The sequence below is a fragment of the Mesocricetus auratus genome, unplaced genomic scaffold (genome assembly GCF_017639785.1).
Source record: "Mesocricetus auratus isolate SY011 unplaced genomic scaffold, BCM_Maur_2.0 Super-Scaffold_100018, whole genome shotgun sequence".
Taxonomy (NCBI): domain Eukaryota; kingdom Metazoa; phylum Chordata; class Mammalia; order Rodentia; family Cricetidae; genus Mesocricetus; species Mesocricetus auratus.
In genome coordinates this window covers 21598556-21659838 of record NW_024429199.1, presented here as the reverse complement: position 1 = coordinate 21659838, position 61283 = coordinate 21598556, and the positions used below count along the sequence as shown (strand labels likewise).

General features: G+C 42.0%; 2 long non-coding RNA genes across 6 annotated transcripts; one reads left to right on the top strand and one right to left on the bottom strand.

The window, feature by feature from the left end:
* Positions 1 to 551: 551 nt before the first annotated feature.
* Positions 552 to 48247, top strand: LOC110339706. Of its 4 annotated transcripts, none has more exons than XR_002381719.2 (6): positions 552 to 652; positions 12094 to 12261; positions 12489 to 12625; positions 35404 to 35471; positions 37888 to 37968; positions 41266 to 42231. It is a non-coding gene; the product is annotated as an uncharacterized LOC110339706 (long non-coding RNA). The 4 variants fall into 4 exon arrangements; XR_005869512.1 differs by lacking the exons at positions 552 to 652; positions 41266 to 42231 and adding exons at positions 9567 to 10290; positions 47964 to 48247; XR_005869511.1 differs by lacking the exon at positions 552 to 652 and adding an exon at positions 9567 to 10290.
* On the bottom strand, positions 10382 to 14161 carry LOC110339708. 2 transcript variants are annotated; one of them, XR_002381720.2, is made up of 3 exons: positions 14055 to 14161; positions 13583 to 13715; positions 10382 to 10486 (listed from the first exon to the last, which is right to left on the bottom strand). It is a non-coding gene; the product is annotated as an uncharacterized LOC110339708 (long non-coding RNA). The 2 variants fall into 2 exon arrangements; XR_002381721.2 differs by lacking the exon at positions 10382 to 10486 and adding an exon at positions 12689 to 12800.
* Positions 48248 to 61283: the final 13036 nt, after the last annotated feature.

The window sequence follows — 61283 nt, the reverse complement described above, 5'->3', positions numbered from 1 at the left end:
GTGTATGTTCATAATAGTGTATGCTAGCATTTGTTACAGAATGGTTGAGCTGGGAGGGACACTATGCTGAATGAAAGTCAAGAATGGAAAGACAAATGTACATGCTGTTACTTATGGAACCCAAGGAAATAAAGGCATAAAATCAGAGAATACGTGGTTTCAGAAGCTCTGGGATGGGAAATAGGGAAATGTTGGTTAAAAAAAGGGGGGCACAAACTCTCAGTTATAACTAATTGGGTAGCCAACAATAATGTATTATACACTTGAAATTTGCTAAGAGCAGATCTTCTTCCTTTCTTTCTCTTTCTATCATCTATCTGTCTATCTTTCCATCTGTATCTATTTTTATCTTACACACACACACACACTCACACACACAGACACACACACACACACACACACACACACACACGTGGGCGCGCGCACTAAATGAGGTAATAGGTTCACTAGCTAGATTGTGGTAACCTTGACAATATCTGTGTATACCACATCATCACACTATATTCCTGAAAAACATGCTTTTTTTTATTTGTCTTTCGCCCCTCAATAAAGCTGGATGAGAAAGACAAGAGCTTCATTAGGATCATTTAAATCTCATTGCACTGTATTCATCTGGGGAAACGTTTCATGGAAATTAAAGGCAGAAAATGAGGTAAGTGATGTCCTCCCTTTACAACCTGTAGATGAAGTATATGGAAGAAAGCTGCCAGAGCACTGGAAATGCTCGGGCCGCTAATGACATGCATGCGTTGGCTGGCCAAGATCCAAAGAGGACACCATCTTTCCCAAGTAGATGACTATATACATAGTCAGCCTTTAGCAGAAAGAGAAAGGATGAGGCTGGGCACTGTCAGCCAGGAAAATGAGGGTGATGCCAGAACCTTCTAGTGTGACAGCAGGAAGGACCATGCATAGTGTCTCCAAACTAATTACTCTAAAATCATGACTTACTTTCCAGCCATGAAATTTGGTGTTGGCAAGGGAAATATATATTTTCTCAGTTGGCACCAAACTTAAAGGCTTTGGAGTCATGGCTCACACTGTAGACATGGAAGAGATGGAGCCCTCTCATCTACTGAGCCTCATTTGATTCTGTGTGTGAAGTACTTTCACATATATTGTCTCATTCTTTTTACTTTTGTTTCTTTTGTTATTGTTTTTGAGATAGGTTTTCTCTTTGTAACCCTGGCTGACCTGGAACTCACTTTGTAGACCCATTTGGCCACAAACTCAGTGATCCACCTGCCTCTGCCTCCAGAGTGCTAGGACTGAAGGTGTGCTTCACCATGCCCCGCTCTATAAATACATGTTTGTTTGTTTTTGGTTTTTGAGACAGGGTCTCTTTGTGTAGCCTTGACTGTCTTGGAACTAGCTCTGTAGACCAGGCTGGCCTTGAACTCACAGAGATCCACCTGCCTCTGCTGGGACTAATGGTGTGCCCCACCACCACTTCCCCCCCCACCCCCACTCTGCCACCTTAAATGCTTTTGCTTGACATAATGAGGATGATGTGTAGATGCTGTAATTGGCAGAAAGGACCAATTGGATGTGTCTGTTATAAGTGTGGCTGACAGAAGTTGACATGCTTTACTTGGGATTTTCTGGGCTCTGGAGCTGCTAAACAGGCAGTGAATGTTAGTCATTAAGGGGTGACCTCCTTCATTAGTGTGTGTTTCTGTCTTTGCCACATCCTGAGCGTTCTGTTTTCTCTCCCCCCTGCTGATTCTCTTTATCCATTTTGCCCTCCCTCCTTGGTCAGCACAGCCTCAGAAGCCTACTGTCTTCCCGATGCCCTCTGACCTCATTGATCGCCCAGCTCTGCCCTCTAATCAGGGCCTCCTCTGAAACACTCTGGCATTCTTACTTAATGGGCTACAATCAAGGACATGAGAAGAGATCCAGCAGGAAGCATTTTTTAACCTATATTTTTGTTTTTATTTCTTAAAGGGAAAATAGCTATGTAGGAAAACAAGATGCTTCATCTTCTTGATTTGTTATTCTTTTTAAAGCTGAGTGTGGCGGTGGTAGTTAATTTAGATTGTCCATTAGCTGGGTTAGAGATGCCTTTGGGGGTGTTTATGAGGGTGTTTCCAGAGGAGATCAACAGGGAGCAAGATTTGCCCTGAGAGTGGGCAGCTCCGTTCCAAATATTTATCCTTTTCTTTTTTCATGTCTTCCTGTTGATGTAATGTGATCACCTATGTCACACTTCTCACTTGATGGCTTCCCCTCTTCAATGGACTCTATCCGTTTGAACTGTGGGTCAAAATAATTCCTCTGGTAAGTTGTTCATGTTAGGTACTGTCCCAGCAGTGTGAGTGTTAATTAACCCAATGGGAAAGGATAGAAGATTGAGTGAGAAATATAAGGAAAAGAAGAATGCTTGCCATCTAGATTGGATGGTTTTTCTTTTCTTTGTCAAAAAGAGTGTTTAATGCATATAAAAATGAGTAAAAAAGATGCTACTCGTTTCATACACATGATGTGATGGGTAATTTGCCTTGTAGGTATTAGTATTCAGACATCTGTACTGGCCTGTCCTTGGGGTTCTGACAGGATATGCCCTCAGCTGTAGCCACTAAGAGTGTCACCTGTGCACATTCACTGTTTCCTTTTAAAGGGGCCCTGCCTGCCTCCCACTCCCCCCTCCCTCTCCCTCTTCCTCTCCCTCTCTCTCTCCCTCCTTCCCTCCCTCTTTTTGTTCCTCTCTTCCTCACTCTCTCCCTCTTTCCCCTCTCCTCTCTCCTGCTTCTCCTGTCTCCCCGCCTTACCTTTCCCTAATATACAACCCCTCTGCTTGAACCCTGTCCCATGGCATCTTTCTCCCTGCTGCTTTTCTTAAATTACAACAGTAGGGGTGCAGAAAGGGGAGGGAGGAGCTACAGGCACTTATAGATACAGAAGAGTAATATGTTCAGGGAAGGATTGATTCACTCAATCACATGAAGCTACCCAAACAGACTGAATGCTTTCTGTGTCCCTATCTGCAGCTGAGTTTGGACTATTATGACAACCACTTACACCAGTAAAGTCAGCTAGAAAAGCCAGTGTATTAGGACCTGAGCTAGAAAAACTGTCTTGTATTTTCTTTTACCTTACCTCCTAGGTAAGACATTCTTTTATTCCCTCCATCTTTATTCTTTTATTTCTCAACCCCCTTTCCCACTTCCTGAAAGTATTTAAATGCCCGTGTTTGTTGGTTTTCTAGCAGTTGTGTTTCTCTTGAAGGCAAACCGTGTATCTGGGAATGTTTGATGAATAAAACATTACCTTCAAAACCAAAAACATTTCACAGAAAACAACAGTGTCTTGGTAGCAGATCTGCTGAGGGACTGCATGGGGGCCGTGACTGGGAAGAAGACTGGCAATGATTAAGGACGATGGCTGACAGTGCAGGAATAAATACCATAATTTAATCCCTCTGCTTTCAACATGTCTTAACAAGTTTCCTGGCTGAAGAAGGGCTTATTAGGTGTCTTGTTCCAGAGCAGATAAGATCGGATTGGTATACTGGATTACTCACACCAGTGCTGCCAATTGATTTTAGTTTCCTAGCCACTGAATTGCAAACTAATGAGATCTGACTGCTATACAAATGTAACTGTTGTCTGCAGCTTCCCAATGACCAGAGACTGAAGAAACCAGCTCCCATATTGTTCCTTTGTGTTAGACATGACTTTATTTCCCTTTAGCTTTCCCCAATTATAGTTTTTCCTGTACCAACAACATATAAAGCAGGTCACAAGGCATTTTCCTTATCAATTATTTTAAAAGTATTTGGCGTGGATGTCAGTGTCATAGTACAAATGTTTGTCTTCTGAACCATTGAAAGGACCAGTTACTGTTTGAAATTAAACTGACACAGCAGTGCCCTCCCTACAGTTTTTTACGGTGTCCTTTAATATTATCAAATGCAAAATATGCAACCTTGGGATAGTGAATGACTGTGGAATAGACGTTTGAGAGGACTGGAGCAAACGCTCCTTTGGGAGAACCAATCCCTTGTTATAGCATCTTTGGATAGCCAGCTTGCTCATCAGTTGCTCTTCTTGGCTGATTTTAATGTGTTCTTCATCTTCGTGCTGGTGTATTTTCTCATTGAAGGCCAAGCTATGTGGGTGCTTTACCTACGTGTTGTCAGGGGCTTGAGGACCATTGGTAAAGCTGCAATTTGACTACATAAATGATTCTTCACGTATCATGGAGTCCTCAGAGGCTGGACTGTGTTTATGCAAGAATTATGGTCTTGGTCCCATTAATGAAAGAATTTAAGAGCAGATGCATAGGGAAGCTTGAAGACAATTTTATTAGGTTCCTAAAAGAGAGATAAAAGCAAGCAAACAAACCACCAAACAACAAAACAGTACAGTCAAGATGCAAATCTTGGCAGCTGCCAGAAGGATGAGAATGGAAAAGAGGAGGAGGAGACAAAGAAGAAGAAGAAGAAGAAGAAGAAGAAGAAGAAGAAGAAGAAGAAGAAGAAGAAGAAGAAGAAGAAGAAGAAGAAGAAGAAGAAGAAGAAGAAGAAGAAGAAGAAGAAGATGAACAAGAAGAAGATGAACAAGAAGAAGATGAACAAGAAGAGCAGCAACAACAAGAAACCACGTGATATGAGTTAGGTGGCATGGAAGTCAGCAATATGGTTGGATAGTCACAGTAAGGAGGGGGACTTTAGAGAAATGGGAGGGAAGCCCAAAGTACCAGAAAAAGCAGGCTTAGGGTCTGACCAATATCTGGAACAAAGAGACATGAAAGAGAAAACAAGGAAAAGTCAGGCCTTGCAAAATCAGGACTCAGAAAAGTAGGCAGACTCAACAGGACCTCACGGTGGCTTGTAGGGACAGTTCTGGGGATGGGATCTTGGAGAAGGAAAAGTGCATTGTCTCATTAAAACACTGAGTACTCCACCTGTCTCTAGCACAGCTTAAGGTGCAGCTGCCTCCCTGGGTGTGGTCCCTTCACCAGGTCACTGACCTGCCAAACTGGAGTAAGGGAAGGGACAGTAGCGATTCTCAGCCTAGAGGTAGATCTCACTCTTTTGGCCAGCAAGTAACAGCTATACCTGAAGGGCCTTCAGTGCTGTGCTGAATACTAGAGATGGGTGAGGTAGACAGTGGATCAATAAATTAAACAATATTACAGTGAGAAAAGCCTCTCTCATGGACCTACTTTTGTGGTAAGAGTATTATCAGGATTTCTTGGCTCCTTAAGCCTTATGAAGATGGAGATATATTAATATATATATATATTTGATCTAAAGCACTTTAAGGTATTGTTTCTCAGGCTGTTCGGGTATTTATGTACATGCAGGAAAATTAATTTGTATGCATGATTTGCAGACACAGGGCAAAACAAGATATAGACTATGAATCAAAGGGACAGTGTAGCACAAATTCTAATTGGTCTTAATAAAAATTCAGAGTCAGATAGGGGGCGGAGCTGAAAGATCAAAGAAGCAAAGCAGCCAGCCACTAGGCCACCAGCTCTTATCTCTACCTTAGACTGAAAGGGCTGTCCTGTCTCCACCAATCCTCAGACTGACACTACACTGATGCCTCTGACTGCCTAGACTGTACTTAGCTCCTGTCTCCTCCCACCTTGTATTCCTCTCTCTGCCCAGCCATATCCCTTCCTGTTTCCACCTCCTAAGTGCTGGGACTAAAGGCCTGTGCATCCAAGTGTTGGGAATCATCTTTGTGTGAACTCTGTTTCTCTTTTAGATCGGATCAGTTTCATATAGCCCAAGTTGGCCTTGAACTATCAGAGCTCTATCTGTCTCCCAAGAGCTCGGATTAAAGGTGTGTGCCACCACTGCCTGACCTCTACAGATAACTAGTGTGCCTAGCTTTGTACTCTGATCTTCAGGCAATCTTCATTTATTAGATCATAAACAAATTATCACTACAGTACAGAGCCTTGCACATGCCTAGTAGACAGTCCTAAGGAAATATTGGAAAATGGAAATAGGTTTGAAATGTAACAGATACAAAAGTGGGACAGGATTAGTATTTTGAATAAATAAATGCTGTCTTTGTTGGCCAATATTTCCATGAGTCTATGCTTATTATACAAAATTAAGCTCTCTGAAGGACACCTACGTACAGCACTGTCACCAAGAAGTCCAAGATACAGACATATTGATGGAAGGTGCTATGTGGCATCCCAAGTGTCCCCAGGAAAATGTAAAAATAGACATCTTAGCCTTTCTGAAAGTATGTTAAAGAAAAATGAGCTATCAGAATTTCAAGTAAACAAAGGGGATATTTAAGACATCTGGGATATAGCTGGGCCTACTTATAGGGGTGGTCTATTCTTTGCTTTCTTGGGAAGTGGAAATGCTCTCTGTGCAACTCTTCTTATTTTGTTTGTCAAAGTTCAGGGGCGTATTTTAAATTTGCATGAGACTTCAGGCTTTCTGTTTAATCCAAGGCTAGAGTCACGTCAGTAAAGAGGCCCCAAGCAACCGTGCAGAGGCAGCAGGCTGCATGATTCTAGAAGGGACCATGCCGTAGGTCAGGTCAGAACAAAGGCCCCTTAGCTGGGCAGTGCACCAGCTCCCATTCTCAACTCACTTTCACACTAGTCAGATCAGATTAAAATGAGTTTTGCCTCCAGGATGAATGAAGCCGTGTTGGAGAGGTGGGAAAGATGGAGACATGAAGAGGATTTGGGGGTTGCTGTTTTGTTTTGTTTTATTCTTGTGTTTGTTTGCTTGATTGATATGTTTTGGATTGGTTTGATTTTTTTTAATTTTCTTTTGGCGGATGCTGCAGGGGTGAGGAGAGGATATGGGGGGATTGGGATGTGAGCGGAATTGAGGTGCATGGTGTGAAATTCCCAAAGAAGCAATAAAGAAATTATGTCTATAAAAAAAGACTTTCTAGCATTTTTCACTTGTTACATAGCTTCAGCATTTACTGTTAATAATGCTAACTGTTGAACAGAAATAGCCATTCATATCAGCCCAGCTTTCCTCTTATATAACACTCTTCTTTGTTTAGAAGGGTCAGACCAGTGGTCCTCAACCTCCCTAATGCTGAGACCCTTTAATACATTTCCCTGTGTTGTGGTGACCCCCTCCCCACCAGAAAATTATTTTCATTGATAGTTCAACGGATATGAATCACAATGTAAATAATATTTATATTTTCTGATGGTCTTAGGAGACCCCTATGAAAGGGTCATTTGACTCCAAAGGGGTCGCCACCCATAGGTTAAAAACCACTGGTCTAGATTATGGGCAAAGATGTGATTTTTACTGTTAGTTGTTACAGGACCAGGGCTGTCAAGATGCTTGGTGAGATGGTCTAGACAGTAGACGTGTTTGCCGTACAGTAGACATGTTTGCCGTACAGTAGACATGTTTGCCGTGCAAGTCCAATGCCCCGAGTTTGATTCCTGGAACCCAGGGTGGAAGGCGAGAACTGACTCCTAAAGGCTATCCCCCATAAACTGGTGTGGTGTGTGCCTTTGCCCTACCCCAGCCCAATAACAATAGTTTGTAAAAGCACATGTTCACATTCTCCCTGTCACCCTACAAAAGGAGAAACAGGAAGAGTGTGAATTTGTATGGGAAGAGACTTGGAGAGGAGCTCAGAGAAGTCGAGGGAGGGGAGCCATAATCAGAATATATTGTATTAAAATATATTTTCAATAATATATAGAGTGGGGCCGGGGAGATGTTCAAGTCTCCTTTGCACAGGTTGCTACATTTCAAATGTGGGCTGTGTAGCTGGAATGGAAATGTCACAGAAAAGATGCTTGCTCTATATATCCACTGTCCTGGGGCTGAATACTGTAGGCTGTGTTCTGGGTTTTCTGGCTTGAATGATCTCACTGTATAGACTGCAGGTTGTATTTTAATTAAATGTGGAAAAAGAACTTGCCTTTAACATTTCTGGTTCCAGGCAGGTAATTTGCATAAGAGGGTAGTAGTTGTGGGAAAGTTTCTCTTTCCATCGTCCCTACCTAACTCCTGTCCTCTGGGTGAGCAGGACAGAACTATCTCTCAGCACTGACACACACACACACACACAGGCTGTCCTTCGGTGTCTGACAGGTCCTGCTTCGAATGGATTTTCAAAGCAAGGAGATATTTTTTCTCTTTTCTTCATGGTTCAGTTTCCTTTTTTCCATTGTCTTGTTCAAAGTGAAAAATGTTCTCTCGGCCCAGTTTTCCCTTGTATGGCTGGCAGGACAAGAAACACCCTGGCATTTAGCTTTGTGCTCAGACATCTGTGTCAAGTGGAATGCCATTCATCTTCACTCTAGCTTCTCCCTAGAGTCCTGGTGGGATGGGTGACAGTTTTCAACGAGCTTATTCTCATTCATGAATGGGCTTTATATTTTTTTCACTTGCAATGAATACAATAATGCCTTTTTCTATTCTGTCAGAGTTCTGGTAAACCCTTTTGTTCAATGATACACACTCTTTCTAGAGTTTGTGGAGGGAAGGGGGAGATGTGTGTGTGTGGTCTTATGTGGGGAAAATGATACACTTTCTGTAGCCAACAGCCAGCATCTGGTTGATAATCAAGCGGGGACTCACACAGATGATCTATGGCGTAACTGAGACTCTATGTAGATAAAAGAAGAATGCTTTAGTTTTGGCTTCCTCCTATTGCCAGAATTCTCTTTGCCCACTTATGTCCTATCTATCATTAGCACCTTCAAATCTGTGCATAGCTCTTGCCTTCTTAATGACACTATCCCAGACCCTTTCCCCTTTATTTTCTAGTTTTTCATTTTCTCATACAAGTCACTAACATAAAACAGTTAAATATTGATACTTAAACAATTCATGTATTACATTAATTATTGCCTGCCTTCCTTGACAGATTGTGACCCTACCTACGTATCCTGGGCATGGATATTGTGAGCCTTCAATAAATATTTGTTAAAGTAGATGCTTGAGGTATGGAGGTCTTTACCACCGGTGGTCCCTGTGAGCTACTCCCTCCCATTGTCTCCTCTCCTTTTATAAAGCATTCTTTCTCACTTGAAATAATTTATCCCATATGAGTAGACCCCCAGAGAGCACACTCTCTCCCGGGACCATATCACGAACATTTGTTTTTACACCCCACATTTGTACTGCATTGGGAAAGCAATTGTATGAAGACACACAACGTGGGCCATGTTGGAGACAATCGAATTAACTATCAACTTCCTAGGCAAGCGTCTCACTCTGCTTTCTGCCACCAATAATACAACATCATAGCCTAAGCAACCCAGAAAGAAAAGAGTTTGTTTGTACTAGTGGGTCAGAAGCATTATGGCCAAAGGCCTTATGGGGGTTGATCTTCTTGTTTACAGAATCACAAAGTGATGTAGGGCAGGTGACTGACAGGGTGAACTCGTATGTGTATCTCCCTGGTGTTCAGCCAGAGGTATATCCTCCTCATGACTATAAAACATCTCCCAACACCCCAACTAGATGAGGTATCCACCCTCTTAATACCTAAAGGTGAGGATTTAGTTCCATACGAGTTTTAGAGGAACCAAATAATTCTTGAACCATCGCAATAAATAACTTATTTCATTCTTCTGGTCTTAATTAGTCGAAAGTAGATGCTATGGCCACAGTTCAGGGTAATTTACATTGTCCCTCCAGGTCATGGATAGGTGTTAATAATACCTGGGCAGAGAGCTGGAAAAACTAACACTTAACTTCTATCTTAATAATCTGAGTAAAAGTATCTTTAGTATCAACATGGAGAAATTGCTTATTGGACAGCATAAGAAGCCCCCATCTCTTTCCTGAACCCTTGACACGTCTTCAATGGAGTCTTCCTTGCCGTCACCCTCAAGGAGCTCGAGATGCTGTTCTTTCACACTGTGCTGCCTGCTTTCCTCGTCCAGTCCAGCCTCTTTTGCTTGCCCGTTGTCTCTTCACTGCAGGGTTAAATTCCACGAAAGGCTAAATGACGTTCCTGTGACTCCCATAACACATGACCACCCACGTGGCTGCACAAGATGGCAGAGACCTATTCTCTCACCGTTCTGGAGGACTTGGGTTCTTAGTTCCATGTCCTGCTTCCAGAAGCTCGGGGAGAGAATTCTTCCTTGTGTCTTCCAGGTTCTAGAAGCAACTGCCTTCCCCGTTGTTACCTGGCTCCTAGACTCACCCTTCCAACTCCGTCTTGACTTTCATATGACTTTTTTCCCCTGCATCTGCATTTTTGTTTCTTCTCTTATACAGAGCTGGCATCTGAGTGTGCTGGTTTATACCTGTCGTCTCAGCATTCAAAGGGCTGAGGCAGGATTGCTGTGAGTTGGAAACCAGCCTAGGTGAGAGTGTGAGACTGTCTCAAAAAGCAAAACACAAGACTTTGATACTCTGCTGGATTCCGTCTGTAGAAACTGCTTTTTTGTTCAAATAGGGCCATCCTGATAGGCTCCTGGAAGATGTATCTCTTAGAAGGTCAGGAACCCATTGTAGGCTTTAACTGTGTAAGTCACATATTCCAAGTAGGTGCAAAGGTTCCTAGGAGATATGGTGGAACTCAATAAACAAAGGAAAAGAGGGAGACTCCATGGCAAACAGTAGGTAAGATGATAATGTGGCTGTGATAACCTTAATGGTTGATGAAGAATGCAGTTTTCAAGGTATTAAAGGGCAAATGTCTGTTTTTAAAAGGGTAAGTCGGGGTTTTTTTTATGTTTGAATCATTCAGCTTATCTCTTTCCTTCTCCCTATAGCTTTGGTTCTGAAGGAGGAGACACATCAAGAATATCAAATAATGTTCAGTTGTCAAGGAAGGCTGTTGGTGGGGAGGGCATAATTACGTATGGTGAGTTGCATAGGCAAAGAAAAAACTGGAAGCTTATGAAGAGATACTGGGTCAGGGTTGCCCTCTCTCCAGCTGCTGCAAATCTGGGCATGACTTGTGCTAGGCACACAAAATAACCAGAGATGCGGAAGGTTGTCTCTGTCAAGGGTGTCAGTCATCCTAGTTGTAAGACTAACACAGGTAAAATGACTTAGAATGCCCCTCCTCTGTACATAACTAAGTGTTTATATCATATGGAATAGCACAAGTGCCAAATTCAGAGAAAAGATTTCAAGAAGAGGCTCAATCTGGCCCTGGAAGAGAGAGCCTAATGAAGGCTTTCTTTAAGATACTCATTGCTGCCAGGTGGTGGTGGTACACGCCCTTAATCCCAGCACTCTGGAGGCAGAGAGGCAGGTGAAGATATTGAAGCCAGCCTGGTCTACAAAGTGAGTTCCAGGACAGCCAGGGCAGTTACACAGAGAAACCCTGTTTTAGATAGAGACAGAGACAGAGACAGAGACAGAGAGAGACACACAGAGAGATTGCTGAAGAAAGACACAGAGACAAGATATGCATGACACATTCAGGTGTGCCTAGGGTCAGGTCACTATAGTAGTCATGGTGAGTAAGAGTGTGCAATGGAATGAAGGAAGAAGATGACTGAATTCATTTTCAAATTCAACTTCCTAACTTCCTTTTAGCTAAAGATGGCCAGGATCATTTTTGTCTCAAGTCATTCTTCGCCTCTTGATAAGCTGTGGCGGACGGTACAACAGGGACTGTCTGCACCTGGTCTGAGCAGAGGCCCCCACTATTTTGCCTTTTGTTAAGGCCAGGCCCATTGAGTCTGCAACAGCTGTTCATTTCCCAGCATGTTTTCCCCACAAATCGCAGCACAGATTGCATCCTACTTTTTACTTCTATTTTTCTCAAGATAGTTTTCCTTCTCTCAGACATCTATTTTATTAAATGCCTCTGTGAAGCCTATTTCATGTCATATTAGAATTTGCTCCTTAAAAGTATCTGGCCTCAATTCAAGTCCAGTTCTAGAAATTTCCATAAGGCTTTAATGTTCTTTAAGATGCAATTATCACTGTTTGTGGCTGACTTAGTGGCATCATATTTAAGATGAAAAAAAAAAGCATTGTTTTCCTAGCTCTGAAGGCATCGCTGGAATTAGTTTAATGACATCTCTCTACACAGTGCTTTAGAAGCTGCTGTTCAATTCTGGATTAATTATTTGAACTGCAGGGTAGAGAACAATTCAAAGGAATATCTCGAACAAGTGGCACATCTTTGGATTTACTTGTTATTCCAGATGTCCTTGAAATTTCAAAAGAACCTGAAGTACGACAGCCAGAAGGATTCGGAAACAGAGACTGAAGTAGAAGAGCTAATTAGGAAGATATCTGGGAATGGTGTCTGGCATTTATCGTGTTAAATGCAGTCCGAGTAGCAAGCCCAAACAAAACGCGGTAAAATAAAAGTATGTATCTGAAGTGAGAACTGGAAAGACAAACTTAAGCAAAACCTTTTACTTGGGACTAATAGGTGTCCAGTCTGACATTAATTTACTGTCTAATTTAAGGAGCACCAAATGATACAGGGGTACTTTTACAAGGGATGCAGAAATGTTCGTTCAGTTATTTAGTATATCAGTGATCTGTAAAAAACCAAGGATGACTCATTAAATCCCGTGTTGTATGTTTTCAGGCTGAAAGAGGAGAATGGCATCCAATAAAAGTTATAGGGAATGTTAATTACTAATCAAATATTAATTCTCCAACTGAGACTAGTGCACAGATGAAGGGCAGAAGACTCTTCAGTGGATTCCTATGTCTTGCAGTGAGGTAAGGTGGTGTGAGTGAGTGGCCTGGACCAGCAGACTCTTCTTCAGTTCCTGGTTCCAAGGGGGAGGACCCGGGAGGAGAGGAATAATAACGACGGGAAAGTTGGGGTCAGGAGGTCTTCGTGAGCTGATGACTCATGCCAGCAAGTTTATTAAGAAGTATAGCATCTTATATACTGTGTGCAGGGGAAAATGGAACAAAGTCAGCAGAGAGCTGTCACAAAATGGGACAGAGTTGTCAGGAAACTAATCAAGCAATGTTGTATGAAGGGAACATGGGATTTCTCAAGTGTGTCATAGACCAAGTGCACAGTGGCCTTGGGCCTGATCACAACAGTCCTTTGTGGGTAGAGTCATGTTCCTAGGAAATCCCCAGTTCTTCTGAGACCCTGGTCCTGGGCCATTGCTGGCCTTATCAAACATGTTCATGGCTTTAGAGAAGGAACAATGTTCCTTGTGTATACTTCAGGACCTCTGGGAAAGCCCCAGACTAGCCTGGCCTCCAGCAAGTGAGTTCAGGTTCGTGACATATTAAGTCAGAGTTACTTCCAGGAAGACTCCCTAGAGACAGGACCCATTCTTCCTCCATTTTGATCAATAACCATTCTAGTCACAAGGTTACTGAGGTCTGAAGACAGGCGTCCTGCCTATGGGTCATAGAAGGTTTCTGGGGTGATCTCATGAATGTGAATTTTTCTGTTTGTTTTTTTATAAGATCAACGTCTAACTTCATTTTAAAAGAAGAAACAAAGCTTCACTTACATGAGTTGAATCTTTTTGTTAGTAACTATATTATATTACTAGTTGGTACACACACTTACGGAGTTCCAATAGTGTTTCAAAGGTTTTTTTTCTGAGTTAACTCAACTCCCCTTTGAGCCATATATTACAGATTTAGAACATTGAAGGACCTTGCAAAGGCCACAAGAATACTTGTATATCAATGAAACCAACTCACCTCAGGAGAGCTCAAACTTTCAGGTCCTCTATTGCACTCATGACCTAATCTGAAAGTTCAACTTGGATCCCAAAAGCTGAGCTTGGATCCCAGGTCTCTGGTGTTTTTATTTTGAACCTCAGTTGTCAGAACACTTGGCAGAGGCAGGAAGAAAAGGGAAAGAACATTAACTGCTATAATTGGGGCATACAGGAGAATGACACGTCCTCTGGACCCGTGATAATCAAAAGAGAAGTTTTCCAAAGCAAGGAGATGCTTCGGGCAACACCAGGAGAGATTCACTGGCTCCATCAAGCCCTAGAGTGAATCCTTGTAACAGGCCCCAGACCTTAATTAGCACAGCTGACACCATGATGGAAGTACCATTCAGACCCTGGAACCCAGCATGTAGGCAGTGACCTCTGCCAAAATGAGAACAAAGACCTAATCCATCAAAGTCTATCGTTCTAGGAGAGTCCGTAAATACACTCACCTTGCTTTTTTGGCTTCTGTAATTCTGCTTCTGGATAACTGTTCTTGATGACTGAGATGTGTCAACCCAGGATGCGGCTTTTGTGCTTAAAACCCACTGTGAGAAAGGCTCAGGACTTGCACTCGGGTCCTTAATATCAGTCTAGTCACCAGCTGGCTGATAATGACTTTCTGTAGACTTGAACCTGTGTTGGAGTAGTTTCTGATGGATGTCTCCTGGCACCCTGCATCGTTTGTATCCTGGTTTTCTGAATAAGGTGCTTTGCTCATACACATTGTGATGGGGGATCCTGTGTATACTGTGACTATGTGTTTCTCTTATTGGTTGATAAATGAAGCTGTTTCAGTCAATGGACAGGCAGGAATTTAGCTAGGTGGGAATTCCCAATGAAGAGACAGGGAAAGAAAAAAGACAGATGCCATGTAGCCTCCATAGAGGCAAGATGCCAGGGCATCACTCCCAGTAGGAGGAGAGTTTTCTCCGTCTGTCTCAGTCCCAGTAAGCCAAGACCACGTGGAGATACAGAGTCATAGAAATGAGTTAATAATTAAGACAGAGCTAGTAAGAAGCCTAAGCTGTTAGCTAAACAGCTGTAACTGATATAAAGTCTCAGAGTGGTTATTTCATTAAGCAGCTGTGGAAACCGATGAGTAGAGAGAAAACTGGTCCAGTGGGACTGAGACAGACGGAGAAAACTCTCCTCCTACGACATTGTCCTGTCTGTCTGGTTAACTGATTTATAGAAGTACATGGAGAAATATGCGGCTCAGAGGTGCCTGCAAGAGAGCTGTGTTTCCAAGCCTGTGGCTCTACTGCAAATTCCTTCCTTCCCCGCCACCCTGACTTCCCTAGTGCAGGCCTGGCCGGCTTTGGCTCACATGTTGTTCCGACTTCCTGCTGCCTGACTCAGGAGAGACAGGCGGTGAGCACACCAGTGTGGAGCTCCCTTCCCACCATAATTTGGAATCTGTGGTTTTCCCTTCCTTAAAACCTTCTGGTCACTTTTCATCACCTTCCTGATGGGGCCCAAAGTCCCTGTCACCTGGTCCTGCACTCTCCAATTTCCTGTTTGGAGTTTCTCCCCACATCTGCTGTTCATCTCCCTGTAGAAAACACTTTCCTTTTGAAACATTCTTTTTGCATCCAGTCAATTCCAGGGCATTCTGTCCAGCCATAGCACAATCCCCCAGGCACTATAAGAGCATGTTGTTTATTTTTTGGAGACAATTTTTAAAATTAACTTATTCATTGACGATTTCACATATGTCTATAATGTTAATGTGTTCTGGTCACATTCATCCCTCCATTGTTCCCTCCCCTCCCCTCCCTCTCCCCCCTCCCCCTCCCCCTCCCCCTCCCCCTCCCCCTCCCCCTCCTCCTCCTCCTCCTCCTCCTCCTCCTCCTCCTCCTCCTCCTCCTCCTCCTCCTCCTCCTCCTCCTCCTCCTCCTCCTCCTCCTCCTCCTCCTCCTCCTCCTCCTCCTCCTCCTTCTTCTTCTTCTTCTTCTTCTTCTTCTTCTTCTTCTTCTTCTTGTCAACAACCTGCCTCAGCCCATCAAGCCACCATCTCTTTTTTCTTTACTTCTTTTTTTATTTTTATTTTTGACTGTTCTTTGTGAACCACGGGATTTAATGAGTGTGGAGCTATCTACTAGAATTTGCATAACTCACCAGTAGGCAAGTCACTGAAGGCAATGACTTCCTTCCCCCCATCAGTCCTGCACTGTCAATAGTCCCCTACCCCCTGCTCTGGGCCCCATGAGTTCCTCTCCAATTCATGACTGATGTTTTTGTATCAGTCCTATGTAGACCCTATGTAGGCAACCACAGCAGCTGTGAGTTCATGAGTGCCAGGAACACCAGCCTTGTTTTGAAGTTAACTCACACTGCTCATTTCTAATGTCTGGGCCCCATATCCCAAAGCCTCTACCACGTCTACAAAGGTGCCAGCATATCCTCTACTTTCACAGTCTCTCTCTTCGTCTCTGGGGAGTTTAGCAGAGAACTGTGGCTTCTCTTGACACTGAACAATATTTACCATATAGGGGTGCCACTCAACAACCTTGGGGCTCTGCATCCTATTTGTTTTTCCCCAGCTGAACTGGCAGAATTACTTTCTTCAGTCTCTACAGGATTTGTTTCCTTGATTTACAGATAATACACACCACCATCTTTTGTCCACCCTACCATGCCATTTATTGGTTACCTCTGTGCCAGAGAAAAGAGGAAAAGAACTCATTACCTCTCGAATCCTCATAATAAAACAACCAGGAGACACTCTAAATGTGTGTTGTGCTGAGGAAGGCACTAGATTTAAGGGCACTCAAGTGTCCAGATTACCCGCTCCCATGTCCTCTAATATATAAAATTTTAATCTCTGCCTAGATATCACAGCCTTGTGGCTTGCTTGTTTTTCTTGTAGAATGAAAGGTGTCCCAGGAACTCGTACTCTCTCAGTGATTTTGGTGTTCCCTTCTGTGTGGATAATCTCCAAATCTGTAACTCTGACTTGTATATCAAACTCATTGTCACCGCACTGTCTACTGGACATTTTTACTAAGATGTCCCCCTGGGACTTGCAATTTAATCTCAGATATTAAGCTCCCTGCATCTATGTAAGAAATGGACTGACTTCCAAAGCAATGTGGATCTGCTGACGATGCCATCGTGGTCACCATTATCCAGGAGACTTCATCAAGGACTTCCTCTTCACATGTTAGGGAGTAGAGTATAACATGAAAAATAAAAGACCCAGAGATGGATATTGGGGTTCAAGCTTCAAGCTGAAGATTAGAGAAGCAAAGCATCCAAGTCAGTAGATCTTACCTCTTCCCAACTGAAATGCAGTCCTGTCTCCACGAATCCTCAGAGGCAAAAGCTCTGAGTTCTTGTTTCTTCCTGCTTTTTATTCTTCTCTCTACCCAGCCATATCACTCCTGTCTCCACCTCCCTAGCGCTGGGATTAAAAGCTGTGTGAGCTGTTTCTTTAAGGACTGGATCAATTTTTTGTAGTCAGTGTGGCCTGGAACTAACAGAGATCCGTCTACCTCTTAATCCTGAGTCCTGGGATTACAGGTGTATGCCATCAATGCCTGGCTTCTATAGCTAACTAATATGGCCGGTTTTGCAACCTGAACCCTCAGGCAAGCTTTATCAAATCATAAATAATATATTATCACAGTGGAGATTTAGTTCACGAAGTTAATATTAAAAAGCCTCTACAGGTTGGTCTCAGTGTCCTTTCAATGCTAGGTTTCATCATCTTCTTCCCCACCCCCATCCCAACTGGATTCTTTACTGTGCTTAGGCATGTGGTAACTGCTACAGAGATGGTGTCTTCATCTAATTCTTTAAGTGATATGCCTTCAGACATGGCTTTCTTCCTCCAGGGCCCAGCCCCTCCAATCCATTGGGCTGTCCTGATCCAGATCACTTTGTTGGATGTTGGATGTTGGATGTGGGCTATTCCTTTTCATGTGCATTTTGTGCATTGCAGCCTCTACTTCTATGAAAATTTAATGTGGTTTGTAAAAGTGTAGAAAAAGTAGGAAGATGTGCCAACATATAATCCAAAGTGTATTTGCTAACACGTGTCACAGTGAGGCTCCCTTTTGAGGTTGCAGAGCTGGAGAACAAGACACACCGAGTTACATAATCTTCATTTTGTGCTTTAATTATTAGAAACAGGAGCATACAAAATGCTCCATAGAAATTAATATTTTTTTTCTGGAGCAAAACCTTCCAGTATGCTCACACTATGAGTCATGTTTTCCACAGGCAAGTCTAGCTCCCACAGACAACAGTGGCTGGAGCGTGAAAGCTTTCAATATCAACTCTTCTCATGTGACCTGAGAAGATTACAGCTTAGCAGTAGAATGATTGCCTAGCATGCATGACGAGGTCTTCATCTCAACTATGGCCAAATCTAGCCAACCAGATGAGCAAAACCCCTAATTGTAGTTAGCCAAAGAGCTGACACAGTCTGGTCCCAACTGTACCAACATGGAAGATGGGGGACTCAAAAGAAAAGGTGTTTTGTTTGTTTGCTCCATGTGTGCTTGTCTTGGGGAGCCCAGGGGAGCTTGTGGGCTGTCATTGATTCCTCTTACAAGTGCTTGTTCTATGAGAGGTCTAGGTTGCCTGTAAAAGTGAGAGCCCTGTGCTTTAAGACCAGATGGAGACAGGAGGCAGAGTTGTTATTCTGTTGTGAAAGGTAAAAGCCAGAGTTATATTCCACCCAGACACTGCATACTACTTTATCTTGGCCAACTAGGAAGGAAGCCATCTCTCTTTGTCTCTCTGTCTCTCTCTCTGTCTCTCAAAAAATTACAAGCTTTTAAGAGTTATCTGTAAGAGCTGGGCAGTAGTGACACATGCCTTAAATCCCAGCACTCGGGAGGCAGAGGAAGGTGGATCTCTGTGAGTTTGAGGCCAGCCTGGTCTACAGAGCGAGTTCCAGGACAGGTTTCAAAGTTACGGAGAAACCCTGTCTCAAAAACAACAACAAAAAACAAAAACAAAAAACAAAAAAGCTATCTCTAAAATTGTCACAACTTTTATGTTAGTGATGTTATGTTAAATGGAAGAAGCGAATACAAAAAGATTAAAATTTTTATTCAATTACATTTTATCGAAAAAGTATAATTGTGAGTTTGTTGCATCTGAACTTAAGATTCTCAGGGTTGTTGAGATGATGCTTAGCAACAAATAGAAACATGGGCAGAGATTTCTATCTTCTCTATCTAAATTAGTTGAGTGAGACCCAGCATCAGTTTTAATGTCTTGGTCCTATCAGCATCTCCTATTTGACTTCACTCTCTTCAACTCCAGTGGAAGAGCTAATTGACACACCAAGTAAGGAGTAAGCCAGATGGGTTCTTTTCTCCCCTTGATGACCTTGTTCTCCTAAGGGAGGCTCTAAGTCTCTTTTAGAATTTGATGCTGGCTACCTGGGGGGAACTTCTCTTTCCCTATACGCTAGGGCTCTCAGATGCAGTTACTGTGTTTTCTGGCTCGGTGATGTCAATTAACAGTAACATTTAATTCCCTGGTCCCATTGTCTAATGTCCCAGAGGGTTCCTGGAGAGTACTGGTCTACCATGTTGGGAGGGAGAAGTTGAGTTCTGACATTACTGAAGGGAGATAGCTGCAGTGGCCACAGAAGCAGCCCAGTAGCAAGAGGCAAAAGCAAGCAGGTGAAAAGCAAAGGATGCTTCTGGGACCTCTGTGGATCTGGGCTACTGTCAGGAGAGATTTCGCCCATTCTGGGGCAGGGTCTTCCCCACTCAGTTCATTATTCCAAGAGCTACCCAGAGGCAACCATGTCTCTTTGTTGATGGTGGTCCTGTCAAGTTGTCAACCAAGATCAACCATCACAGGGTGGTCTAGGAAGGGTGCTCCAGGAAGGGTGTTCCAGGAAGGGTGTAATAGGAAGGGTGTTACAGGAAGTATGTTACAAAAACCCTGAGCTGTGGATCAGTGTCTATCCCTGATATACAAACAGTCTTCATGTGCCTATAGCACAAAGAGGGATGCTCTCTCAGCCTGGACTCTTAGGGGAGTGCCTGGACCCTACCCAGAGTAAAATGACAGACTCTGATATCCCCTATGTGGAAGGATTTGGCAATAGGGTAGGAGGGTGGGGGGGAAGGGGAGTGCGGGAGGAGGGGAGGGAGAGGGAACTGGGATTGACATGTAAAACAAGCTATTTAAAAAAAATGATTAAAAAAATGGTGGTTCAGGAAGGGTGTTCCAGGAAGGGTGTTCCAGGAAGGGTGTCCAGTATGGGTGCTCCAGGAAGGGTGGTCAGGAAGGGTGTTATAGGAAGGGTGTTACAGGAAGTATGTTACAAAAATGGTGGTTCAGGAAGGGTGTTCCAGGAAGGGTGCTACAGGATGGGTGCTACAGGAAGGGTGGTCAGGAAGGGTGTTACAGGAAGGGTGCTACAGGAAGGGTGTTACAGGAAGGGTGTTATAGGAAGACTTTGATGGAGAGCTTCTCCTGAGGTGAGCTGCATTAGAATACCAAGACTTGGGAATGACCCTTTCAGGGAAGTGTAAATAAGCCTGCCATTGGTCTCAGGGGAGCTGCTCCTTTGTCAAGATTGCATAATCAGCCCTGGGAAGTGGTATGGCAGAGAGTGGTCAGGGCCTTGTGTTCTTGATATTCTCTGTGAGAAAATAGAGCTTAGTGATTATAGTGAGGCACTTCGCCTCAACACAACACATGGGGTGTGAAGAGAGCTGGGTTCTGGTAGACACACATGGCAGAGATAAGATGTAATGATTAGATAAGTAACCCATCAAAGGCTGGCAAATGTTTAAAACATTTTTTAACACTAAGTAGAAAGATATGGGAGCATTTGGAAACTTGTCATTCTAAATGCTATTTTCCATATTCAGCTTCACAGTGAGATAGATTCTATAGCAGAATTTAGAAATATCTCACTCCTGAATACCAAACATTTAGATGGTGATGGCCTTTTCTCTGACCCTCTGGTTTATGTCTCCATTGGTGTTCTTTCTTGTGGATCTACTAGAAGAGTAAGATAAATATAAAGTCATTTAAATATCTGAGACACTTATCAGGCTCTTAACATTATAAATCTCAAAGGTGCCTCACAGTGGGTACTGAGGAAACAGTTCCAGCTCCTCTAACATGCCTCAGCCTCTAGTGACCTTTCGTACGATCTCATCTAAGCCACCCCAAAGAGGTAATACCAATTCACTTCATAAGAGAAATTCTTTTAAGATTTCTTTTTAATTATGCTTATCTGTGCTGAGTGTGCACATTCCTGTGAGGGTGTCAGCTTCCCCGGAGATGGAGACATGGAAGGTTGAGAGCTGCCCAGTGTACTTCCTGGCAACTAATTTTACACTGTGAGAACAGGAAGCACACACAGTCTCTTCAGCTCCCATAAAAGACGTTCTAAGGACAACATTTTCTCATTATAGATGACATAACCATAGGTTCTGAGAATTGCAGACAATGTAGAAGTCATGTATACTCCATCATGGTGAGGCCTTGGAAGCAGACTTTTTTTCTCTGAGAAATGAATTTATTTATTAGTTTGTTTGTTTATTTTTTTTGAGACAGGCTCTTCCCACATAGATTAGACTGTCCTTGAGCTTGGATATTCCTGCTTCTGCCTCTTGTACACTGGAATTACACATCCCTACCATCATACCTGTCAAGAAGATGTTCTTACTGAGTCATACATCCAAGTTATTTGCGAAGCTGCGGTATCTTCTCTAATACAGTTTATCCTCCTGGAGCTGATGGAGAAGGAAAGAAAGGATCTCTGACTGAAGCAGAGAAGTCAAGCTGTGGTACACATGATGCTTCTGGAGATAGTGAAGGGTCTCCTGATGGGGGATGCTCTTCTATATATGTGTTTCTCTTATGGGTTGATGGATAAAACACGGTTTGGCCAGGAGCCAGGCAGGAAGGATAGGTAAGGCTATCAGACCAGGAGAAAACTTGGGAGAGGAAGGCAGAGAGAAGCTGCAAGAGATGCCATGCTACTGAAGGAGTAACATGCTAGCCAGTAAGAAGCCCTAGCCATTGGCCAACATTTTATAATTAATATGGTGTCCGTGTGTTTTTTGGGGCAAATTGGCTGCAGGACCAGGGTGAAAAGAAACTCAAGCTACAGTCTCCCTAAACTCTTCACAGCTTCAGAGCACCTAAACCTCTCCAAAGGGTTAGGAGACAATGGTGCTTTTTATTATCAAGTCTTAAGCAGGTGTAATTGTGGAAGCACCAGGTAGCCTTGTATGTTTCTACTCAAGTCTACTTCAGGGGAAAGGTGTCAGCTCCCCTCTTCAGCAGTCTGTAGTATTAAGTCTTACTGAGAAAACATTCAGGGGCCATGTTGGTCTTGGAGACCTACATTGTCTTCGAATGTCCAGATCATCACCAATCAACCCTTAGCACTTCAGTCATAGGATTGGCTCTGATTCCCTTACTGAAGGCTGTGGATAAGTTAATGTTAGAGTATGGGCCTGAATCTTTAGGCTTAATCCCATGGCTTGGGTCAGGTCATGATTCCTTGCAGCATGTCTTCTGGGACAGAGAATTAAGAAGCAGCCTGTAGGGCTGGAGAGATGACTTGATGGTTAGGAGCATGTGTTGCTCTTGCAAAGGACCCAATTTCAACTCCAGAACCCACATTGGGGGACTTACAGTCCCTTGTGACTCCATCATCCATCCTGTGCTCCTGGCCTCTGAGGTCACTCACACTCGTATGCACAGATACACACAAATACACATAACAGAGAGGAGGAGGAAGCGGGGAAGAGGCAGCTGTCTCTGCTGTCTGGCAACTCCATTCTCCCCTTCATCTACACTGTCCTGAATTAAACCACGTGATATTGAAGTGACTAGCCCCTGCCCCCACATTTTAGCAGCCATGGGAGGCTAACATGTGCTCACATGACCTTGCTGCTCCTGTCCTGGTCACCAGGGGGTCAGATTCCCTCCTCATGGCAAGGAACGAATCAGAAGTTAGCTGGCAGGGCTGTGCTTTACAGACAAGTGTACAACAGTGACGTGCAGAGCATAGCAACCACCCTGGGAGGGCCTATGGGCCATAACAACCAGTTGACCAATCAACACAGGGCAGGTCATCCAAGCCTGGAAGTACACCAATCCTAAGACAACAACGTATCTCTAGACATTCCCCTTTAAGATCCGTGCCTCGTGGTTTCTTGGAGTCTTTTTTCCAGGCATCCACCATGGTGGGGTTAGCTAATGGGGCTAGCTCATTAAACAACTACAATAAAAGACTCTTTGCTTTTGCATCAATATGGCCTTCTTGGTGATTTTGGGGTTCAGAATTTGGGCACAACAATATGAAACCTCCTACCATTCCATAAAAGGTTATTAAAACAGCCACACTTCCCCTTTGTTGCGAGAATTGGTCTGACACTCCTCAGGGGGACTTTCTCTCTCTCTCTCTGTCTCTCCTGCTTCTCTCCTTTTCTCCCTCCCTTCCTTCCTCTCTTTCATTTTCACTTTTTAGAAATTGAAAATAGATTGTTCCTTCATGCAATGTGTTGTGATTACATTTCCCTTCTGCTGATAACTCCCAGATCCCCAACTCCTACCCAAACCAACACCCTTTCCTTTTCCCTCTCATCGCAATACACACAGTCATCAATGAAGCTTGTCTCCAGGTTTTTCTGGGAAGCCTCCTCTCCCCTTTAAGTCCCAGTGGGTGGTTAGATAACTGATGTATATTGTGTTGTTTCTACCTAATTCTGTCCATCCACCTGGAGGGCGATCATGGCCTTGAGACCCTTTCATTATAATACACCTCAATCCTGAAGGGAATTTGTGTGTCCGCTTTCTCCTTCAGATTAACCACTGTGGCCTTTATGTCATCTTCTTTTTTGAACACTCTCCTATTGTTAAGTAAGACTCCTTTGGCTCTAATCTGGTTTGGGTGATCAATCAGGTCACTTTACACCAAGGAAACTCCCACTCTGCACAAATAGCTTTACTTCTAAAACCCAGAGGCTTCTTGAAGGGATTTTTCTGGTATAAAGGAAAACTTGTTACAAAGTGGCATTTGTGTCAGGACTGAGGATACAGCAAGCCTTGCCCTGTGATTACTACTAAAACCTGCTACTGCCTGGGGGCTGGGAGGGGTATTGGGGGTGTGGGGTGGCTGGAAGGCATTTGACATCTTTAAGGCACCACTCCACCAATAATGGGCATTTCAGTTTCTATTATCACAGGAGGAAGTTACTGCAAATGAACCTCTGTTTCTGTGTTTACTCATCTGTGTGTGCAAGGGAGACAGTAAAGAAACTCCCAAAATGGCAGATCTATTGGGGGAAAGTTTTTTATTGTGATAACAGAGAGATCAAATATCCAGAGCCATCTGGAAGAATCCAGAGCAGGGAGAGAAAGTAGAGTGGACATGACCAGAGCTAGGGAAGCGAGACAACAAGAGAGACCAGTAGACAGCATGTTCTTTTAGCCTGTGGGTCACAACCTCTTCCAATGCATTGCCTAAGATCGCCAGAACACACAGATTCTTACATTGCGACTCATAACAGTAGCAACTAAATTACAGTTATGAAGTGGCAACAGAAATAATTTTATGGTTGGGGGTCACCACAGCATGAAGAACTGTATTAAAGGGTTGGATGTTTTTGAGAACCAGTGAAATAGAGAATGGTAGCAGGGTATAAAGAGAGCTGGGATGTGAGGGGGGAAGGTCCAGGAGGCTAGTGTGAGGGCTTAAGTGTATAGCAGGAACTTGTGAGTAGAGACTGGGGGAGCCTGGGAGACTGGCATGGACTCTGATATGCAATCCTCAGGTCCATGGTACTCCTCCGCTAGACAGAGGCAAGGGAAATGACTCTTGGGGGGTAGGAAACCCATTTCACAGGCCCCTGAGGAATGCTGGATTTTTATCTAACAGTCAGAAATCACTCTATAGTCCTGCTTGGGCTCATTTCTGGGTATACGGGTACTTGAGAGCTAACATTCTGCTAGCCTTGCTCCTCTGGAGATTTCCAGTCCTGCTTTCCTCTCACTGCCTTCGGTCAGCCTGTCTTGCAGGCGAAGCGACGTCATTTATTGTCCAAAATGAGTTACCCCTGAGAAAGAGGAAACTATCAGTGATTTTCAGGAAAATCAGTTGGGCTTGTCCTAGACACCTGTTGTACAGGGCACCCAAGCCATAGAATAGTGCTGGCCCACTCACAGTTCGAAGGGTTTGTTCGGGTGGTAATTTAGACTGCTGTATTGTAGGAATGGAGGGGAGAGGCATTCAGCGTAGCCTAATTCATCAAGGACTGGCCCCACTTTATATGGAGGTCCTAGTGTAGTGTAATCCAATTCACCTAAGTGCTTACCTGTGAGCACAAGACACCCATAGCTTCCACAGTCATTGACCCAACTGAGGATGTCCTGACTCATTCTGGTGGTTTGAATGAGAATGACTCCTATCAGCTCACACATTTTAATGTGCAGTTCTAAGCTGGTGGAACTGTTTAGGAAGGATAAGAAGGTGTGTCCTTGTTGGAGGAGGTGTGTAACCGGGGGTGAGCCAGACCCAGTTTGCCTGTTGCCTGTGGAGAAGATGTAAGTTGTCATCTACTGCTCCAGCACCATGCCTACCAGCCTGCTGCCATGTTCCCCGTCAGGACAGTCATGGACTCAACCTCTGAACATGTAAGCAAGGCCCCAGTGGAATGCTTTCTTCTATAAGTTATCTCAGTCATGGTGTGTCTTCACAGAAGTAGAAAAGAAAAAAAGAAAATACCCATCCTATTGCAGGCGATGGCAATAGGTCTGGGAGTGTGACTTACCATGGGGGAAGTCAGAATGTGTCTGAAGGGACAATTGGAAGGTGGCAGTAGTGTCAGGATTGGTGGCCTGAAGGCAAGTTGAAGAGTATCAGATACATCCCCAGTTACTGGAAACCTGCCACTGCTGATACAATAAGCCAATCAGACCGAGTCAATAAATCCAGACTTAATCTGAGCAAAGTGTTCCTGGGTGGCCCCAGGGGAACAGAAAACCAGGAACCATGAGGTGAATCCAGAGGTGGGGGCTTTTAATGTCTTCTGGTGGTGGAACTGACAATGGTGGGCTTTTTAGGGGGTGGAGTCTGGACTGAGGCGACTCCAGGGGAGGGGCAGCCATTTGGCACCCTGAGGGCGGAGATTGGAGTTTCCCAAACAGTATGAACCACAGGAAACAGAGCAGGGCCATACTGGAAGGTGCCAGGGGACATCCTGTGTAATATGGTAGAACAGTATATGATACCAGGATGTGGGGAGCAGATGAAGTCCTGTTTGAATGAATATGTTTTATTGACATGAGCGTGGTCATGCCAAGGGCCTCACTGTAGGCATGGTCACAGTAAGGATGTTGACAGTGTGTATAAAAACTGTCAACTTTCCAGATGACTGCAACCTGTCCCCTACAGAGATTCTCTCCTGAGATTAGCTGACCGCCTCCTCCCAGATCCCATTGTATACAATAAATATGCTAAGTTTCTGGACTGTTGCTGGTGTGTCTCATCAGAGTTCATGGCCCATTCAAACCTAGCCTTTCTGTATGTGTGTCTGTCATTTACTTATTCCCCTTTACCCTAATCAGGTCAATTTCAAAGTCATGCAAGCAGGACCAGGAGGCACTGCTGGGTTTAGGAATTTCTGCTGTGTGGTGTGTTAAGTTTGCATCTGTTTCTGTTGGGGTAGGGTCAATGCTATAGTTGGGGCTGGAGATGAAGTATAGCCATACTTGATGAAGACCCCAGAATAAGGGTTGCTGTCCAGGCCACTTCCCCCCACCTCATGTCTGTGGAATGATAAGAGTGGGAAATGGGATACTCTACCAAACCAATGGAACCTTGTCTGAAGCACCTGTAAGTCTTCCTAGCTATATTTTTGTAGCACGTAGGCAGGTAGCAGCCCTGGAAAACAGGGTAGGCAACAATAGCAGGATTCCCGGAGGGCAAAGGGAGTCATAGGAACTGTCTAGGGTTTAGGTTGAGAAGGAGTTTCTGCTGAGACTGAGGTCCATGGAGACTGGAGAAAACTCTGTTCAATGGAGGAGCAGAGACTATGCCAAACATGGTCTAGAAAGTCCTGGAGGAACACTCCAATCTCTACACTGGGGAAGAGTACTTCTTGCTTATATTGAAATGTTTGCATTAAAATATATGCAGATGCTGATATTGAGAGGGTGTTCTGCATTATAGACAACACGCTGCTGTATTTGTGGTGGTTGTACCTGGAATCTAATCACTGGGCCTCAAACTATACGGAGGGTGAGTCTTGGTTGCTTGTTATCAGTGAGGAAGCTGCAGATCCTGATTCAGGGAGAGGAGAAAGGATAAAAAAATTAGAAAGCAAGTCACATTTCATTGCAGGGCCCACAGAAACTTCAGCAGATGGTGTGCTCTCTCACAGGATGGTGTGCACAGAACCGAAGATTTTTTCTTGAGTCGAACCATTTGGAGGTGATTAATAGATGGAGCTGGGGTCTGTGTGGATCTCTGTTCATATAGGGGGCCCTGAAAATAATTTTGGAGTTACAGGTTGATAGAACTGGGCCAACCACTGCTGACTGGTTAGATAAAACTGAAGATTCATTCAGATTACCAGGAACACGATGTGGCTGGAGGAGATGCTTGGTATGAACTCCTACTCTGAAAGGACAGGCTCTGATTCAGACTGAGCCTTGAATATCTGCTAAGTTAGGCATTTCCCTAGGCAGAACAAGAATCTGGGCAGTCAGACACCCTTTTCCCTGCTGTTTCCATTTCTGCTGAGCAAGCTGATGGAAGGACATTTCGCTGTCTAATGACCTAGGAGACATGTATGGATCCAATGTGGGTTTGCTCATGTCTTGTCTCCTTCTGTAGTCACTGATGACTGTCCTCATACACACCCATCATGTGTTCAGTTCATCCTTGCTGTTGCATGTAATAGCGATTATTTTACCTTCTCCTCAGTGTTAGTCTCTCTATGGTCTGAAATCGTCTGTCCAAGCCAAATTTGTTCTTCAGTGGCCTTAGGCCCTGCTCAGGGTCTGGCTTTTGTTTTGAGATGTTCTTGGTTTCCCTGGGATTCAGATAGTACCCAATGCTCATGAATTAGCATATACAAATAGCAATATTCACATGGTAGGATGTGCAGCCTCCTCTCCACACTTGTTAGCTCAATCTTTTTAGTGTGGAATAATATTCCTTTGTCTGAGTGATTATTTATTCATTCATCAACTAAAGCAACACTTGGTGGCTTCTAAGTTTTTGGTAATTATGAGTAAAGCTGCTACAAACATTCACACATACTCACTTTCTGCTGTAGACAAATTTTCAGTTTATTTAGGGGAACTACTGAGAAGTGGGATTGGTGAGTTAAATGGCAAGAATGTTTCATTTTTGAGGTAACTGGGAATAGTCTTCCAAAATGGCGGTAGCATTTGTGTCTCTACCAGCGAAGAATGAGAGCTCTTTGCGTTCCTCATCCCTACCATGATTTAGTGTTGTTGATCCTCAGGATTTTGACCTTTCTGGGAGATGGGTGTGTGGTAATATCTCACTGGTGATTCAGTTTGCAGCCTCATGAGAACATAGGCTTCCCTTCTCAGGTGAGGTGACTCAAGGTCATATATCTGTATATGACCTTGTAGATGTTCTTTGTGTGCTTCTCAACAACAATCCCTTTTATACCATTACTGCTGTGTTATTAGTCTTGTCTTCTGGGCTGTATCTCACTACAATTGACTATGATTGGATAATCACAAACCTCATTTTGTCTGCTGTGGTATAAAGGGGGGCAAAGTTGTGCTGACTAAATTTGAACATGTTTTGTAGAGGAGAGTGTGGGTGTAGAAAATGGAAAATGAGACAAGCTAGCCTTTTAAAAATGTCGCTTTAAAATCGTGTTAAAACTGCCATTCTAATGAAGCAAATCACTCAGTCTTTTTCTGCAACTTGGAAATCCAGTTTTCTGTCCTGATTTAGATTGGGGCTGCTTTACTTCTAACAAATGTAGTCTTGAGACACTTTAACAAGGAGGTTCTTTTTACCAAAAAGATTTTTGATCAACTTGCAAAAGTAGTTTGCCTGAGTTTAAGTAGGCCATCTTTTTTTCCCATCTTGACAAAAACATGCTTTATTAAAAGTTGAAACAAACCAAATGGGGCATGCGATTTAAAAACAAGTGACATCCATGCAGACACAACATCCATACATTAAAATAAAAATAAGTTTAAAAAGAGAAAAAAGTTTCCTTTTCACAGAGCCCTGGCTCTGTGACTTTTCCTGGTAATGCATGAAGAAATGTTTACTCATACTAGGTAAAACACTGATGGCAGATCAGTCTAGCTTGGTGAACCAGGGACTTTATTGTGGTTAGTTACCTATAAGAATATCTGTTACTCAAGGGCATCTACACTGCTGAAAAACCCACCTCAGAATGACTAATGACTCACTCACAAAAGCTGCATGCCTAAGAGTCTTCTGTACAATTTACAGGCAGCTTGGCTATTTAGAAAGGCTCCTGTCTCCACAAATTTCTTACTGCTTTTATGATATTGCAGACGGACCTTGACATTTTTGTAACTTTCTGAGCTTAGTAAATTTCACTAGCCTCTACAGTCATATAAGTTTCAGTAGCTTTCTGAGCTTTGTAAGTTTCATTAACTTCCCAAGTCTTACTTGTTTCAGTAACTTCCTGAGTCTTATGAGCTTCTTTGGTCCCTAGGAGGGAATGTGTCAATTTAAAAGAGATACCTATTTCATTTCTGTTGCTCTGATGACAGCTCTGAGGCCTGTGAAGGCTAGAAATGGGCATTAGATCCCTGGAATTGGAGGGATAGTTGTATACTGCCATGTCAGTGACGGGACTAAAATCCAGGTAATCTAGAAAGGCAGTGTCTTAGTTATGGTTTCTATTGCTTTAAAGAGACACCCTGACCACAATAATTCTTATAAAGGGAAATATTTAATTGAGGCTGGCTTACAGTTCAGAGGTTCATTTCATTATCGTCATGAGGGGACATGGTGGCATGCAATCAGACATAGTGCTAGAGAAGTTGCTAAGAGTTTTATATCTTGATCATCAGGCAACAGGAAGTGGTCTGAGACACTGTGTGTGACTTGAACATATATAAAACACTGACCAATGATTACTTGAAGAGGAAAGGGTATATTTGGCTAACACTTTCAGGTCACAGTCCTCTACCCAGAGATGTTGAGGCAGGAATTCAAGGCAGAAACCTGAAGCAGACACTGGGGTTTGCTCCATGGCTCATTCACTCATTCTTGCTTGTCTAACTTTTCTGTTGAGCTCAGGACTCTCTCTCTCTCTTCTCTGTGGAGACACTGAGCAGACCCAATGTAGAACCCAAAGGAATAAGAGGCCTAGAGCTTTTCTCCAAGATTAGAGAGCATTCTGTGATCTCCTTGCCTGGGGACTACAAGCAGGTTGAATTGTCCCCAACTCACCAAACGACTGCAAATCTACTGGCTCTGTCCTAATCCAGCTCCCACCCACTGGGAGAAGGAGTGCCTCTGACCTGCCTGCATCCACCTTGAGAACCATCAGAGTATTCAACCTGCTTGCACCCACCAGGAGAGAACCTTGGATGGGTACCCACCAGGAGAGGAAGAGCCCCCACCTGTACCCACTGGAAGAAGGGATGGGAAGATGCTATTTGACACAGAAAAACCAATATGACGCCACTAGAGTTTAGGGATTCTATACCAGCAAGACCTGAACATCCCAACACAGATGAAGCAGAAGAGAACAACTTAAAAACAACTTCATGGAGATGATAGACACCCTAAAAGAGGAAATGAGAAAATCCTTTAAAGATATGGAAGAAAAGACAAACCAAAAATTGCAAGAAACAATTCAAACAGTGCTTTGAAAGCTGAAATAGATACAATTAAAAAAACACAATCTGAAGGAATGCTGGAATTAAAAAAGATGGGTAAACATGTGCAAGTGTAACCAACAGAATACAAAAGATGGAAGAGACAATCTCAGGCATTGAAGATACACTAGGAGAAATAGATTCATCGACCAAAGAAAATCTTAAGTCCAAAAAATCCCTAACATAAAATATCCAGGAAATATGGGACACCATATAAAGGCCAAACCTAAGAATAATAGGTATAGAAGAAGATGAAGAAACCCACCTCAAAGGGGCAGAAAACATATTCAACAAAATCATAGAAGAAAACTTTCCCAAAATAAAGAAAGACATGCCAATGAGAGTACAAGAAGCCTGCAGAACACCAATAGAGTGGGCCACAAAAAAAAGTCCACTCAGCACATAATAATTAAAATAATTAAAAAACCAAACATACAGAATAAAGAAAGGCAAAGGAAAAAGACCAAGCAACATATAAAGGCAAACCTATCCTAATCACACCTAACTTCTCCATGGAAACTCTGAAAGCCAGAAGGTCCTGGATAGATATTCTACAAACATTAAGAGACCACGGATTCCGGCTCAGACTAATATACTCAGCAAAGCTTTCAGTCACTATAGATGAAGAAAACAAGATATTCCATGACAAAACCAGATTTAAATAATACATATCCACTAATCCAGCCTTACAGAAAGTACTAGAAGTGTAACTCCAACCTAAGGAAGTTAACTATACTCAAAAAAACATAGGCAATAGATAATCCCGCTTTACTAAAAGCCAAAAGAAAAAGCGGGGTAAATCCACAAACAATACCACCACCACCACCAAATCAAAAACTAACAAGAATTAATTTCCCTCAATATTAATGTTCTTAATTTGCCTATAAAAAACCACAGGCTAACAGAATGGATACGAAGACAGAATCCATCCTTCTGCTACATACAAGGAACACACTTCAACTCCAAAGACGGATATTACTTCAGAGTAAAGGGTTGGGATAAATTTTTCCAATCAAATTGACACAAGAAGCAAGCTGGTGTAGCTATCCTAGTGTTTAACAAATTAGACTTTAAACTAAAATCAATCAAAAGAGATAAAGAAGGTCATTTCATATTCATCACAGGAAAAATCCATCAGGAAGAAGTCTCAGTTCTGAACATCTATGCACCAAATACAAAGGCACCCACATTCATAAAAGAAACATTACTAAAACTCAAATCACATGTAAGACTTCACACAGTTATAGTGGGAAACTTCAACACTCTACTCTCACCATTAGACAGGACCATCAGACAGAAACTTAACAAAGAAACAAAGGAACTAACAGAAGTTATGACCCAATTGGGATTGATAGACATCTATAGAACACAAAAGAACATACCTTCTTCTCAGAGTCACATGGAACCTTCTCTAAAATCGACCACATACTAGGCAACATAGCAAACCTCAACAGATACAAAAAAAAATTGGAATATCGACCTGTATCCTATCGGGTCACCATGGTTTAAAGTTAGAATTCAACAACAACACAAACTGCAGAAACCCTACTAACTCATGGAAATTGAACATCATGCAATTGCACCATTACTGGGTCAAGGAAGAAATAAAGAAATTAAATACTTCCTAGAATTCAATTAAAATGAAAACACAACATACCCAAACTTACGGGACACTTTGAAAGCAGTACTAAGAGGAAAGTTCATAGCACTAAGTGCTCACATGCAGAAACTGGAGAATAGTCACACTAGAGAATTAACAGCACCACTGAAAGCTCTAAAAGAAAAAGAAGCAAACTCATCCCAGAGCAGTAAACTCCACGAAATAATCAAACTGAGGGCTGAAATCAATAAAGTTGAAACAAACAAAGAAAACAATGCAAAGAATCAATGAAACAAGATAGACAAACCTTTATCCAAACTAACCAAAAGGCAGTGAGAGAACATGCAAATTAGCAAAATCAGGAATGAAAAGAGGGACATAACAGACACTGAGGAAATCCAGAGAATCTTCAGGTCATACTTTGAAAACCTGTACTTGACAAAATTCGAAAATTTAAAGGAAATGGACAAATTTCTGAATAGATATTACTTACCAAACTTAAATCAAGAACAGATAAGCAATTTAAGCAGACCTATAACCCCTAATGAAATGTAAGCAGTCATGAAAAGTCTCCCAACCAAAAGAAAAAAAGCCCAGGCCCAAATGTCTTCAGTGCAGAATTCTACCAGAAATTCAAAGAAAAGCTAATACCTATACTCCTCAAAGTGTTCCACACAATAGAAGCAGAAGGTTCATTGTCAAACTCTTTCTACGAGGCTATAATTACCTTGGTACCCAAGCCACACAAAGACACAACTAAGAAAGAGAACTACACACCAATTTCCCCTATGAACATTGATGCAAAAGTACTCAATAAAATACTGGCAAATCGAATCCAGGAACACATCAGAAAATCATCCACCATGATCAAGTAGATCAGGGATGCAGGGATGGTTCAACATACGAAAAATCTATCAATGTAATCTACCACTAAGACAAACTGCAAAGGAAAAAACACATGATCATCTCACTATATGCTGAAAAAGCCTTTGACAAAATCCAACATCCCTTCATGATAAGGGTCCTGGAGAGATCAGGTATAACAGGAATATACTTGAATCTAATAAAAGCAATATACAGTAAACCGTCAGCCAACATCAAACTAATTGGTGAGAGACTCAACGGGATTCCTCTAAAATCAGGAACAAGACAAGGCTGTCCACTTTCAATATTGTACTTGGAGTTCTTGCTAGAGCAATAAGACAACAAAAGGAGATTAAGGGGATACAAATTGGAAAGGAAGAACTTTCAGTCTTTGCTGATGATATGATAGTTTACATAATTGACCCGAAAAACTCTACACGGGAACTCCTACAGCTAGTTGAGAAACACCTTCAGCAAAGTGGCAGGATATAAGATTAACTAAAAAAAATCAGTAGCCCTACTATATACAGACGATAAATGGACTGAAAAGAAATCAGAGAAACATCACCCTTTACAATAGCCACAAACAGCATAAAATATCTTGAGGGTAACGCTAACCAAACAAGTGAAAGACCTGTATAGCAAGAACTTTGAGTCTTTGGAGAAAGAAATTAAAGAAGATACAAGAAAATGGAAAGATCTCCCATGCTCTTGGATAGGTAGGATTGACATAGTAAAAATGGCAATCTTGCCAAAAGCAATCTACAGATTCAATGCAATCCCCATCAAAATACCGGCACAATTCTTCGCAAACCTTGAAAGAACAATTCTCAACTTTATATGGAAAAACAAAAGACCCAGGATAGCCAAAACAACCCTGTACATTAAGGAACTTCCAGAGGCATCACTATCCCTGACTTCAACCTCTATTATAGAGCTATAGTCCTGAAAACAGCTTGGTATTGGCACAAAAATAGACTGATGGAATTGAACTGAAAACCCTGATAGTAGCCCACACATCTATGAACACCTGATTTTTGACAAAGAAGCTTAAATTATACAAGGAAAAAAAGAAAGCATCTTCAACAAATGGTGCTGGCATAACTGGATGCTGGGATGTGGAAGACTGCAGATAGATCCATGTTTATCACCATGCACAAAACTTAAGTTCAAATGGATCAAAGACCTCAACATAAATCCAGCCACAATGACCCTGTTAGAAGAGAAATTGGGAGGTACCCCTGAATGAATTGGTACTGGAGACTGCTTCCTGAACATAACACCAGTAGCACAGACACTGAGATAGACAATTAATATTTTTGGTTGTGAGCCTAGCCTTTAACGGCTGAGCTATCCCTCCAGCCCAAGATAGACAATTAATAAATGGGACCTCCTGAAACTGAGGAGTTTCTGTAAGGCAATGGACACGGTCAACAAGACAAAAAGGCAGCCCACAGAATGGGAAAAGATACTCACTAACCCCACATCTGACAGATCCCCGAAATTTACAAGGAACTCAAGAAGCATATCTCCAAAACACCAAAGGATCCAATTAAAAACTGGGGAACAGAACTAAATAGAGAATTCTCTATAGAGGAATCTAAAATGAGTGATAGACAATTAAGAAAGTGCTCAACATCCTTAGCCATCAGGGAAATGCAAATCAAAACTACTCTGAGATACCATCTTACTCCTGTCAGAATGGCTAAAATTAAAAACACCAGTTTATGCTGGAGAGGATGTGGTGAAAGGGGAACACTCCTTCATTGCTGTTGGGAGTGCAAACTCATACAGCTACTTTGGAAATCAGTATGGAAATTCTTCAGGAAAATGGGAATCAGTCTACCACAAGATCCAGCAATTCCACTCTTAGGCATATACCCAAAAGATACACATTCATATGACAAAGACATCTGTTCCGCTATGTTCATAGCAGCATTATTTGTAATATCCAGAACCTGGAAGCAACCTAGATGCCCGTCTATTGAGCCCAGGACCACCTGCCTAAGAATGGCACTGCCTATAGTGAACTGGACCCTCCTATATCAATTAGCAACCCACCCAATAAGCTCAAAGAGCAATGGGATCTAGTAATTTGTCAATTGGGATTTCTTCTCTCAGATGACTCTAGGCTGCACCAAGATCACAATTAAGACTGACCAGGACAATAACATCCACTTTCCTGACAACCTTTCATTTCCCCATTGTCAAGGATATAAATACTGTACACAGTCTAAAATGGAGGAATGGAGAAAGGTGATCTTACAGCTAAAAGCAAAAGCATTAATTTTTCAACAGGCTGACCTGCTGTGTGGGCTTGTCTGATCTCGCTACTGCAGCTATTAACCAAATTAGCTTTGCCCAGATATTTTAATGTAGCTTGTTATTCAATCCAAACTAATAGGTTCTATTACTGCTCTTAGATGCTGTAATAAAAATCTTAGTTTTGTTTGCTGCCTATAACCTTTTTCTTCTAGAGTGACTTCCTATACCCAAGGAGATGGACACTCCAGTAATGTGCTGATGAACAGCAGAGCTAGTGTTTGTAAGTACACCCTTTCTTTGCTGTAGTTTTCATAGATTTCTACAAATAAGTAAGACTTTTGGTAATATTTCAAGGAAACACGAGGAATTGGAGACTGTTTTTCAATTTGAGGCAAAACAGAAATGAGTGTCTTTTTTTCTTGGGTAGAAATGAAATTGTATAGAGCTTTCAGTGATCAGATATCAAATTAAATACCCAGGGACATCTGTAATCAAGGGTCCATTGAGGAGAAGACGGCTGTGGTTGACTGTGTTGTCACCACCATATAAACACTATGAAAGATATTAAAATTGATAACTGCACACTTCTGATAATATTGAATGGCTTAAAAAGGGGATGATAAGCCTGACATCTCTAACTTCTCAGTTTAAGCCATGGACTGAAATTCAGGGATAGCCTGTAGCCTTGATGAAAGAATTAATTTCTCTCAGCATACGGCTACAGTAGCTAAAACTGAAACTGAGTTTGTACCATAGTACAACTGAATAACACCGTCCCTATCTGTGTCACCTCCATGGAAATGCAGGCATTGATCAGAAGAGAGTGTGCTCTAGGGTCGTAGGACAGAACTTTGAGAAAACTCAGGCATCTGAGCAACTCCCACAGACCATGTGAAGTCTCTGCTGCCCAAAGGCAACAGTCTACCTCTGGTTGACCTTACTAGACAGTTCTTTCCTTTCTGTTTCCCAAAGGCAATAGTCTACCTCTTTTTTTTTTTTTTTTTTTTTTTTTTTTTTTTGGTTTTACGAGACAGGGTTTCTCTGTATTGTTTTGGAGGCTATCGGTCCAGCCTGGCCTCGAACTCACAAAGATCCGCCTGCCTCTGCCTCCCGAGTGCTGGGATTAAAGACGTGCACCACCACCGCTCGGCAACAATAGTCTACCTCTTGATGACCTGACTAGACGGTTTTCTTCTTTCTTGTTTACCAGAGGTGACAGTCTACCCCGCGTTGACCTGACTAGACACTTTTCTCTCTGTTTCCCAAAGGTGGCAGTCTACCTCTCGATGACCTGACTAGACAATTCTTTTTTCCTTGAAGACTACTGATATTACACTTGAAATCATATTAAAAGAAGAAATTTGTTTTCTACTTGTCTTATACTTCCTTTGCTTAGGAGAAAACCTAGAGTCGAATCCCAGCCTGTACTGGGGATAGATCATGAGGTCACAGCATAGTTGAGAAAGCTTCCAGTTGTAACAACGTGCAGACTTGACTGAGTTGTTAGAAAAGTGCAGTGCTGGTGTTTGACTGGAGATGCTTTTGTGCTTTTCCAGTAGGGAGAAGCATAACCATGCATTGGGCTGACTTTTAAAATTTTATCGTTTACCAGCTATTTTACATTCAGAGTGGCTACGAGGTTCCAAAAATATGTTTGACTGGTCAATCAAATCTGGTGTCAACACTGGCTCACATGATCCAGCCAGATAAAACCACTTGTAAGGTTAGACTACAGGAGTGTATTTAAATTTCAAGCAACAGGGAGTAGAAAGTGATCCAATGGGAGTGTCTTGCTTGGTTACATCCTAGGTACATGCTCAAGGTAGTATCAAAACGTACTCTTCACCAAGATCTTCAGACATATGCTGGTAAAGGAAGTACTATCTCCAGAAAGAGCTGTTTTATGGGGAATGGGGATTCTGAAATTTGACCACATAATTGAAGTGAGTAACCTGATTTCAGTGCTGATGAGAAAATCCAGGAGTGGCAGAGGTACGATTTTTCTACTAACTCATCACAAACACTAGGCATTTTCCCCATGATGACATAAGTGGTTTGACCCAAAGAGATTTTTTTTCAATACAGATGATTATTGTTATTTGTTGGGACCAAAATGTCCAAATGACACAGCTGTAGCTACTAAAGGGAATTATTCTGATAATATGTATGATTATTATTTTTTTTTCTCGATCATGTTCTTTAGCTCCAAGAGAGGAGCTGCTCTGGCTTGGCTACAGAAATCACTGTAGCATGTTGGGTGCCACAATACCATGTAGCCTTTTCTAATTCATTGTGAGCCAGGGCTGTCAGGACAAAGAGAGCTGACTATACTATAGAAATGAGAAGCAGGCTTTGGCTTCAGTAAGGGACATCAGTTAATTAGTTTTGGACAACTCCACAAAGCCTGTGCTCAATGCACTAAAGGAACCATATAATGCAAAAAGGAGAAGGAAAGAAAAAATAAACAGCAACAACTTTATGTTTATTACAAAGCTGAGCACTATAGCTCCCATCTCATCCAATCATAAACTTTATAAAGACATAACCATTTTAACTGACTTTTCTTCTTGTTTTCTCCCATATTGTATAGGATCTGTTATTTGTGATTATATTTATTGTGGTACTGCTTTATGATTTGAAATGAAATTCCTGCTTTCTAATGGAAACCATTGTTCACTTCTTGGTTTCCAAATCAGGTTCTCCAGCCCTGCTTTTATTCAAGGAACCCTGGATTTTCTACTGCTGCAACCAAAACTGTGATTTAAATTTAAGAAAAGGTACTTTTAGTTCTTAAGTTAAAAAAAAAGATTAGTTGAAGGTAGCTGTCTGCCAAATTGGACATTTTCATTTTCTACTAAGAGGTCTTTGAATACTGTGGACAACAGAGCTATCGAAGTTCAGTTAAACACTAATTTATATTCCTGGGGGCTTTGTTTACGTTTCCAAATTTCACATTTTCTTTCTTACTCAGTGTCTCACCCATCGAGAATCTGAAGTGGAGAATCTCACATTTCTATGCCATCACACCAGTGGGGAAAGGCATTCCCAGGGGTATTTAAAAAGGAAGCCAAGAACTCCCTTTCAGTGCTGGAAGCAGAGGATGTGGCCAGATGGATAACTAGTGCTTTGTAATTTCAAGTCGAACACTCATTACTTTGTCAGTTCAGACTGCTCAGTTCATGACACAGAGAGCTTCACATTTCATGCTCTTCTTCTAAAGGTATCCCAAAAAGAGCCCGTAGCTATGATAGGATTTTATAAATACGTTCATGCTCGAACATGTTGTACAAATGAGACCAAAGCAATGAGTTTTAATTTTATTTCTGTCATTCATTTCAAGTGCCTTTTACTTTTTAACCCACTCAATGTCCTCTTTCTTTCTTCTTTATTTTAGGGATTGCACAGGCTAGTTTTATGTCAACTTCATACAAGCCAGAGTCATCAGAGAGGAGGGAGTCTCAGTTGAGAAAATGCCTCCATAAGATTGGGCTGTAGGCTGGCCTACAGGACATTTTCTTAATTAGTGTTTGGTAGGGGAGGGCTGAACCCATTGTGGGTGGTGCCATCCTGGCCTGGTGGTTTTGGGTTCTATAACAAATCAGGATATGCAAGCCATGGGGGGCAAGCCAGTAAGCAACAGTCTTATAAGTTCTCCGCACCAGTTCCTGCCTCCAGGTTCCGGTTTAGTTTGAGTTCCTGTCTTGGCTCCCCTCAATGGACAGTGACTCAGAATAAGTAAGCCAAATAAGCCCTTCCCTTCCCAAGTAGCTTCATCACAGCAATAGTAACCTTAATAAAGTCAGGGATAAGTGAAATTTTTTTTCTTTGCCTTATACTAGAACATTCCTGAGAATAAAACAATAGAGTCATGTACTATTCAGAAGATGACTTTCTTTGCTGAGTGGCTTGCTCTCTGAAAGGCTCAGTGGGAAGCCTATGGGCAAATAGTGCTGACTTCTTGGTTTGCTTGCTGTTTTCTTCTTTTCTCCCCATCCATTCTTGACCTTTCAAAAGCTTAAACCCTCTCCTTGTATTTACTCACTTCAGCTAGATTGTGGTGGCGGGCTCCCCTTAGTACAGCACAATAAAATCGACTGAGGGTAAGTAGCATGGAATTTTAGCTGGTCAGAGCATCAAATATAAGTCAATCAGATGCCCACCTGGAAGAACCTTGTCACTGTGACCTTTGTGACACACCACTGCCAAGGTTTTTTTTTGGGGGGGGGAGTCCTATACAACAGCAGTAGGCAAGGCTGACCTGGGGTTATGGACACTAACAGACACATATGTACAGGACTAGAGACAAGACCTAGAGACAAAGGAGAAAAGCACCACGGTGCTGGGAGAACATGAGAAGAAATTATAAGAAATACAGCAGGTACTTCTCAGAATCAGCAAGAAGGACAAAGATGTAAAATAAGCCTAGGTCATCCCAAGTCATCCCAGGTCATCCCAGGTCATCCCAGGTCATCCCAGGTCATCCCAGGTCACATTCACTCCAATACTGGAGCAGCAAGGGCAAGATTCCTGTGTCTGAAAGTCTTGAACTTGAAGGGGACATAAAGATCAGACCCAACAGTCAGGTTTGCTGCTCAAAATGACACCTGTCACTTCTTGAAATTCCTTAAATATCTACCTGGAAGTAATTACTTAGGTTGAATTTGGGGTCCTAGTTGTCCTGGTTCTGCTGACATCACTTTTCTTTTCTTTCTTCTACATCATTGATGTCCCAGCAACTCTGGAGGACCAGACAGTATGATAACATAATTTTCTACTCCTGCCATCTCCATAGTGTGGCATATCTTTCCTTCACACCATGGAATACCTTGCATGTTCCGATACTGACTGTTCAGTGTAGCTTCTCAGTATCTCAGGTTCGAATCATGGCTTCCTCCCTGGGTTACTGCAGGAGCCTTTTCTTCCAGGCAAGGCCTGGCCCTGCTCTGACCATTCTCTTCCCCAGTGGTGATCTTACCTTTGCCTTCTCAGTCTCAGCTTTGTCTTATACTCTAAGACAGCTCCCCACTAGAATTGACTGTGTGTGTGTGTGTGTGTGTGTGTGTGTGTGTGTGTTTAAACAATCCTTTCTACATCAGCTTTCATACCTATGATGGGCTAACTTTGCATTCTAATTTTGTTCAGCTTTATAGCCAGGTCTCAAAATATATTCTAAAATTTGTAGCTCAATTGGCTGTCTGTCTTTGACCTTCTTATTACCCTGGCTAGTTTTGTAGCTACTCATCTGACTTGAATTCAAAATAGACAGAGAACTCTGCTAAAAGAAAGAACAATTCAACTAATAAATGGTTAAGCAAACCAAAATAGAGTTCAAAAAATAAAGTCCTGTTTCTTATAAATGTGTGTTTTTATGACTCAAGATTGTAATCACTCTTACCTCTAGCCATAAACTATGTTCATATTCCCCAAGAATACAGTTGGATCATACCAGACCTTTAGTATGTGGGAAATAACTTATTGAACCTATAGAACAAAGTCCTAAATCTGTGGATGGAACTCTAGTCCCTTCACAAGATGCCCAATTACCTGCCATAGTTACTATAACTCTTTTATTACATGCTATTCAAAGAGACAAATTGAATAATTGAATCATTCCCTCTTATACCCCATGGTTCCCTACTCTTGTCTTTTGTAGACTTGTTTAATATTGTGTATGAGTGCATGCATGCAAATGTGGGTGCCTGCTGAGTCAAGAAGAGAGCATCAGATCCCCTGGAACCCAAGTTACAAGCAGCTGTGAGATTCCTGGTGTGGTTGCTGGGAATAAAGTTGGGTCCTCTGGAGGAGCAGTGAGAAATCTCTCTAATTGTGCATATTGTATGGTTGCTTTATTTTTTAGTTTAAATGGAGAGTCACACAGAAAGTGTAAGGTGTCATTTTCTCTGTACTTAAATATCACCAATAGATTAATTGATGAGTTCATGGTTAAAGGTCTTTAAGGTAGAAACCTTATTTAAGGACTTACATGGAGGGTATAGGTCCTTGGAGGTATCTTTTGGGATATCTTGTCTCAAATCTCTTCTTCTTTCTCTGTTTTTGTTTTGTCTACCAACCAGGGATCAGCTTTCCCTTAACCATGTCCTTCTGCCACGATGGTCTACCTCATCACAGTTGAGAAACAGTGGAGCCAGACAACCTTGGGTTAAAACCCCTTCCTGATCGACTGTGGTCTGAGGATAAGCCACATAAACCTTCTCTTCCTCAAGTTGCTTCTGCTCATGGTGTTTATCACGGCAATAGAAAGTAAACTAGAATAGTAACCTTCTTAGATCTTTGCATCGTTACTTTTGATTATCTGTACAAAGACTGGGAAGTTACAGAGATTTCACCAGTGGGCTTCTTGCTGTCTTCTTTTGTATCCTTGTCAGAGTAGAAAAAAATGTATGTTGTATGTTTGATATTATTTCATAGGTAATTCAGGTTTTGTTTCTTTTAAAATATCTTTTCTATTTTCTTTGAGTTTGTTTGAATTGTATTCAGTGTTTTCAAATTCCCTAATCTTCTTTTATTCATTTTTTTCTGATTAATGATCTTCTTTTAATGCAAAGCTATCAATTTATTTTGAATATCCTACTTTTGGTCTAGTATTTCTATTTCTTCCTGATTCTTTTTCTCTTAACTTCTTCTATAAATTGTATCTGTGTTTCCTAGCATTTCCCCATCTGCTTCCCTATTCTTTTAACCTTTTCCTGTGAATTCTTTAAGCAATTCATTGAATTGTTGCAGTTGTTTCAAAGTCTCTTTGTATTAATCCCAACATCTGTACCATCTGTTGGCCTGATTCTATTGACTGGTTATTTTTATTTATAAATGTATTATTATCACACATGCATGATACATGTGGGGGAACACAAATGTCATGGTTTATGTGTGATGTGTGGTGGTCTGACAACAACTTCATGGAGCTGGTCCTTACCTTCCACCATTTTGTGTTCCTAGAATTGATCTCGGGTAATCAAGCACCTTTACTCACTGAGCTATCTCACTTGCTCACTGAATAATAACAAATAATGTGAGTCTTACCTGTTGCCCTTTTTTTCTTGTAAGTCTGCCAAAAGCCTTCCCAGCTCTGCCTCCCTTGTCCAGTGTCTTTACAGTTGCTCTTCATGTTTTCTTCAGAACATGCACAAGAGGAAGCAGTATACCCTAAAGCAAGGTGCCACATCCTCACACATCACCAGGGATTTAACCACAAGGGGTTCCCCATCACCATGAAAGATAAGGATTGTGATACATGTTCAAAGCTGGAAATCAGGATGTCATCACTTCAGAATTGGGAATCATTCAGAGAGAAACAAACCCATAATTGCTTTACAGACACAAACATTGTAAATAAGACTATAAGACCTGCAGAGGGATACTCTATGGTTTTGGTTATTGTATGTTGTTCTTTGTTTGAAATCACTCAAGCCAGTCACCGTGGGATACACCTGCAGCCTTAGCTACCGGGGCTACAAGGCACCAGGATTGAGTTAAGACAACTTGAGCAACATATGCTTTATTCAAAAAGTGTTTGTTGTTGTTGTGTAACAGATACACGTGATCATTTACTGTCCCTGCTCACAGTTCTGGAGAGAAGACAATCATGAGAACAGCTAACACTGATTAAGCACTTTTCCTGGACCAGGTTCTGTTAGTAAAGCTTTTGTGTATTAACTCTTTCAGTGTTTACCAAACAGAGTTAACTCAGCAGTGGCTTCAGGAACCTAAGGCTGGGATCTTCTTGTGTGCCTGTTTAACCATTTGCAGTCAGGGCTGGCTCTCTCACAGGGATGGGACCATAGGAGAACGAGGATGCTGGGTGTAGAGAGAAGCTGCCTGCTGATTAACTGACTAACTCAGTCCTGAACTGGCAAACTATGCTGCCGTTGTCAATTCTGAATTGGTCCAAACAGGAATAGGTGTCTTTAAAGTCTATGAGAGCAACAACAGGTCAGTCTCTGAGAGACTGACTCATGAGCACATTAAGAGATGGCTGACTTCCTTTGCACATGGGGGCAAGAGGATGGAGCTCTTTCTGAGCATCACAGCTTCACAGATGCAGGTTTCTGGTACCTCCTCTGTGCTCCGCTGGGATGGGCAATTTCACATGTGTCATCTTCCATGGCTCAGGCAGCAGCTGAGGCAGCTTCTCCAATTATCTCCTGCTGAACATAACCAATTGACCGATGACAGTTGTCAGTTAGGCAGAACTTGCGTGCCTAATGAGAAGGCATGGCGAAGTACTGCTGATTTCCAGTGGAAGCATCTTTGTTGCATCCCACTCTGGCTTCTAGTTTACTTGTGATAGAAGAGAGGGAAAGGAATAGACTGATCAGCAGGGATAATTTCTACATACTGCATACTGCATACTGGCCTACAAAATGAAGTCATCCTCAGGGTGGATTTCCTAGTACTTTAACAGTGTTACTTCCTTGTCACTGACTCATATGTGTTTTTAATTTTATTTGTGCATTTCTGTATTTTTCTATATCCTAAAAAACAATGCAAATTACTCCGGAACTCTTATTATTTTTTGAGATGGGGTCTTGTGTGCAGCTCCAACTTGCCTTGAAATGGCTGTGAAGCCAAGAATGACGTTGAACTCTATTTCCCTCAGGGTTGGAATTTTAAACATGAGATACCATGCTTGCCTGAGACTCAGAATTTTAAAAGATGTGTTCTGGGATAGGTATGTCTGTCAGTACTCAAATCTCTATATGATCTTGAAGTACAAAGTCTTGTCTGAGAAAACTTTAACCCATCTCTAAAATATGAAACAAAAAAACTCACGCAGGATCAGAATTACATTCTCTTTTTAAATCTGACCCACTTTTCAGTTTCATATAATATAGAGAAGCTCTATGAGTTTCCACCAAAACACAGCCCACAGCCGACATCTAGTGAACTGCTGAAGAAATGTGTAGAAGAATGAGTGAGTGAGTGAAAGGATGAGAGAATAATATGTTTGGCTGGGAGGTTACCAATGACAAGTTTCTAAACACCTAGAATAAATGTGGCAGTATTGGCTACTGTACTGGATAAGGATCAGGTATATTTGACTTTGTGTTAACAAACAATCCACTAGTTGGCTTCAGATTCTCTCTGACTGCTTTATAGGCACGTCGTGTGGGTATGAGGACTCTAGACAGCTTTGGGATGACATTCTGAGAACTTTTGGCTCACACGAGAAAGGCTTTACCTCAGTGACAATCTAGGATTCTAGATAAGACTCCACCTGGCTCACTATAAGTCAAAGACCCCCATTGCATATAGCATGGTGAGCATGGCAAGGGAGAGTCCCAAACCTCATGGAACTATGGATTCCTCAGATGAATGGTGTGGGGGTGTAGTTACCAAAATAAGGAGGTGGGCTGGGCACCACAGGCAACATCCTTGAGTCTAGAGAAAAGCATTATTGATAACAAAAATATAACATCGAAATCACCTGCAATTTCTTTACATGCGTGTTATGTATGTCCTTCACTCCCATTATCTGAAAGTCATCCCATGAGCAGCAGGTGCTGCTGAGTAAGGAGCCGGCATAAAGTGACTGGGTCAGGACCAGGGAAATAACTGACAAGAGTTTGAGGAGGTAGCACTCAACAGAATTCCTTAAAGAGCCTGGTTGGTGTGCTTGCTTTTATTATCCCCCCCCCCAAATAACCAGGGAAGAACCTTGACCATGAACTCCATTTGGGCCCATGTTGCTGACAGAAATTTTATTTAAAGATTTATGACTTTCCTATGACTTTGGCATTCAAGTTATCTAGCTTGCTAGTGGCTTGTTCTTTCCAGGGTAGTGCTGCGGAATAACCCTTCTGTACACTGTGAATATATATTACTCTCATTGCTTAATAAAGAACCAAATGACTGGTAGCCAGGCAGGACAGACAAACTGAGAATGCTAGGATGATGAAGGGCAGAGTGTGAAGTCGCCAGGAGACACAGAGGGGGCAAGACATGCTGGAGAACAGATAAAGCCACGAGTCACATGGTAATACATAGATGAACAGAAAGTTGTAAGAGCTAGTTAGTAATAAGCCTGAGCTATCAGCTGAGTATTTATAATAAGCCTCAGTGTGTTTATTTGGGAGCAACTGATGGGACAAAAACTTGTGCTAACAGGGTAAGGTGGGTACATCTATCATGTACATACAGAACTATATTTTTGTTGCTTTAAATATATAACTAAACTGATTTTTAGCTAAGCAAATTCAGAAACTAAAAAAATCACTTAACTGGGCATTTTGGGTTAGGAAAACATTGACAATATATGTCTTAAGTTTTTGTCTTTACAAATTGTTTTGTTATATGACCATTCTGGGCTGTATGTGTCCCTTGTCACAGATTCAGTGGCATCCTGAAGAGTTTATTCATCCGTTAGGATGCTGAAGAGTCCACTGTCTACACAAATACCAGCAACTGATATTTTTGTATTCCATTGTTGGCCTCTCTAGGAGATGCTGGTGATCAGTGAAGTCCTAACAGTAGGGAAAGGGGAGTCCCACTTTTTTTTTTTTACTTCATAAAAACAAAAAGGAAAACCAAAAGAAAAACCCAAACAGGTGGTAATGGGAAAACTTGTTATGTTGATTTAGGAACCGAATGTACCCAAATAGACAAATAGGTCAACAACCCACCCCAAACAAGTGAAAGCCACCCTTAAACCCCTCAGAAACTTCCAAGCTGGCAGATTGAGTTTAAACTTCACCTATTTTGAGTTAATCGTGCAAGAAAATGGATGTCTCCAAGCATGAAAGTGCATGGTTTATTTACATCTGTATTTGATTTTTGGTTTATTTATTCAGAAGATAGAGGCCAGTGTTTTCTTCTGCTTTGAGTGTTTATATTAGCGGAGAGTCCTCTGAGACCAGAGGCTCAGAAGAGAAAATGAAAAGATGTGATGAACCAGTGCCTATCCCTTCCTGTGTGTTGTCAGCTTTTCCAGGTTGTCAATTTTGAATAATGCAAAGCATATGTAGACAGTTAACTATATCAAGATGCGTCTAGAAACCACAAGGGCTGAGGAGATAGTTGGACACACTCCATCATAGAGCTAGGACTTTATTCCAGGAGGTCTTATGGTATCAAGTTTATTCACCCACTGCTCTGAGTTTTACTTGTTTAATTTTATGTTTCAAAGACTGAAAAGGAAACACGATCGTCCTATCCTAATCACTGTTATCATCCTTTGAAAGTATTGGCCATACCAAAACGCAGAGGACCACTCGTGGACACCATAACCATGAAAAAGATTAATTTGTATTTTGTACAAGAAAAGGGGTTAATGTGTCTTTTGCATCTGTGACTTTATTTTCAAGGAGATAAAAATGCGTGTTTGATAAATATTCACAGGGGTCATCATGACCTTAGCTTGTGTGACGATTCCATATTCTGGAAGTTTGAAATCTCTCCTACAAACTGAAAGCCTTCCTGGTTAGTCTCCAAGCATGCGCAGTTGCATCTCTGAATTTATTTCAAATTGTATGGGCCCTTTGAAGTTACCTGAGCACCATCTGGGTCTGCTCCAGGGAGGTGGAGTTCAGCAGCATTCCAGATGTTCCTAATCCTGAACCAGGAGCCTAAGTGGAGGCAAAATGAAGCAAAAGAAGCTTCTAGTCTTCATGGAGTTTACGATGTAAAACCGCAGAAGGGTTGGGGAAGTAGCTCGCTTGGTAGAATGCTTGCCTAGCCTGAAACTCTATGTTCAGTCTTAGCACAGCAAAGCCAAGTTGTGATACAAGCCTGTGATCCCAGCAGGAGAGAAGGATCGGAGGTTAAGGTCATCTTTGGCTACATAGAGTTTGAGACTGGCTAGCTTGGGCTACATGATTCTTCCCCAAACAAACGAAGAGAAATAAAATTGAGGAGGTTGAGCTTTTGCTGAAACTACTCTTATTAGTTAGGGAATTTGGGGGAGATTTTTGGAAGGGTCCATTATAACAGTATTTATCTTACAATATTTTACATTTCTTTTTACTATTAATATTTATATTCAAAAGGTTATAAATGTTGATTTGGGGCCATGTCTAAAATTTTATGTTCAGAGTTGATTTTTTTATTGCTTTGCTGCTTTCAAACATTAAAAATCATAAGCTGGGCCGCTGCTGCGTTAAACTGTGTTCTCACTAATGTTCAGCCCCAGCATTCCATCACACACTTGTATGAATAACGCTGCCTCACCCCAGATCGAAGCAGGGGAGATTTGCAATTCCCTCAAAGGATTGGAAATGAGCCCGTTGTCAAGCTGCCAAAGTAAATTAACAAGATTTAAATTTCTCCATAATATCTATCAGAAATTCAAATGACTGGTAATTAAAGCAGGCCTTGCACTCTTCTGGCATATGCAGCCTGATTAAACAGCCCTGGTATGTCACCTCACTGCTTCTGGGCGTTTTATTATATCGACTTGAGCACCAGGTGGCTTATTCTGTAAAGTCTTATAGTCTATTAAATTCTAGACATGAAATAGCAGTAAAACACAATAAATATTTTATGATATGGGTGAGGATATGATCCTCAAACTCTGTGCCCTTGGGTTTTATAGAAATGGTATTTTCTATAAAAATAGCTGGTTATCACTATAGGAAGTTATAAAGACAGAAAGGGGAGAGGCCCCCCATAATTTATCATCTTACAGTTGTCACTGAACATTTCTTTGTGTATGCTCAGTGGGATTTAGGTGTCTTTTGCTACTTATTCTGAAATGGTTGTCATTCTCTTCCATATGAAACTGTATAAATGATTGCAAACCGCCGTTTTCTCATTACAGAAGTAACACAGTGATATTTGGAAAGTAAAGAAGATAAAGAAGAATCCAGAATCTCACCTAGCAATCACCTCTATTCAAATGTCAGCATCTTAAAACAATAACCGTTTCACTTTACACAGTTGTATGTGTTTGGAAGTCAGAGTTTTTTTTTTAAATCACACTACGTGGAGCAATGTCGTGAAACTTGTGGGAGCTTGTGACAGTCTCTGCCTTTACTTTTCAGAGTTTGTAAAGGTCATGGCTTCAGGTCACTAAAGATTAATTGTAAAGCCCCTTGACAATGAGAAGAGTTTCCCTTTTCTCTCCAGGAGCTGATGCTGATAAGAGAGAGAGAAAGAGAGAGAGAGAGAGAGAGAGAGAGAGAGAGAGAGAGAGAGAGAGAGAGAGAGAGAGAGAGAGAGAGAGAGAGAGAAGACAAAACATGGGAGATCTGGTTTAGGCACTTTCCAGTCGACTTTTGTTTTGTTTTGTTTTGTTTTGTTGGTTTTTCGAGACAGGGTTTCTCTGTATTGTTTTGGAGGCTATCAGTCCAGCCCAGCCTCGAACTTACAGAGATCCGTCTGCCTCTGCCTCCCGAGTGCTGGGATTAAAGGCGCCTAGTCGACTTTTGTAAGGGCATCAGGCTGCCACCAGTAAGAACTGGAATCCATTCCTTCAAGTGGAATTTTAAGCCAGTGTGCCACGGAGTGGACTTCAGCTGAACCCAGGGATGTAGGACAGGTCTCTAGAAACATGCATTTTGAGTGGAGGGAACCCAGAAACAGAAGACAAACAGTTGAGACATGTAAAGCAATGAAGGTTTACCCCTAGCTCGTGGATGTCCTTGACAGTATACGTCCCTGGTTTTCTGTTTGAAACTAAATGAGAGTCTTTGTATATAGTCGGGTTTCCTCTCCCTCCCTTCTTTCTTCCTTATTTGTAAGCAAAGAGTAGTTTCTGGTTTTGTTTTGTTTGGTATAGGGTCTCACTTTGTAGACTAAGTGAATAAAAAAAGAAAACAAAAGGAAACAGCATTAGGACATGACTGTTCCTAGGCATGGTGGCAGGGACAGCTTATTATAGATATGTGGGAGAGTACAGCCAGAGACAGAGACATCTGGGAGAGTTCAGAGTGGACACCAGCAGGCTGAGCTGGACTGTGTGGGAAGAGGGGGAGGAGAAGAGAGAGGGGGAGAGGGGGAACCAGGTGCAGCAGCCAGGAAGGCAAAGAGGGAAGGGTAGCCAAAATGTCTGAATTATACAAGGAAGACCATTTGGGGGAAGGGCCCCTGGTCTGGAGAGTTCTGGTAGTTGGTGGTGTATGCCAGTCATACCCTGTAAGAGGTAGGGATTAAGGGATGCTGGCAGAACCTGGCAGCCAGGTGTACTTTTATATGTGAGATAGGTACCTCAACTGTTTGTCCCAGGGTTTGAGACTTAACACTAAGCTGGCCCGAGACACATTCTGTAGCCCAGGCTAGCCTTGAACTCATAGAGATACTCCAGCCTTTGCTTCCCAAGTGTAGGGAAAAGGGACCAGTCAAAGAAACACACCCTGAGCAGAGCCAAAGAAACACCCTTTGGCCCTGCAACCACAACCAAAGAAATGTACCCTGACCCTAAAACCAGTGCCAAAGGAACACACTTTGTCCCTGGAATCAGAGTCAGTGAAAGAAATGTACCCTGGCCCTAAAATTGGAGCCAAAAGGCTAAAAAGGACCAGAGAAAGAAGCACACTTTGGCCCTGAAACCAGAGCCAAATCTGACCCTAATCCTGTGTAAAAAAGTAACCAATCCCGGAGCAGAGTTTAGCCAATCTGAGCTCAGCACTGAAATTGGACCAATCCCTACTCTGGAAAAACTTCCCCAACCCCAAGAATCCCTATATAAACCCTGTGTATGTTCAGCTTGGCTGGTCCAGCTGCCTTTCAATACACCCCTTTGGATGAGCTTCCGGTGAAGATTTTCTTTTGCAGCAGCGACAGAACAGAGGCGACCCTGGGCAGAGCAGAGCAAGCAGAGGCGACCCTGGGCAGAGCAGAGCAGAGCAGAGCGAGCAGCGCTGTAACACTTGCCCGGGAAACTTTCCTTGGTAGAGCCGAGTTGTTACACTCTGCTCCCGGCTCCGTGCTCTCAGCTCTCCAGGAGCAGAGCTGAACTGTAACAACTTCGGCCAGAGAAACCTCCTGCCTAGCAAAACTGCTACACTAGGCGAACATCCCCAGCTGGAAGACCCTGTCCCGCCAGAGCTGAGCTGATACACCGGAGAAGCCTTTCTCTGAGGCAAGGCTGTAAGCTGCCAAGCTTACTGCAACCTGTGGTGGTCCTTGGCTCCTGAGCTCCAGGATACCTTTCCACCTGAGCTGTGTAACACTCAGTATCCTTGGCTCCCGAGCTCCAGGATACCTTTCCACCTGAGCTGTGTAACACTCAGTATTCTGTGACTCCCAAGTGCCAGAATACCTGACCCACTCCTGTTCCATCCTGTCCTGACCCATCCCGAAACGCTTACACCAAGTGCTGGGATTAAAGGTGTATGCCAGCACTGCCTGGCATAGCCTTAAACAAAATCACCTCTCCCTCTTCTGGCATCTGTCAGTTACAACAGCCCCTCAGCTAGGGGTGGACTTAATGCATACCTCCTCTTCCATGCTGACATTTTTGTCTGGCTTGAGCTTGCACAGGTCTTGTGCATGCTGTCACAACCACTCTGAGTTTATGTGTGTGCCTGGAGCCTCTTTGTTTTCAGCTTTAGTCTCTTACCCATCACTTGAATCCCAATATTTGTACAGTTACTACTTTCCTGCCTTTAGCTCCCGAAGTGTTCATTAGGAATGCATATGTAATGAGACAAAACAAAACCCTCAAAAAAACACCAAAAGCAAAATAAAACAAAAAACTCCCCTGAAAACAAGACTGAACATTTACAGCATTAAAAATGATAAAATTTGCCAGCGAAATCCAGTGTATGGTTTTCACTGGCTGTTGAGTGTCTGAGTGATCTCTTTCCTTTGCTGTCTCTTTGATGATGAGACTGTGTAAGGAGATCTGTCACAATTGCTCAGTGACTAGGAGCAGAAGTCGTTACTAATGTGTACATGCTGCGTGGCAAGGCATTGCACAATGGTATAATTTTTCATTTGCTAAGGGCCTGACTTGATGCTAAAGGTCACAACATAAAATACGTTCACTTCCTGGCAATTACAGCTTGTAAAGGGTGTTAAGCATGGAAGAATTTTTAGCCCATATTTCACAGGACAATAGACACTGTTGGTAACTGTTAGTGCATCCTGTACCCAATACTTCTCTTAGCGCTGAATAGGAGTATCGAGAGACTGAAGGACAGCATATCAAGCGTCCATTTGCTACCTCTGTTGGCAGTTGGGTTGAGCATGCTGCAGTTTTAATTGAATTGTAATGACTGTGACAGTAGCTATACTAGTGAACCAGTATTATGTTTATTCAAAGAAGTTTTCAGATCTGTCCCTGAATATTAATCTTTAAGTTTTTGCACTGACTTTTGACTTCTCAAAAGAATTTTTAAAAGGAAACATTTTTTTTTTTGGTGTTTCGAGACAGGGTTTCTCTGTATAACAGTCCTGGTTGTCCTGGAATTCGCTTTGTAGACCAGGCTGGTCTTGAACTCACAGATATATGCCTGCCTCTGCCTCCTGAGTGCTGGGACTAAAGGTGTGCGTCACCAATGCCCGGCTCATGCCTGGCTTTTTATGTGGGCCTGGGGCTCGAAGTCAAGACCTACCACTTGCAAGGCAAACTCAAGCACTTCCCTAACTGAGCCTTCCCCCAGGCCTAAAATAACATTTTTCTGCAGCTATTTAAAACACATTACAGAATGAACAAGAACTGGCCATATGTGTACATTAGAATTTGATCAGTATTGATCCACAGTATCCTTGGGGATTGGCAGTGTATTTAAATGGACTTTCCAAACAGTGGGATATCCTTCTGGGCAGTTTCCGTCATGAATACAGAATGTTGTGGTTTATTTACAGTCTAGAAGGACTTTGATGACAACTTGCCACCACGCTTGGCTCTGCCGTCATAACCTCAAGGAGTATGCCGATTCTTTTCTGCTTGTGTGCTTCTTCAAGGAGCTGGAGGACAGACTTGCAGTTCGTGCTTAGACATGCCGCCTGGAGAAGCTGTCTTGTGATTGTGTCTATAGTCATGCTCACCCTTGCTCAGGCCTCATGGAATCTGTTTGCTTTTGCCCTCCCACAAGTGTTCAGTGTGCACTCGTCTCTTGCCATTTCTTTTTCCTTTTTCAAGTTTTAGATATTTATTATCTTCTGCAGGCCAGAAGAGGGCACCAGATCTCATAGATGGTTGAGAGCCACCCTGTGGTTGCTGGGAATTGAACTCAGGACCTCTGGAAGAGCAGCCAGTGCTCTTACCCTCCGAGCCGTCTCTCTGGTCCCCTGGCCATTACTTTTTATTATTGTTTAACTGCTGTGTATTTTCAAGTTCAGTCTTTCTTTCTTTCTTTCTTAACTAAAAAGTTTCAGCTCCTTGAGATCAGAGACAGGACCTGCAAGTCTTATTGTCTCTCCTTAGGCACTGACCAGACATGAGTTAAACAACCTGAATGCAAAATGATTTCACATGAAAATGTGTCTGCATTCTCTGGAAACCAGGGTATTCAAATTCATATTACTTTGTGGCTAAATGAGCATAAGTCAACAAGTCATTTCATTTTAGGCCTCATTAGCTTTCTTGATTTAGCAACATGTATCTGAAAAAATTCTTAATGAAGAGAGAAAACACTACAGGGTCAATCAGGGCATGAAATATAACTACCGTAGCAGTTCAACAAGTGCAAGAAAATGTTAAGCTATCAACTTCTGAGTGCATCCCTTCTTCTTCTTCAGCCCCCCAATCATTTAACATTTTGGGGGCCCTGACAACATTTACTTTTGCAATTCGAAGAAAATTTAAGAAACACTTTTGCAGACCATCCCCTTGTGGATATGTGCTCATTTGAGAGCATTTTCTCTTTAAAATAAAACAAAGCAACGATGACAGCTCTGAGTGGAGTTGAATTGAGGTTAATTGCTGTTTTACTGAAATGTGTAATCTGTTGATACAATAAAAGTCATTTTGTAAAGCATTTTATTAGGCAGATCTCTAGCTTCATATCACACCTCCATTCAGTCACTCCCTGGCCCCTTGTATTGTACATAAAGGTCAAATTTACATGCTAGATGAAAAGAATTTGTTGTAATGCATCAATATCAGAGTTCAAGGAGACAATAGCAATTTCCAGTTCACAAAATGCTACCAAACATTAGATTTTCTTTATATTCGCATCAACCATCAATCTCTTAGAATGAAAATTTGCGTGTGAGTACATGTTACTATATGGCCTCTCTTTCCCCTTTTCTTTAAAAGCCTGTGTGATGCATAACTATAATTGCTGACTTGACACAAACTGGAATCACCTGAGGTAAAAGAGCCTAAATATGGGATCGCCTATATCAGATTGGCCTGTGGGCATGTCTGCAGAAGATTGCCTTGATTGTTAATTAATACAGCCCACTGTGGGCAGCACCAATCCCTAGACTGGGACCAAGATTGTATTGGAGTGAAAAAAATCTAGATGAACAGAAGCAACGGGCAGCATGAGGGTTTTCATTAGCTTCTCCCTGCTCTCGGCTGTGAATGTGATGTGACTAGTCCCTTGAGTTTCTTGTCTTCCCTGAAATGATGGACTGTGACCTGGAATTATAAGCCAAATTACCCCCTCTCCCAAATTGTCTAGGGCGTGCTTGTCACAGCATCAGAAACAGAACCAGGGAAACTGATTTAGACACTCAAGGAATTTTAAAGTGATAAAATTGAAAATGAAAACAACACATCTATATTGAGTACCTAACACCAATGCTGGGCATTGTTAGCTAAACAGCTAAATGTGGTCCTATTTCTCCTCATAAGTAGCTTCAAAGCAGACGTGTAGAAATAATAACAAACGCTCCAACTGCTGTATTCAGTCTTTCCACATGGATACAAGGTCACATTTATGAGAAATTCCTGTAGGTCTTCGGACATTCTCATGGATGAGTGATGCTTGCAACGAGCCTCTACTCAGCTGCTGTGTTCTCTCTGGTTCCGTACAAAGGTCCAGTTGTTGCAGTCTATGTCAGGCTTCAGTTCTGATCCTGTGTCTCACTGGTGTGTCTGCGGGTGGCCAATTTGTAGAAACTGGTTAGGCTGACAGTTTGTCAGCAGTTGTGGCAAGTTCAGCTGAACCTAAACACAAGTGAGGCTCCAGACAACTGGAGCCCAGTTTTCAGAACTCAGTTGCAACTCAAGAGAGAAGGAACTTCCTTTACATTTACACTCTATACAACTTCTACCTCTGGGTGGCTAGTTTACAGAGTCCCATGGCCTGGTGATATTCCTACACAGGATTAAGGGGGTCCTGATGTTGAGGCACAGCTGTCACTCACCATCATTGACCTATGACACATCTCTTGTCGTCTTGTCCCTTTCATGACTGAAGCCTCTCTCAGCTTCCTCTACCACCTCCAGGGCTATAGCACTCATTTGTGAGAAAGCCACGTCCCACCTTATAGCTAAGGCACATAACCACGACCCTGTGGCATCTCATAACCTGTGAAGTAGATAGCAAAACTGATCTGCTCTCATGTTTCTCACACCCTCTTACTGCTCCGCATCCCATCTCATTGATTTTTCCTGCTAAGTACATTGTTTGTACTCACAAGTAATTTACTTTTATTTGATGCCTGTGGAAACCCTGTTTCCTGAGATTAAGGCTTTGCCAAGCTCAAACTAGGAAGACTTACAGGCCAGTTATAGTTTCCCTTCACCTGCACAAGTCTGTATAGGAAACAATGGGGATGAGCAATTGTTTACTGGAAGAGGAAACACAAAAGATGAACCAAGACACATTAATGTCTTAAGGATATACTTAGCTATGGTCAACTTTTAAAAATATCAGAAAAAACAATAGAGTTAAGATTACACAGTGTGCTGGATTGACTAAAAAAATTGTCTAGGATTCTTTCATACTCCCCTTTTCCAGAAGAGGAACTTAATTATCCCCTCTCCCACACTGAGTATTACATTGTCATGATGAATGGCATTTAGTAGCTAGACTGTAGTGGAGGTGATGGAGTGTGTTTATAATAAGAGGCCTCTTTCTGCCTTGAATATTCATTGCCTGTGTCCTCCCACCCCTGCCTCGGGAATGGTGGCTGCCACGTTGTGAAGGTCCATATGGAAGAGGACAATAGGCAGGAGGAAAGGAGGACTCAACCTTTCACAGTGAACTGAGTTGGATCAAATGACTACGTAATTTCAAAGTGTTGGGCTTCAGAGTATTACAGCCCATCTATCTGAATACTCCTCACCCTGGTACAACCATGTCTAAAACACATTGGAGCCAATCGTGACAAGCTAAGTACTTCCAATTTTAGTGGTTCCAAGTAAATTAGTATCAAGTGCCATATTTCCACTTCAGTTGTACAGAAAAAAGACGTTCTTGGGGTAACATAAGCTGAAATATTACAGTATAAAAATATGTTTAAATAAAAAGTGTGGAGAGTGCGAATAGTTTGCTCACTATGAACCCAGTTGGCCTCGGTTTCCCCTGTGTAATGCCAGCAGCAGTGCACATGCAGTAGAACCCCAAAGAGAAGCCCATGACTGCTATCAGTGTCTCCAACCTCTGCTAGAGTTTTGAAATGTGCATTCTTCTCTACACTGATATTTATCATTGAAAACATAATTGCTATAACTCTGAAGCAATTTAAACAATGCTATGTTAAGAAAAATTATCCCTAAAAATGTGATTTACAAGGACCATACTGGGGTAAGCAGCCACAATGATCTCTGTTGCCATGGAAACTTGCAGCACTCGTTTAATTCAGGGTATTAAAATAGCCCAAGAAATGCTAGTGATACCAAGATTTAGAAAGACATATACACTGACGTCAACTTGCAGTAACCTCGAGATGAAAATCATAATAAGCATTTTTTAAAAACCAAAGATATATCGCTTTATTTTGAAAACGGAGCACAGAACTTGAAGGAGAAATGGCTGAGAATTTAGATGTGGCCCTGGAACTGTTCTTGGCCCAGCTAACCCCATCTTGAAAACAACCATCTCAGCAGGGCTTGTTAACTATTTATACCGCATCATGAACCCTCCTGAGCATCGGGTGCTCCCTGCCACCTGTTAGGGTAGCAGGACTCTCCCCATGCAGCCACAGTGAAGTCCTCATAGTTGCTAGGTAAAGGTTGCTCAGATACACACAGCCCTGTTGGAGGAGGGGCACCCACACTGTTCTCATTAACCCCTCTCCAGTGCCCTGTAGGGAAGTCAAATAAAACCATTGGTTGCCCCAAATGGAATCCCACCTCAGTTAGTCATTTGGGATCTTGGGAAGAGATATAGATATTGTTTGTGCCCCTCCAAAGGGATTTTAGACAAGGTTGGTTTCTGGTTGGTCTAGGAGAACTCAGTCATGAATGATAATTTCTAAAGTTATTTTGACATTTACAATGAATTTTCTTTCTGTACAAGAAATGCCCTGGGAGAAATAAAATTAGAATTAGAGTTTCATTAAAGATCATGAAGCGGGGGAAAGAAAAGAAGTTATAGTAACTATGATAAATAACATTAATGGGTATTCCATTCTCCTGCTTCGTAAACTACAAAGGACTTAGACGATAATCCTGTGGTCATATGCTTACAGCCAGCCTCAGCCTTAACAAGTCAGGTCAAAGAGTGTGCATATGGTCTGCTTCAGATTTTATTAGCAAAGGTGACATTTAGAAGGATCCTCTGCAGTTCTCCCCCCAAGACCTTAAAATAACTGAAAAAATATTATCTTTGCAAGAGTCCTCTTTGAAGGGGATCTGGGATTTGACAGAGTGAGTTTGGACCAGACACTTAAATCTGAAAGGTTTTAATACCCTGTCTTGTTTATATGTCATTATAATGGAAGGGGATCAGAATATGCTGCTCCAAAGTAAAGTATGCCACTTTGGCATAGCAATTATTTCGAGGGCAGCGGGAGAAAAAACACAAAAACCTGAGATTCAACAGATGTCGAAAAGCTATCCATATCTGACTAAAAGTAGAAACTCTGAGGAATAAGGATCATTTTAAATCCCTTCCCTGGGGAAAGTTACATAGCATGAAGATGACAGAAAGTTGGCACCAAGATAGCCTGGCACAAACAAACCTCACGAAGTTAGCCCTGATCTCCTGTGGGTTTCCCTATGTATTTCCCTTCCCACAGGTTTCAGCCCTTGAAAGTCTCAAGAGCCTTGCCCTTTCCCTCCTGGCTCTATCATTTATCCTTCTTAGTTAGATGCCTATGTAAGTCCTCGGACCGATCCATTCTACTTCTTTCCTAGGAAGGCCTGTGTCCCATAAAAATGTCAAATAAAATGCACATGCTTGTCTCTTATTAACCTCTCTTATCCCAGTTTTCATGACCCTAGAAATGAACCTGAGAGAGCAAAGATTTTGTCTCTTCTGTGTGTTTGAAAGACCTCATACTTTCTAGGATATATGATAACGAGGGCCAGGATAAGCATGAGTCAATTTTTAGTTTATAATTAGGATTGGAGTGTAGAAGAGGACATTTTCTAAGCAAAACAGAGACATGGAAAACAAGAACAAACATTGGGGTAAACAGGCTCAATATGTTTTCTGTTTACTACAGAGTCCTACAGGCTTAATTCTCAGGGAACGTGAGAGTCGGGGGTCTCAAAGACATGAAAAATATGTCTTCTTCTTCTTATCATCATTATTATTATTTTAATTATTATTATAAACATTTTGTTTCCTGAAATAACAAGAAGCAATATGCAGTACTAAAGAGGATTCAATGGGCAACTCTCTCCTGATGCTGGATCTTCTGTGTAACACTCTTCTGACCCTAGGTCTTTGACGCGGGACGGTCTCCTCCTCAGGACTGACTGACTTAGGCAGCCAATGACTCTAAAGGTCACCTACTCTTACCCAATCCTGAAAAGCTAAGGCATGCACCACCCTGCTTGTGTTTTTTTTTCCTTTATAAATCCCTTGTACTAGAGGTTAGACACCTTTTTCCTGCAGCTGCTGCGTCAGTTTGCTGGATAAGGTCCCTGCCGAGGCCATAACTCAAAAAATAAACCTTGTGCTTTTGCATGGGTGAATCAGCACCTTGGCAGTCTTTTTGGGGGTCTCACGGACTGCGCATAACAATTCTAGTTGCTTATAGTCATTTGTCTATTATTAAAGTTCCTCCTTCCATGTTAGCATGACTAAATGGTGTTGTCCTTGTTCAGGTATTGTTTAGGTAGCCATGTTGATGAAACTTCATGAGTGTAGCTTCTCTGACATTTCTAGGAGATGAAGTCTCATGGAAAACTTCTGGTTCTTCCTTTCTGACAATCTTTCTACATCCTCTTCCTCAATGTTTTCTAAGCCTTAAAATATAGGAATTGTGTAAAAGATGTAACACTTGTGGCTGGGAACCATATGGTTACTTATTCTCTGCATTTTGATCACTTGTATTCTCTAATGGTCTATGTTGTAAGAAGATGTTTCTTAAATGAGGGGGTGAAATAAACACTTATCTGTGGATATAAGGATAAATATTTAGAATGTAGTCAGGAATTATGCTTTTTAGTAAAGTGGCATTTGTAGATTCTCCTCCAAGATCCATGAATTTACTAACTCTAGATGTTATTTAGGTTTCCAGTACCAGGCATGGTTTACCTCTTGTTGAGCAGGTCTTAAGTTCACGTAGAGAGCTTTTGGTTACTGCCAAGTTGTGCATGCCCATTATTGTACCCTTAGGGATATTGGGCTATGAAGACCTGCCCACACAGGAAAGATATCAGCCCTTCCAGGCCCCAAACTCCGGTGACCCCAGCTTCAGCTTCAGGAAGGAGGGAGACCAGTGGAGACAGAAAGACCCACCAGCACCCACTGGAAGAAGAGATGGGAAGAAGACAGAATAAGAGCTCACTCAGCAATCAAAAGACTAACATGACTCCACCAGAATCTAGGGAACCAATGCCAGCAAGACCCGAAAAGCACTACATAGATGAAGAGGAGACAGACCTTAAAAATCATTTTATGAAGATGATAGAGACACTCAAAGAAGAAACGAGGAAATCCCTTAAAGAAATAGAGGAAAAAACAAACAAAAAAATCCATGAAATGGGGGAAAATTTCAAGAAATAAACAAATCTCTCAAAGAATCTAAAGAGTACCAAGAAAAAGTAACAAAACAAATGAAGGAAACAACGCAAACAGTTGAAGGATTGAAAGCTGAAATAGAAACAATAAAGAAAAAAACAGAATGAGGGGATGCTGGAAAGGAAAAGCTGGGTAAACAATCAGGAACTACAGATGCAAGTATCACCAATAGAATACAAGAGATAGAAGAGAGACTCTCAGGTGTTGAAGACTCATTAGAAGATATACAGTCATCAACCAAAGAAAATATCAAAACCAACAAATCCCTAACACAAAATATTCAGGAAATATGGGACATCGTGAAGAAGCCAAACCTGAGAATAGTAGGTATAGAAGAAGGCTGAGAAATAAAGCTCAAAGGTACAGAAAACATATTCAACAAAATCATAGAAGAAAATTTCCCTAACCTAAAGAAGGATATGCTTATGAAAATACAAGAATCTTACAGAACACCAAATAGGCTGGACCAGAAAAAGAAGTCACCTCACCATATAATAATCAAAACATCAAACCTACAGAATAAAGAGAAAATATTAAGAGCAGCTAAAGAAAAAGGCCAAGTAACATATAAAGGCAGACCTATCTGAATTACACCTGACTTCTCAATGGAAACGATGAAAGCCAGAAGGTCCTGGACAGATGTCCTACAAACGCTAAGGGAACAAGGATGCCAGCCCAGACTACTATATCCAGCAAAGCTTTCAATTACCATAGATGGAGAAAACAAAATATTCCATGACAAAGCCAGATTTAAACAATACGTATCCATGAATCCAGCTCTACAGAAAGTGCTAGAATGAAAACCTAGATCAAAGGAAGATAACTACACTCACAAAGACACAGGCAATATATAATCCCACTTACAAAACACCAAAAGAAAAAGGGAGGAGAAACTACACAAAATAACTTCACTACCAATATATCAAGCACAAACAAGAATCATCAATCAATGGTCATTGATATCCTTCAATGTCAACGGCCTCAACTTGCCTATAAAAAGACACAGACTAGCAGAAAGGATACGAAGACAGAACCCATCCATCTGCTGCATACAAGAAACACATTTCAACATCAAAGACAGACGGTATCTCAAAGTAAAGGGTTGGGAAAAGATTTTCCAATCAAACGGACCCAAGAAACAAGCAGGTGTAGCAATCCTAATATCTAACAAACTAGACTTCAAATTAAAATCAATCAAAAGAGATGAGAAGGACATTTCATATTCGTCAAAGGAACAGTCCATCAAGATGAAGTCTCAATTTTAAACATCTATGCCCCAAATACAAAGGCACCTACATTTGTGAAAGAAACATTACTAAAGCTCAAATTGCACATAAAATCTCACACACTGATAGTAGGAGACTTCAACACTCTGCTCTCAGCGCTAGACAGGACCTCCAGACAGACACTTAACAAAGAAACAAAAGAACTAATAGAAGTTATGACCCAACTGGGTTTAACACACATCTATAGAACATTCCACCCAAATACAGAGAGATATACCTTCTTCTCGGCACCACATGGAACCTTCTCTAAAATTGATCACATAATAGGAAACATAGCAAATCTCCACAGATACAAAAAATTGGAATAACCCTCTGTATCTTGTCAGACCACCATGCATTAAAATTAGAATTCAACAATAACACAAATCGCAGAAACCCTACAAACTCATGCAAACTGAACAATCCCTGGGTAAAGGAAGAAATAAAAAAAGAAATTAAAGACTTCCTGGAATTCAATGAGAATGAAGACACAACATACACAAACTTATGGGACACATTGAAAGCAGTCCTGAGAGGGAAGTTCATAGCACTAAGTGCCCACATGAAGAAACTGGACAACTGTCATCCTAGAGAATTAATAGCACAGCTGAATGTTCTAGAACAAAAAGAAGCAAACTCACCCAGGAGGAGAAGACGCCAGGAAATAATCAAATTGAGGGCTGAAATCAATCAAGTAGAAACCAGGAAAACATTGAGAAGAATCAATGAAACAAAGAGTTGGTTCTTTGAGAAAATCAACAAAATAGACAAACCTCTGTCCAAACTAACCAAACGACAGAGAGAGAGCATGCTAATTAACAAAATCAGAAATGA